Source organism: Camelus dromedarius, chromosome X (genome assembly GCF_036321535.1).
Source record: "Camelus dromedarius isolate mCamDro1 chromosome X, mCamDro1.pat, whole genome shotgun sequence".
NCBI classification, from domain to species: domain Eukaryota; kingdom Metazoa; phylum Chordata; class Mammalia; order Artiodactyla; family Camelidae; genus Camelus; species Camelus dromedarius.
The window spans coordinates 31,663,478-31,724,917 of record NC_087472.1 but is presented as its reverse complement, the minus strand read 5'-3'; the positions used below and the strand labels follow the sequence as shown (position 1 = coordinate 31,724,917).

The following is a 61,440-nucleotide window of genomic DNA, read 5'->3' as shown; positions in this document are numbered from 1 at the left end:
TGTAACAGACCATGCACATCACAGGGCTCACCAGTGCCTGTGGCGGCTTTACACTGACCACACACTCTCCTCCCCCCATCCTCATCCCCACCCCACCCTGTTGGGAGCACATACATGTGCAAGCAAGATGGGAAGGGATGGGTCTCTCGTGAGAGGGCAGTGGTTCCAGTCAAGGAGCTCAGCAGCCCTGGGCTCAGGGAAACTTCCTGAGAGGCTGCCCTCCGGGCTGTAAGGGAAGGTGGCAGCCAAACATCTCCATTTTCGTGGAGGTGAGAGGACTGGGAACCATTCTGGTTCAAAGACACAGGAGGGGGCTCCATTAAGATCAGAAAAGGGCTCTTTTCTATTTTCTCACCCCCACCCTCAGGCTGACAGAGCCTATTATTGTAGCTTCTCTAGCTCAGAGACAATCATACCTTCAAGGGTACTTCTCTTAAAATGCATTTCAAATATCCCTAAGGCATAGATCAGAACTTAATTATTCTAATATAGGAAATTATTCTGATTTATAGAAAATCATTAGAAATTGGCTATAGACAAATACATTTACCTGAGATAGATGGTCTTTATATGTTTGTTTTGTTTTTGCAGGGGAAGTGATTAGGTTTATTTACTTTTTAATGGAGGTATTGGGGATTGAACCCCAGACCTCATGCATGCTAAGCAAGCACTCTACCAATTGAGCTACACCCTCCCCTTTAGATGATCTTTACAGATGGCAGTTTGAGCTGACAGGTTTTAAAAACAATCTCGGGAGAAGTTCAGGAACTTCAGCATTTTACAGTAATCATTCTGGATGTGCTCTTTCTTCCTAAAGTTTCACATTCATGAACACAGGGCAACTTTCATAATAGTCATTTTCCTGTTCAAATGAAGCAGGGAGAAGGTATGAAGTATCTGGGGAAAGAAAGCTTTTTTGATTAGAACTAGATTTCTGTAACCTGGATCTTGTTTCAAACAAATCTAGTCAGAACCTTGGAAGTCTTTACTTGAAAGAATCTGAAAATCAAAATCTCAGCCATCATTTGGGCTACAAGTATTTAGGGGAAAAGGGCAGGGAAGGGAGGGATGAAAAATAATTATTTAGTTGAGAATACAAGGATTTTGGTTGAGATTGGTGGGAAAAGTGACTTTTTAAACAGAGAGTTACATTACTGTAAATGTATTTTTTAAATGGGGAACAGTGTTTGATCTGAGTTGTTTTCAAAAGCACAACCAGACATCTGCCTGAATTCGGAGCATAGGGTATCGTGCCTAAAGTCAGGCATGCTTTGAGCACATATGGATATGCTGTTTTTTTCCACCCAGACATTTGGTACCGGTGTGACTCTAGGAATTCAGGGAAACTTGCAAGTAAAATAATGGTGTAAAGTAACCTTCCCTGTATTTTCTGATTAGTAAATCCAACTTCATTTCATTTGCATCCCACAGCCCAGGGCCTCCTATTGATGGAGGTGGGGGAGTTAGTATAATGTAGTACACAGACAGGGGTTCTCAAAACCTGAGTGGACACTTGCTGGAGGCAAATCATGTCATAATATAACCCTCATCACCTGCCCTTCTTCCTGAGAATGCTGCACAAAATTATCATTTGGGGATTCATTTAAAGCTTTCCTAATGCTCCTTCTCAATTAGTGCCAAGGAGTATGGACCCGTGCCTCAGACAGCTCAGCTTCTTAGCAGGCACTTTCTTGTTTTCCTTTAAGGTACTTCCACACGAGATCACATTCCCTTGGCAAATGAGACAAATATTCGAGTCCAGCGGTAAAAGGACAGCGCCTTTCTTCTTCCGAGGGACACAGCTTAGAGGAAGAGACCCTGGTACTCTCTCTGAGGCAGAGGATGGCTTTCACAGTCCTCCAGTCCACTCCCTTCATTTTGCAGATGAGGAAACACAGGCCCAGTGCAGTGGAGTGGCCTGGCTTGGGTAGCCTGCACAGTTCCTCCTGGAGAAGGCCAGCCTCTGTGTGGCCAGGCCCTCCCCTAGGCCCAGGATTTCCCTGCTCGGGGCCACACACACCAGTCCTGGTTGAGCTCCTCTGTGCTTAACACCCCCATCTGCCCAGAGTTCTTTCCTTCAAGGGGCTACGAACTCAAGGCTCCTTCCCAAGCCTCGGCCTGGGCCATTTTACCTCTAGGAAAAGTAAGCAATTTCCCCTGAAGGCATGCAGTATCCTGGTGTCCACTCTTGAACACTGAACAGCAGGGGCTTGAGAGAGTGATGCAGTTTGTCCCCTCCTCACAAAAGGCCAAGTGTGCTTCCACTACAATAACCCTCGTTTCCCCCAATCCTCTGGCAAAGTTGTGCCTGCCAACTGGCAACACAACACATAAGCCACCGCCAGCTCTGGGCTTGTGTTGAATTAACTTTTTTTGTAAAGTAGGCTAATAGTTTGGAAACTGTCATTATGCAATTAGTATTCACTTTGAAATGGGGTTATTTATGCTTCGCCTGGATCCATGTCACACACTCTCCTTCTCCGATGTCCCTGCAACGCTATGGGGCAGGGACCCAAAGCGCAGTGGTCTAAATGTCATTTGCAAATGCACCCCAATGGCCTGTACGTCTCCCCAAGCAAAGCAGAGATCTTAAGGAGACAGTTTGGATTCCCAACATTTACATGCAAATATTTTTAGACTCCAGGAACACAAAGGACCCCTTCTGAAAGCACTCTGTTGTGCTTCACAAACAAGGGGACACAAGTGACTGAAGAGGCGGCACATGGGCATGGGCAGCATAATTGATACACCTGGACCCTTTGGAAGCACAGCCCCCAGACAAAACTAGGACCTCTCTGAGAACCGCCAAGCTGGAACACAATTTTCTATTTTTGGCCCAAGAATCTTGGTTTAGGGAAAAAACAGGAGCCAGAGTAGAGACCAAGGAATAGTCTCACCAGTTCCCCTTGAACAAGGGAGACAGATGAAGTGAAAGATGTTTTGAAATTAGTAGGGGAAAAGGAGGCTTCTTCGATGACCCCAGAAAGAAAGGAATCCACATTCATGGCTGGGCCCTGGGCTATTTGGTACGTGGGGGCGGTGGGGGGGCAGGGGGGTGGGTTGGGGGTTCGGGTAGGGAGCTGGGGAATGAGTGGGCACTGGCAGCTGGGGAGTGTCTCTCGGAGGTAGCCAGCGGGGTACAAGAAGGTGGCCCTGGCCAGATGAGTTCTACAAAAAAGAAAAAAAGGAAAAACAGAACTCAGGTTAATATGCAAATCAGTCCCGAATATGGCCTTCCCTAGTCCCCATCACAAGGTAAAGCAACAGGGCTACGCTTTTCCTTTTTCTCTCATCTTTACACTCCTCTAACTCAAATGATCACTTGAAGGGGTCTCACCAAGGTTGAAATATTTCTGAAGAAAGAGGGAAAGTCGGGACAGAGGGAGCCCTACTACTATGTGATTGCCCCTGGCCCACGTCCCCAGCCTCAGCACCTCAAAAAAAAAAAAAAAAAAACCACCCAAGATGGTTCTATATCTTTGTTTTACCATGAAGGAATTTCCAAGGCTGTCCAATGAATTCCATGGGCCCATGTACCATATCAAAACCTCAAATCCAACAAGGAGCCAGATAGAAATCTTGCAGGGGGGCTACTAAGGTGGGTCTTCTGTTGTTTATTTAACACAAAGGCTTAGACTTCAGGCATCCCTGAAGATGGCCAGATCTGTTCTTCCATCAGGTGGACATCTTCTATAGCCTCATAACTCTGCTTAACACTCTGTTTAAGAACGTGTTCCACCCATTCACTCCAAACAGAAAGTCAGGAGGCTGGTTACCAGCTGTGATCCTAATAAACACGTGGGGCATGCAGAGATGAGGAAGTCATCTTCACAAGTCACAAGGTTGCCATCCGAGAGTCAGAAGCAAAGTGAAGGCCAGAAACAAAGGTCTGCCAGCCTCACTCTATTCCTCCTTATCTCCTCCCCTGCAAACCATGAGAAAGCCTCAATACACTGGCAAAATTAAAATGGTATTTTAATAACTCTATTAATACTTCCCCGGCAGCATTTCAGGGACCTCTGCAAAAGTGTAGTTTGTTCTCCCACATAACTGATAAGCCTTAGAATATAATACACCATTATCTCAATTAAGTAAAATCACATTTGAAGGGAACTTCAGTTTTTCAGGATTATATATTTATTATAGAAAAAAGCAAATTGCCAGGAAAGTCTTTTTTTTTCCCCCTCTTTTCCTCTTTCTAAAGTTTTTTTTTTTAATCTGAATTTCCCTGGGTTTTTTTTCCTGTTGCTTTCATTGTGTTGTGCTTCGTATAACTATTTAGAGAAAATCCCAGGGGTCAGCACACATTCAGTCTAATTGCCGACATCTTTTCCCATTACTGTCTCAGCAAGGGAATTTGATCTCCAGAATAATGAGTCTGAGACATTACAACCTCACAGCTGATCCCCAGAACATACTGTGCTCATTTCTGACCCTACACCTTTGCTTGTACTGTTCCTGTGCCCTTCCTCATCCAGCTGAATTATTCAGGACTTACCTGCTTATCCTTTGCCTTCTTCTCCTCCTTCCACTGTTCCTCCCTTTCCCAATCTCGCCTTCTCAACTGTGGCCTCCCTTCCCTAAATTCCTAGAGGCTTGAGGTGTGGATCACTCATTTGACAAGAATCTTCATAGCTTCTGGCATCCCCCTGAAACCTAATAATTTCATAGATGCAATTCTTTATTTTAAACGTCTTTATTGTGGTATGGTTCCTGTACAGTAAACTACACATATTTCAGATGTGCAATTAGATGAATTTTGATAGATGTATACACCCACGAAACCACCATCGCAATCAAAATAGCTAACATTTCCGTCACTCCCCAAGAGGTGCAATTTTCAAATTCCCAATTTACCCCTTCCTACCCCCTTTACCTCCTGGTAACCATAAGTTTGTTCTCTATGTCCATGAGTCTGTTTCTGTTTTGTAGATAAGTTCATTTGTGTCCTTTTTTTTTTTTTAAAGATTCCACATATAAGCAATAGTTTTGGAAGTCCTGGCCATAGCAGTCAGAGAAGAAAAAGAAATAAAAGGAATCCAAATTGGAAACGAAGAAGTAAAACTGTCACTATTTGCAGATGACATGATACTGTACATAGAAAACTCTAAAGAAGCAACCAGAAAACTACTAGATCTCAATGAATTTGGTAAAGTAGCAGGATACAAAATTAGTATACAGAAATCAGTTGCATTTCTATACACTAACAACAAAATAGCAGAAAAAGAAATTAAGGAAACAATACCGCTCACCATTGCACCAAAAGAATAAAATACCTAGAAATAAACCTACCCAAGGAGGCAAAAGACGTATACTCTGAAAACTATAAAGCACTGATGAAAGAAATTGAAAATGACATAAACAAATGGAAAGATATACCATGCTCTTGGATTGGAAAAATCAATCCTGTCAAAATGGCCATACTACCCAAGGCAATATGCAGATTCAATGCAATCCCTATCAAATTACCAATGACATTTTTCACAGAGCTGGAACAAAAAATGTTAAAATTTGTATGGAAATACAAAAGACCCCCAAATAGCCAAAACAATCTTGAAAAGGAGAACAGAGCTGGGGGAATCATGCTCCCTGACTTCAGACTATACTACAGAGCTACAGTACTCAAAACAGTCTGGTACTGGCACAAAAAAGACACACAAATCAATGGAACAGAATAGAAAGTCCAGAAATAAACCCACACACTTACAGTCAATTAATCTACAACAAAGGAGACAAGAATATACAATGGAGAAAAGACAGTCTCGTAGATGCAATTCTTATATCTCTTACCTGCATGGTAAGCACCTGGCATTTCTGCCAACTAGATCTCCTATATCCGTGTTCCCCCATTGCACTAAGGATGTTGCTTTACATTTAACAACAGGAAACAGTGATGATGGTAACAGCTAAAATTTCCTGAGGGCTTACTATGTGCCAAATACTGTGCTGAACAATATGCCTGGATTACAATTATCAATATTTTGCAGGTGAGAAAACTAAGACACAAAGAGGTTAAGTAACCTGCCCTAAGTTACACAGCTGATAAGTGGCAATAATATGATTCAAACCAAAGTCTTTGTCCCTTTGATGTATTCATAATCATTGAAGAAAACATTGAATTTTGTTTACTGGACTCTAAATTTGAGAGAGAAATGGGCTACTGAATGTTTTCACAATTTTTTCAACAGAAGAGATGGAAATTCACAAAACATGGGTTTCTTGTTAAATTTCAATTCACCAAACAGTTCCATTAAGAAGAATAACCCCATTTCTTGGAAACTCTGATGTATTAAGGATTTACTTCAATATAGCATCATGCAATATTTCTGGATAAAAATTAAGCAGATAAAAGCATTATGTATCAACCTGGCTTTTTTAAAACTTTGTTCTTCTACCTAAGCTATTTAATTGGATGCTCTTTTCTCTGTTTTAAGCTGTCCTTTTTAAAAGAGAAAGTGATCTCCCTTTTTCTGGGTGAATTACAAGCAGTCTATGAACACACAATATCATTGGACTCTGGAAGTGTCATGCTTTAAAAACCAAGGCAAGATTAGAGCATGAACGTGACCAACTCTCTTCTACTTTGAATCCAATGTTTCTGAAGTGTTCCTATTTTAGTGGATTTTTGTTTGTTTATTGGTGTCGTTTATCTGTAATAGTTATAAAAGTAGTTCATGGATCACACATACTGTCCAATGATTTTCAACAAGGGTGCCAAGACCATTCAATAGGGAAAGGACAGTCTCTTCAACAAATGGTGCTAGGAAAACTATATACCCACATGCAAAAAAAATGAAGGTGGACTCCTACCTTACACCATATCCAAAAATTACCACAGTGCGGATCAAAAACCTAAATAACTTCTTCCCCTAGGGACCTATTGCATTCAAACACCCCATTTTAGCCATGCAGTGGGCTCTGCATTATTGACTCTTCTCTCTTTTGCATACATGTGCACATGAAATCTTTAGCTTGAAAATATCCTGGAGTGGTCACATCAATCTATTTCATTCTGTGCTTCTTTTGTTCATTAGAAACTGCTCCACCAGCTGTCGAGTAGCTAGCTCCCAGTGAGGTCAAATGAGAAACAACTGTCCATTGATGGCAGAGTTTTTCCAGTGTGAAATTCCAGTTGGCTAACCCAAGGAGTTCGGGAAATATTTCGTAAATCGAGTGGCCTAATATCATCAGACTCCTTCCTATAGAAGACATGAACAATTCATCACCAGAGAAAAAAGCCTGGTGAGCCAGGTGTTAGAGCGACCGCCAAAGCCAGCGTCCCAGGAGGGTGTCAGGGCTCACAAGTCTGTATTGACGAAGAAGTATTCAGTTTAAAAGTCCTTTCAAAAACAGATTAGAGATTAAAAACATTTTTTAGTCTTGCCATCGCTTAAACAATTAGTGGCATAACTGGAAAGGACCCACATATTCAAATAGACGTAGACTCTAAAAAGTTCCTCCCCAGCCCCCGCCTTTCCCCATAGTCCCACCCCCAGAACCCTGCCTCCGGGCTCTGGGTACCAGCCATGGCCGCTAGACGATCTGATTGCAAAGAGGGGTAGCGAATGGAAGCCGAGGGCTCCCGTAGCTCACGATACACGGTGGTTTAACTTCTGCGAAAAAGGGATCAGTATAGTGACCATGTTAAGTGAAAATGATTCCTTTCTCCGGACTGAGCTGAGCTTCCCCTGGAGCCGCCCCGCGGCGAGGGGACTCCGCCAGCGCCCGTGCGCTCCAGCCGCCCCTAGCTTCCCACTCAAGAAGCACAGGCTGCTCCCAGGAAACCGCGTAAGAGGAGCGGGCTGCATGGACGGCGGTGGGCTGGGCGGGACGGGGGGGCGGGGGAGGGGTGTTCTTTCAGGGACTAAAGCCCTTACCCACCAACCTTGGGGCTTGGAGGCCAACCACTTTGCAAAGATGACTTTTATAGGCAATCAATACAAAAATGTACAGCCTGGTTTCGCAAAAGTCAAGCGGTAGGATTCCCCGCGGGAAACATTTAAAAAAAAACATTTCTTCATTAGTGTATTTTTTTAATATCTTAATTTCTACCAGAATACAAATAACATTTTCCAAATGAATATTGGTTGGAATAATGAAGAATATCTTTACACACTAATGAAATACAATTATTGGGCTTTTTTTGTAGACCCAGCTGTGTGAAGAACAATTCCCAGCTGCTCTTTAAATTTTACCAGTTTATTCTCAGCCTGAGATTCACCTTATGTAAAGCTTAAATTTGAGGAGTGAGGAGAGGTTCAGGTGAGCTCAAAGCAAGGGGAAAGTTTTTTTTCTTAAATTTTTTTTAAAAATTTAAGTATAGTCAGTTTACAATGTTGTGTTAATTTCTGGTGTACAGCATAGTGATTCAGATACACACACACACACACACACATAATATATATTCCTTTTCAAATTCTTTTCATTATAGGTTATTACAAGGTATTGAATATAGTTCCCAGTGCTATAGTAGGTCCTTATTGTTTATCTATTTTATATATAGTAGTTAGTATCTGTGAATCCCGAACTCCCAATTTATTCCTCCCCACCACCTCCCCCCAACCATAAGTTTGTTTTCTGTCTGTGAGTCTGTTTCTGTTTTGTGAATAAGTTCACTTGTGTTCTTGTTAGAAATTTCTCCCAGTCCCCATCCCAAGTCAAAACTTTTTTGACTAAATCTAGCTCTTGATCCTCACCCTGTGACCAGTTGTTTCTACACAGGGGACATCCAATAGTGTGGTCAATTTTTTGAGCAATTGATAGCTTTTTGTTGAATTTAGAAACATCTTTGTGTGCATAGACAGATATAGACATAGATAGAGGTTTTTTTCTTTGAAATTATTTTCTCAGGCTTAGTGTTCTGTGCCTGGAATACATTTGTCAGAGAGTAAGAATTTTTTCATTGCTCTAGTTACATATTACCGTGGAAGGAATTTTGGTTAAAAACACAAGGTTTGGACTTCAACAAAGTTTGATTAAGATGGTTCTGCCTATACTAGCTATAGGAGGATGGACTAGTTACCCCACCTCTCTGAGTTAGTTTCCTCCACTATTAAATGGGAGAAACAACAGTTCCCCTATGCAGAAATATTATGAGGAAGATGGGTTAGCTACGATTGTTATTATGATCACCACTTCCAACATATGTATTTCTCCCAGCCTCACAAATACTGGGTTTTATCTCTCAAAACAAATTTTTTGGTTGATTAAATAGGTGTAAAATGGTACTTCTTTGTACGTTTCCATTTGTACTTCCTGGTCCCATAATGAGGTTTACATATTTTCAAGTATTGATTTATTCTATGTGCTTTTTGTTCTGCATATTGTCTGTTCTCTTCCTAACAGTTGGAATTATACTTTATCAAATAACTGCTTATGAAGAGTTTTCTGTTCTACTATTTAGATTTGATATTACCTGATTTTAACTCAGTTAAAATCCCAGCTGAGATCAGTTGTGCCCTATGGTAGGAGATGTGTAATTGTAAGTTAATTTTTTTCTGCATTGCTATACAGTTGTTCTGAGTGCTTACTTAAAATGAAATACTGTGCTCATTGCTTTATGGTGCTTATTTGACATCTGTTAATGTTATAGATGCTAAAAGCTATTTCCAACCTCTCTCCTCTGTTCCATTGATCAGTATTTCATGTTTGAGCCAGCATCACAGTCTTAAAGATCACTGCTTTGTAGCTTGCTCTAATTTGTGGTGAAATGAATCTTACGTATTACTTTTAAAACGATTTCTCTAATTTTCTTGCTTATTTTGCCCTTTTAATTGAAATTGTGTTAATTAGAAAATCATTGGGACAAATTGTCGTATTTACGAATGTGCTGCCTTCCCATTTAAGAGCAGGTCTGCCACAGGGCATTTTACAAGTAACACCTGAAGCTTAAACGTTCCGTCAGTATTACTGAAGTCTCACAACTGTCCCTAATGTATTGTCTTTAGTAAGAGGGACCAATTCTCTTTCTAACATTCGTCAGCTGTAGTAAGCAGAATAATACCCCCTCCCAAAGATGTCCATGTCCTGTTCCCTGGAACTTGTGAATATGCTATGTTATGTGGCAAAGGACAATTAAGGTACAAGATAGAATTAAGGTTGTTGATCAGCTGACTTTAAAAGAGGGAGATGAAATGGATTATCTGGGTGGGCCCCGTGTAAGCACAAGGGTCCTTAAAAGTAAAAGAGGGAGGCAGAAGAGTGCATTAGAATGCTGAGATGTGAAAAGGATTCTGAATGGCCGTTGATGGCTTTGAAGATGGAGTAGAGTGACCATGCATCAAAGAATGTAGGCTGGAAAAAACAAGGAAACATATTAGTGCCCAGAACCTCCAGAGGGGAATTCAGCCCTGCCAACACCTTGATTTCAGCCTAGTGAGACTCATGTTGGACTTCTAACCTATGGAGCTATAAGATGATAAATATGTGTTCTATGCCACTGTCTGTGATAATTATTTATAGCAGCCATAGGAGACTAATACATTAGCTAAGTGAAAGCAAGGCGTCTCCTTATACCCATCCTTGTGCTCTCTTTCCTTAACCTTCTTTCCTTGAATCCAGTAAAAATTAGCAGGCCTGGCCTTGGCTTCTGCCTTTGTGGCTCCCAGAACATAGGAGATATCTTTCCAAAAATTAGTTGCTTCGCTTTGGTATATTCTATACCACTTTGTTTAGCCCACCCACTTTTTCTTTAATTGAGGTATAGCCGACTTACAATGTTGTATTAGTTTCTGGTGTACAGCATAGTGATTCAGTTATACATATATCTACCCTTTTCATATTGTTTTTTATTATAGGCTATTACATGGTATTGAATATAGTTCCCTGTGCTGTACAGTAGGACCTTGTTGTTTATCTATTTTGTATATAGTAGTTAATATCTGCAAAGCCCAAACTCCCAATGTATCCTTTCACCCTCCCTTTCCCCCCTGATAACCACAAGTTTGTTTCCTATGTCTGTGAGTCATCTCTGTTTTGTAAATAAGTTCATTTGTGTTCTTTTTGTAGATTCTACAGAAAAGTGATAGCATATTCGACCACCCCTTTTGTTTTTCTACCTTCATTCCTGAAATACTTGGGAATCTGTAGATGCTCAGAAGTGGGGAAAAGTGAGGGGGTGGGGTGGGAGTAGGGGGGTCGGGGGTTAGGGTTGGGGGGTGGGGGTGTGACACTTGAAATCACCCTCCCATTCTCCCAGGGCAGGTGGGAAGGGTGGTGATTGATTAGATTTGTAAAATTTTTACGCCATCCCAAGACTTTCTCAAAGATACATCTTTCCCTTAAACTCCAGAAAATATTTCTTGAAGTCACTTGGCACTAGTTTTCAAGTATCTGATAAGTTAGCTTTTAGGATGAAAAGCCAAGAATCCATGCAGCTTGGGGCAGACAGGATTTGGAATTTCCCCCATCAAACCTATTGTGCCTTTGACAATTAAAATCTTTAGAATTAGAGTTAAAATGATCTTCCATTTCAAAGGATAAATTATACTTTCATTTTATTTCATGTATAAAAATGTATGGAAACACCAATCTTAAACCATATGTTGCTAGGATAACATAAGATGGGACTGATTCTTTTGCTGGGACACATTGGTGGATATAGTACCCATTTTGGTAGCTTTCATTTATTGAACCTTTATTCTGTGCCAAGTGATGTGCTAAGTAATTTAAATAGGTGATCCTATTTGATCAGCACATTAATCCTAAGAGTTCAGTACTATCATTTCCATTTAAAGATGAGGAAGTTGTTGCCCACAGTCACAAGGTGAATAAAAGCTAGGATTCAAGGTCAAGTCTCTCTGACTCCAAAGGCTTTGCTCTGTCAAATTTAATACAGTGGTAAAGCACTGGGATGCTAGTGTTAGAGTGACCTGGCTTCCAGTCTTAACTCTGCCAGTTGTTTGTTCCAGCAGTCTGTTCCTGGGAAAGTTCACTAACCTCTATGTCTTCAGCATTCTTTTCTACATGATTGGAATAATAGAGAACTGATGAGAGGGATAAGTGATATAACATAACTTTTGCACTCAGCACAAGCCCTAACCACGGAGTAAGCACTCAGAAAAGCCTCCTTACTATTACTCCATCCTGTCTCCTGTCATCACATTATAACCTGTCGTGTCACCTTTCACATGTGGCACAACAGAAGGAGGCCTGACTAGGAGTCAGGTGGTCTGGGTTCTTGTGGCAGCTCTGTGACTATCTCTGCAATTTGAACAAGCCACTTAACCCATTGTATCCATGCTGTTTCATACAAAATTTTGAGAACAAAACCCTGCCCCAGGTACACAAAGTTGTTCTAGAGACCAAGTGAAATCAGACATATTTCACAAAAAATCAGAGTATAAAGATCTCACCTAAACTTAAGGAATCATTCCATCTATTACTTTCTAGAGATCAGAATATCCTATTCATATTTCTACTCCCACTCCCTTTTCCCAGACGAACCCCTTATTCTTATTTCTGCCCCCCCCCAAAAAAGAGAAAGGAAATTAGCTGAGATGAGTAACATGGAGAAGAAATAAAAAGTTAGAGTGGAGATTTGATGATAATAAAGAATTGGTTGTGTTTGGGCTGTGATAGTAATACTATAGTTCTGTTTATAAAAAGGATCTATCTTTTAGAGACACATATTGAAAGACTTATTGATAAGATGATATGATGTCTGGGTTTGCTTCAAAATAATCCAGGGCTGGGGGGCAGGGGTGTTGGAGAATGGGCAAGGGCATTGATGTAACAAGATTGGCTGTAAATGACAGTTGTTAAAACTGGGTGATATGTGCATGGGGGTTCATCTTATGAGTCTCTCAACTTTTTGTGTATGTTTGATGTTTTCCATAATAGAACTGGAAAGAAATGAAGGGTTGCAAACTCAAATGCCTACAGAGCCAGGCAGGTAACATAAATGAGGGCAGCAAACTGGATGAGAGCTGTGGAGAACCGGGAAAGAATGTGTCTCATCCCAAGGGGTCAGCCGCGCTCAGCTCCAGCTGACTATTGCTGGAGAGGAATGTGGGACTGGGCTGCTAGATTTTCTAGTTTTCCAAGAGAAGCCAAAAATAAAAAGTTTTAGGGGGAGGGTATAGCTCAGTGGTACAGCTCATGCTTAGCATGTTGGAAATGCTAAGGACCAGATTCAGCCAGCAATTGCCAATTTATAACCTCTACCTAAAAGGCTAACTTTAGGCAATTTTCACAACTTGGAAGCAGTAGAAAGGAATGGAAAACCCTTCCAATATCAACAAAATTAGAATGCTATCATTCTGCCCTGATTTCATTACAAGTCCTCCTCCCATATGTGCTGTTCTCCACCCTTCATTCCTACCTGTGAGTTTGTCTAACTTTATCCTTTACTCTTATTATCTACTTATAATCTCAAATCCCTGACCACTGAGAACCGAGACATCTTGAGTTTCCAAGACAAGAGGCCTCACGATACCCAGCCAAGCTTTAGGCTCCATCTGATCTGACTCTTCTTTCTGGCACATTTTGCTGCTTTGCTTCATGGTAAGCAAGTCACTTGGGAGAGTGTGAAGAAATCTTGTGCCTCAATGGGCAAGGGAATAGGCTGGGAAAGGCCACGCATCTTAGGGAAGGGGCAGCTCTTGTGTCATCCTTGAAACCCAAAGTATTTACCCCTGAACAAAAGCCCACAGGGCAATTATTTAGTGTGCGTTTCCTAGTTGTGGTGGTGGAGGGAGAGGGTGGGTCCATTTTGAGACCTCGACTCTCCCTCAGTCACTCCTTCTCCCATGACTACCAGCCTGTGAAATGTCTGGTGGGGTGGTCAATGTCTGGTTTTTCTCTGAGAGGGCAGAAACAGTATTTCAAGCTGTGATGAGAAGGATGAGTCAACGTTGACCAGATGGAGGATGGATGGAAAAGGATTGCAGGCAGTGTGGACAGTGTGGGCAAAAGCCCCAAGGTAGGAAAGCACATGGCACTTTTGAAGACATGACAGAAAGCCAGAGTCGCTGCAGAAAGAAGTGACTAGAGATTTGGATAAGGTAGCAGGTAAGAGCCAGATTGTGCAGAGCCTTATCAGGCCCCAAATGGAGAGCCTGGTGAGTCCCTGACATTGTACAGGCTACAGACACAACGTAGACTTAGTCCTTGCCCTCCAGTAGAGGACATTAGCCAGCAAGATATTAGGCAAGTTCTACCACAGTGGCTAAATAGTTGGAAGGGACTGAGGAGGAAGCAGTTACTTTTGTAAATGGAGGAAGAGAAGAGGTGACAGTTGCTTGAACCCTGAAGGATAAATGGAATTACAATAGAGAAGGCGGGCAGAGGATTTCTGGCAGTGGGAACAGCCTGCAGAAAGGAACAGAGGCAGGGCAGTTTGGAGCCCACTAGGGAGGAAAGGAGAGCAAAGTTGAAGGTGGGAACAGTTTTTGAGCAATGATGCTATCACACAGTATTTGAGGGATAGAAAGACAGGAAAGAAAATGAGTCTTATTTTACCGTGTGTCAAAAAAAAAAAAAAAAAGAATAAGTTGCCTGACTTTTCACCCAGACATCTGCCCTGGCTGGGAGTAGGGTTAGATGACCTCAGAGCAGCCTCTCCTAACTTCAGGATTCTCAGAATGTAAAATGGGCAGTGAGACCAGTGATACCAGAGTACAGCAAATGCTGGGAAAAAAATACAGGGGAATTGAACCCTGGCTCTTCCAACCATTGAGCTGAGCCAACACAGTCCTTTTGGAAGAGGGGGGAGAGTTGATAGTGAGGAAACTGACTCCCAAAGGTGCCAAAGTTAGAAGCATCCTACCCAGTACTCCTGAGAGGAACCCACAAGCTCATATATGGCCAGCAGACCTGATCAAGGGTGGTATGGAGGGTTCATCCCACCAGAGACCCTCTCTCTGTCCCCTGCAGCTCTCTGAACAAGTCAAAAACAAGAGAGCCAAAGACAGTCTTCCTTTCAAAGCCAGCACCCTGTAGCACAGAACTTGACTGCCTCCAACTATTAGCCTAACCATACTAAGCTCACTTAAGAGTTAGGGGTCTAGGTTTGAAAACCCACTCCAGTTTTCTCGTTTCTTTAGAGACAGTAATGGTTCCTCCAATGGAGCAATTGGTGACTCTTATAGTAAGTCAATGCCTAGAATAGAAGGATGGGTGTTCCTCCAGGTCCCTACCCAGCCAACTTTGATGTAAAAAGCTGGCAGAGGAAATTAACCTGGAGGGTAGTGTAGTCTCACCTAGAGCCCCACAAACAAGCAGTTCAAAATCCCCAGATTCCTGTTAGTGCTAGGCTTCTGGAGAGTCACTTGTGGACTTCCTATTTGTCAATTTCTTGTTGATACTGGAAGATATCCAGCCAACATGTACCTACTTAGCATCAGATTATTATTTTCATTCATGTTTATGTTGTAGCCTTAATACATTGACACTCACCTGTTCATTTGTAAAGGACATGTCCATCTGCAAATGGCTGGCTTAGTTCTGTCGAAAAGAAGACAGAAAACAGTTAGGGCCCTTGAATCTATTAGAGCTACTAGTTCTAGTGTGAGACATGAAGAATAAACACACTACAGCCTAAACAGGAACTAATTCTATCTTTGTCTAGCAAGGTGATCGAAGCAAGTTTATAAGGCTTAAATGCTTCACAACTATAATTGGCTCATTATTTTATTTATTCTGCTTATTAAAGATCAGAGGTAACTTTATGTTTCCATTACTAATAGGACTCTTTACAAGTATATTGACATTTCAATTGGTTTTGGGTGGCCCTAAAGTATTCTCCACCTTGGACTGATATGAATAGGTACCCTATGTGTACACACAAACATAACATACCCATATACGTATATAAATACACATGTATGAAGAGACATCTACATGCAATCATACACACATATACACATGCACACACACTTGTACAAACATACAGGTAGATAGGTAGATCTAAATTTAGATATATACACACATAAATATACAGATGCATGTACACAATATACACACAGACATATGCACTTAGAACCAAGACTGTGAGGAATGCCAACTGTATAGGAAGGAAGAATTAGCAAATTCATTTATTTTCTTGTTTATGTTGACAAATAAACCTTTTATCTATGATAAAAAAATGTTTGATATGATAAAAATGTGTTTAGTGATAATAATGAATCCATTTTGAGTTTTTCAGGTCTTCTTGAATTTCGCAAGTCAAATTCAGGTCAAAATGTATTAAGATCAGTGTTGCTTTAGGTAGTATGGACATTTTAGCAATGTTGATTCTTCAAATCCATGAGCATGAAATACCTTTCCATTTATTTATGTCTTTTTCCATTTCTTTCAAATGTATCATAGTTTTCAGTATACAAGTCTTTCACTCCCTTGGCTAAATTACTAGGTGTGTATTTTAAATTTACAGCATGTCTCAGTTTGAACTAGCTGCATTTCAAGTGCTCAATAGTCCCTTGTGTCTAGTGGCTCTCAAATTGGACAGTGAAGTTTAGGAGTCTTGCTGCCGGGGTTCAAATCCCAGCTGTAACTTGAAGCTATGTGATGTGGACTAATTGCGTAACCCCTCTGTGCCTCAATATGAGTATCTATAAAATGGGAACAATAATAGTACCTACCTCATAGGGTATAGTGAAGATAAATGACAAAATGTGAGGAGACAGCTTTAGTATCATCATCTTTGTAGTTACTGCAGGGTCTGGAAAGTATTCATGATTGCCATTAATGAATGTTTATTGAACTGAATTCTGCTCAGAGTTTTACAAATAGCAGAGGAATTAAAAAGTAATGTTTATGAAAAATTAGCCTGAAAATACGAGGTCTATTGAAGGACAAAATCAAAATGAAATGTACTTCTTTTCAATATATTTACTCTTCAGCCACTCAGATTCTCTTTGCTTTCCCCTGGTCCCCGAGGAAAGGACTCACTATCACTCAGATCACTGGTTCTCAGCCTTGGCTGCATACTGAAATCACCCGAGTGGGGGGTGTTGTTAAGATCTGCTGCTGCCTGAGTACAGTCCCCAATGATTCTGATTTCATTGGTCTTGGTTGGGGCTTGGTCATTGTTAGTTTTAAAACTTTCCAGGTGACGTGAAACCAAGGTGACCCAGATCACCTTACTTTGAGCCATGTTTCTCAGAGTGCTCCATAAACCACCCGCGTCAGATGTGTCTTAGGCACTTGTTTAAAAGGTAGATTCCTGGTCTCTATTGCAAGTGTCACTCAAAAATATCTGGGAGTTGGAACCACCAGTCTACTTTTATAACAAGTTTCTCAGATGACTGCCTTGCTGGCAATCTTGCCACCTCTCTTTCTACACACAGCTCCTCAGCCACTGCGTCAGGTAACAGTCTTCTGAATGCACATGCTTAGTTAGAGGGTGGCCTATTGTCCTTGGTCACTGGACAGAAAAGACCTCTTTCCTGTTCACTTAGGGTGTTCCCATCTCCATTCAACCCTCCTCCTCCCAAACATGGTTGCTATGTGGTTGAAATTCCAATTCACTGGCTCTTACCCATCAGAGCCCTGGTTCTCCTGTATCCCCTGGTTTCATAGCAATGTGAGGGCTGACATCTGTTAGAGATGGGGAACTTAAAATCAGGGGAGATGTCACAGAGGAGGCTGCATTTGAAATGGGCCTTAAGAGATAGGACAGGATTTCCTCAGGCAGAGATGACAGAAAGAGGCAACTGTCTAGCAAAGACGTAACTTGCTGTTAAGAGTCAAAAGCATGGGCTTTGGAGTGAGAGGGTCATAGGTTCAAACTCTAGTCCTGCCTCTTCTTAGCTCCATCCATGATCTCACCCCTCTCCCTCCAGCACCCCTCTAGATTTTTGTGTTCTGTAACACCACTTTAATAGCTATGCCTGCTCAGGTAGGTGCCTATGCTCCTTTATTTCTGGACAGGAAAAGCCCCACTGGGATTGATAACCATCCCTACTCTCCACATCTCCCTCTTCTGTATGTGTGCAGTTGGTCAGTGGTGGCCACACTGTCTCACTTTCCCCGCAGTCTCCTGCCCTGACATGACTTTCAGTGCTCTTCCTCAAATGTGGTTAAGTTGTTAGAAATCATTGCTCTGACCAACAAATGCCCAGTTTGGTGTATTTTGTTTTAGATGATTTATCCATATTCCAGGTCCTGTAGCAGCCTCAACCCAAATGCACAAACTCAGGTGCAAAACCTCCGTCCTAGTTGCCCTCCAATCATCTCTATGACCTTAAATCAGTGATTCTCAGTGTGGTCTGGGGAAGACAAGAATCAGTCACTTGGAGGAAAATGTTAAAATATAGATCCCTAGGTCCTACCTAGGTCTGTTGGATCAGATAGGCTTAGAACTTGGGGATCTAAGTTGAACTTGACCCTCTTTTTGCCTTTTCTAAGCAACTCTCAATTGCAAATTTGCATGGGGATGGAAGGAAGGGTAATGAGGACACATGAGTCTATAAAAAAAAGAGGGTAGTAGCATCAAAGAAAACCTTTGCTCATCTCACTCTTGTTTACTTATTACTCTTCTCTTCCCCCTCAGCTATGAAGGGCAGAGCCTAGGCAGTGGCAGAAGTGTTGCTAGTTGTTCTGACTCTGCATCCAAAGCTTCCTGGGAAGCCTGGTCCTTTGCCCAGGTTGTATACCCTTAGGTTAATTTGACTAATCGGATTATAGTACTATGCTCAAAGGAAGTAATGGAATGGCCTGTTCCTCTTCCCAGGGATATAAGCTTTTAAACAGGATTTCTAGGCAATAAATATTAAATGCAGGAGTGACCTATGATAGAATTTCAACCTCATGGCAGACTGGTGAAAAGGAGAGGGAGCTACTGAAAAGTGGAGACCCAGAGAGAAGATTAAGAACTGTAGCAGTTTGTGTTGGCAATTAACCCATAAAGGGACTCATTTTCTATGTTGCTCCCTGGAAACAACCCTCTTGGGAATCACTGGGAGCTGCTAGGCAGCATTCTTGTTTAGCCTGAAGCCCCTGGCCTAAAGAGTATCTGATCGGTCCTAGGAAGTGGGTGACCCTGTAAAGTGTGCTGTGCATAAGATGGTGCCTCCAGAAGTCCAGCTGGACCTTGGTAAGGCCATAAAGCTTGGTTAGCAAATCCAGTGGAAGTGGCTGGGGCCGGCCAGATCTATTTGATGGCCTTAGTGCTTCTCCCTTCTCTTGTCTCTGTGGGTATTTAGTTAGGTCTGGCATGATCAATTACAGTGTTTGTACAGGAAGGAATTTTTTAAAAATCATGAACCGTTTGTCAAAAGAAAGAGTAATCACATTTTAACTTGAAAAGCGATGGTAATAGGCAGCCATCCTTATGTGTTCAACAGGAATCTGCAAAGTGCCTATTTTGTATGCAGTACTGTGCTCTGTGCTGTCTCTTTGCCCTGGCAGGTCCCTTTGCCAAGAATGCATGACTGCCTCCTAATCTTGTCTTTTAAGACAAAGCTCAAATTTCTCCTCAGTCTTCCCCAGTGTTAAGTGACCCATTCACCAGTCACTCTCCATCACATTACCTGATTTTATGTACCTGAAATTATCCTGTTTCCTTTTTCCCTCTCTCTCTTTCTTCCCCACCCCCTAGAATGTAAGCTCCAGGAAAGCAAGCAGCCTTGTCTGTTTCTCTCAGTTCAATATCCCCAGTGAGTAGCCACTTAGAAAATATCTGTTGAGTACATGATTGAAGACTCTTTTCCAAGAATTCCAAGAAGAATTCCTTGGAAGATAGGAATCTTCAACCAGGTCTTAAAGGACATGGCCATGGATTGGAAGGGAAACCAGCTTTCCAGGTGAGGAGACTAGAGTAGAAGGATCAGTGGCCTGAGTTTGCTGGGGCCAGAGGGGAGCAGGCAGTTCTCAGCCCAAGCCCAGTTTAGGGAGCTTTGAGTGCTGTCATCGGAGGAACAGGAAGGCATGGAAGGAACAGGAAGAACAGGTAGGATGCAAAGCCACAGATGCTGGGATGAGAATATACATGATTTAAAGAGCAGTGAGAAAAAAAATCATTTGGTTAATGAGTAGGAGGAAATGATGAAAACTGTGTTTAATAGAGTTTATCCTAAAAGAAAAAAACTATAGCAAAATGCAGTCATGTTCTGTAAGTGCACTTGTTTCTCAAGTTGATCCTTATGGGAGGACACAACCTAGAACAGATAAATGCCTTACCCTTCTCATGCTTCTTTTTTCTTTTCTATAAAACAGGAACTTAAGCAATGTCATCAACAATGATTTAATAACAATTCTATTGTCAGGCACTAATCCATACAATAATCTCACTAGGTAAGTGCTATCATTAGCCCCATTTTAGTGATCAAGAAATAGAGGTTTGCAGAGGAGATTACATAATTAACCCAGATTCAAACCCAGATCTGGTCCAGAGTTTTATTAACCACCATCTGTAACATGGAGGTTTCAAAGATAAAAATCCCATTTATAAACTGATTGGGAAAAGATACCACCTTAAAAGAGATAAAATCAAGTTAGAATAGGAGCTTTCTGGGCACCAAACCTTGAAATGAAAATGCCGTATTTGTACTCTGCTCTGACAGGATGCTGTCTAAATGTATCATGAAGTACTATATACTCTAAATGTATTATGAGGTACCTTATAAATGTATTATGATGTAGTTTTAAGAGTGAGGGCTTTAAGAATTAGGGAAACCTGAATTTGAATCACAGCTCAACTACTTCCTGGGGGTGTGATCTTGAACAGTTAACTGAAGTACTCTTTTTTGACCCTCTGGATCTTGGCGTCCAAAATTCTTCATTGCTTTGAAGCGGAGTGTGTGTGTGAGAATAAATATACACACACATACAACACTCTTCATGGTTTCCCTCAATGGGAGGATTGTCCAAATTCCTAGTCCACCATTACCAGAGTGGAAATCCTATTTGAAACATTTATTTAAAAATATTACCTCATGTTATTCTCACAATAATACAAATGATTTTCTCTGCATCACAGAGCTAAAAAGTGGGAGAGACAGCAATGGTAGCCCAGTCTCTCTGATTCCAAAGTATAAGTTAACAAAACAAAGGGCAATGTAGCAGCTTGCATGGTGCATGATTAGAGCTGGGTAATTCATTTTATTAGTTTCAATCCACCTCTAATATTTAATGTTAATTTAAATATTATAGGGAAGAAAAACCTCTTTAAGTGAGTTACACATTTAAGAAAGAAATACACCAAGAATGGCATATATATATATAAAATATAAAATACTAAAATATATATAAAATCTCAGGAAAAAATAAGTTGAGGTGGCTTCTACATAATGAAGAATGCATTTGTCCCCCGTCTCCATCCTTATTACCACTTCCTTAGTATAGAAAGGAAGAGACATTGAGACTCTAATCGTCTCTCATCTGGATCCTTCTCTATTCTGCAAAAGAAGATAAGGATGATCAGCCTTCCTAAGTCTCTAACGGGGTTACCACCCAGCTTAAAAACCTTCCAGCTGGCTCTAGTATTTCCCAGGACACCACATCCCTCTCCAAACACCCGTCATTTCCCTGCACCTTTCACAGTAAAGTCCTTCAAAACAGTTGTCTCTACACTGGTTATCTTCATTTCCTTACTTTCCTTTTTTTCTTATACCCATTTCATTCTAGCTTCTGCTCCTGAACATTAAGGAAAAAAACCTAGTTATTTTTTAGGTCACCAATGATCTCTATGTTACCAAAAGCAATGGACCATCTTCCTGCTTCATCTTAGTCTTTCAGCAGCATTCTATATGGTTGTTCACGGTCTGTTTCTAGAAACACAAGACTATTTCCTCTTCTGACTTCTTCTCCCAAACATCTAAATGTTGGTGTCTCAAGTCTTGATTATAAGAAACACCTCTTTATCTGTATTCTCTTGATAAATGATTCCATCCGGTCCTAGCTTGAAATACTACCTATATGCTGTCTCCCAAATTTACATCATCAACCAGACCATTTCTGAACTTTAGCCTCATTTATCTAACATTTTATTTGGTATTTCCACTTGGATACCTCAAATTCAACATGTCAAAACAAAACTTTGATTCTCACACTGTTCAATCCTTCTGTTTTCCTCATCTCATAAAATGTCATCTTTCCGTTTCTGCCACTAACATCCTAGTCCAAACTACCATCATTTCTTGCCTATTCTATACCAATTGCTTCCTGATAGATATCCCTGCTTTTATCTTTGCCTTCCTGTAAGTCTCCACAGAGCAGCCAGCATAAACCTGTCTTATAAGCCTAAATCAGAACACAGAACTGCCCTTCTTAAATCTCTCCTTCTTCTATACCCCCAAAGTAGCTACATGTAGTATAAAGAATAGAAATTGTAAGACAGCCCTAGCATCACAAGTATTTGTGCCTATGTCTAAAAGAAAATTAACTTATATAACTTCATAGACTCCATAGTGCCTTGCATATTACTAAATATATACTAAGTCAGGGGTCTGCAAACTTCTGTAAAGGATGAGTTTTTAGGATTTATAAGCAATATGGTCTCTATCATTTAACTGTTTAGCCATTGTAGTGTGAAAGCAGGCATGGACAAGAAATAAATGAATGAGTGTGGCTGTTTCAATTAGTTTATTTACAAAACCAGATGGCAGGCTGGATTTGGCCCACAGGCTATAGTTTGCTGAGCCTTGTACTGTGTCCTGAGTCTCATCCTGACAACATCAAATTAAAATGGATACCGTGGTAGCCATGAAGGTGCACCACTCAGAATCAGCCTCAAGGAATGCAATTATCCAACAGCTTCCATCTGCAGGTTCCTTTAGGGCCTGCTGTTTTTAAGCTGAGGCCAAAGTGCTTCCCAGGCAGCTCTCAGCCTATGACTGAGCATGGTAGTGCTACAAAAGCTCGCCATTTCCGGCCAGCACAGGACAATCTTTGCACGTGAGTAATCTTTGCAGAGCACTCAACTCAGCTGGCCGAGATTTTTTCAGAGCTGTGCTGCAATCTGAGGCTTTTCCTCCCCAATCCTCCTTCCTTCCCTCTCTGCTTTCACAGGTATCAGACCTGCATCACAGTTTAAAGACAAGTAATGTGGTGACAACTTACACCTCAGTGGTAGCAATGGTGGTGGTGAGAAGTGGGCAGATTCTGGACAGATTTTGCAGGTAAAGCCATTGGGTTTGCTGACAAATTGAGTGTAGTTTGTGAGCTAAACAGTCAGGAATGATGTCAAAGATGATTCTTTCTAGTGCAGCTTTTTTTTCTAGTTCATTTCTGCCATTTTTATTATTACTTGCCTTCTATTCTCTTTAGTTTTATTTGGTTGTTCTGTCTTTGAATTCTTAACTTGTACACTTAAAGAATTAATTTTTAAGTCTTTCTTCTTTTCAATATAAGCATTTAAGGCTTTACATTTCCCACGAGTAATATTTAGCTGCATACCATGAGTTTTGATGTATAGTATTCTGTCCCATTCAGTTGTATTTTTTAATTTCACAATTTTGTCATGGACACAGGAGTTGCAAGCGCATTTTCAAAATTCCAAAAATATGGTTTTCCTAATCTTTTTTTTTAAAATTTCTAATTTATCTGTATTGTGGTCAAAATGGTCCGAAGAAGATATTTTTAAAAATTTGTTCAGATGAGTTGTTAAGGCCTGGTATGTGATCAAATTTCATAAAAATGCTGTGTTGGCTTGCTGAAAATTCTGTAATAATTTGGTATAGTGCTCTATATATTCCATCAGGTTAAGCTTAGTAATTCTGGGATTCAAATTTATATCCTTATTGAATTTTTATCTGCCTGACCTAAAAAATACAGAGAGAAAATTGTTTAAAACTCCCAGTATAATGTGGATTTTTCAGTTTCTCCTTGTAGTTCTGTAAATTTTGCCTTATATATTTTGAAGCTATATTGTTATGCATACTCCAGTTTAGAATTGCTATATTCTTATGGTGACTTGAAACTTTTATTACTACTTAGTAATGATAAGTAGTAGTAATTCTTTATTTGTAGTAATGATATTTGCCCTCAGGTCTATTTTGTTTAATATTAATACAGCTATACCACCTTTCTTTTGGGTAGTATTTGCCTGATATATCTCTCCCCACTGTTTGACCTTCAACCTTTATGGGTCCTCATGTCATAGACATCTCTTGTAAAAACCACTGACTTAAAAAAAAAAACCTAGTCATGCAGTCATTTTTCTTTTAGCATTAGTTGTTTTAATTTTGTTATGATTTAAAAAAAATACAGCTGTATTTCTTTTAACCATTTTGTGCTTTCCATTTGCACTACTTTCTGTTTCTTTTTTCTTGCCTTCTTCTGAATTAAAGTTTTTTTCTAACTCCATTTTTTCCCTTTACAGATTTGTAAGTTATTGCCTGTTTTTATTTTTAGCACTTCTCCTTATAATTCAAATTTAACTTATAGTCTATACAAAAGCCCTTAGAATATTTTTACTCTGATCATCTCCTGCTGACTTAAATGCTAATTTTAAAGCATTTTATTGAAACATAACATACCTACAGAACATTGCACATTAGTGTTGAGCTCACTGAATTTCTAAAAACCGAATATATTATTTAACCAACACCTGTATCAAGAAGTAGAACATTACCAGTACCCTAGAAGGCCCCTCAGAGACCCTTCTAGTCCCTACAGGCACCCCTGACCCACAAAGGTAACCATTATCCTAGTTCTAGCAACATAGACTAGTTTCACCTATATTTTTTACACCATGTATTATGTACTCCTTTGTATTTGGTTTATTTTGCTCAACACCATGTTTGCGAGAGTCATCCATATTGTTGGATGTAGTTATAGATCATTTATGATCAAGAGTGCATAGTAGTTCATTGGGTGAATATACCCCGATTTCTTTATCGATTCACCTGTTGGTCATCTGAGTAGTTTCCAGTTTGGGGATATTATAGTGTTGCTATAAATATTCCAGTATGTCTTTTTAGGAAACATACATGTTTCTAAAGGGCATATATCTAATAGTGGAAGTGCTAAAGATTAGGTATGTGTATGTTCAGCCATGGTAAGATACTGCCAAACAATTTTGCAAAGTTCTAGTTCCTCCACCCCCTCACCCACACTTGGATATGTGCTATTTGTAATCTATTTCAGTTTTTGCTATTTTTAATCCCACAAAGTAGATATTATTATGTCATTCTGTTAATATTTTAGATTTACCAATGTTTTCCTTTTGGAGCCTCAATTTTTTCCACTTTTTTTTTTTAGTATAATTGACACACAGTGAAATGCACAGATCTTAAGTGTAATCATCCTTCCTTCTTGAATGTCATACCTCCTTCTGGGATTATTTTTCTTCTTCCTGAAAAACATCATTTAGAAACTTATTTAGTGAGAGTCTGTTGGTGATAATCTCTGCTTTTGATTTTTAAAATGCCTTTATATTGCCCTCATACTTTTAAACTTTTAATTATTAAAAATTCAAACATTTTTAAAAATTGAAAGAAAATAATTAACTCCCATGTACTTCCTGCTGGGCTTCAATAACTATCCAATCATGCCAACCTTCTTTCATCCTTACCTCACATACTTTACCCTCACTTGGATTATTTTGAAGGAAATTCCAGACATCATATGATTTCATCCATAAATATGTCTCTCTCTATATATCTCTAAAATATAAACTCTAAAAATTAAAAGATAAAATTTAAAGATAACCACAATACCATTATCAGACTATCACACATGGTGATTCTTTAATGTTTGAGATCACTGAATATCCACTCAGTGTGACATGTTTATGTTTCTCATGTCTCTTTTAATTGATAGGATTCCCCTTCTATCTTCTTGTTTTCTTTGCAATTTTTTTGTTCAGGAAATTGGGTTGTTTGTCCTCTTCCCAGAGTATGGATTTTGCAAACTGTATCCCTTTTGTTTCACTTGAGTTCACTAGGTACAATCCTGAACCAAAGAACACACATAAATCAAGCCATCAAAATTTCCTTTATTTCTTCTAGAGGTATGTAAACAAGGATGGCATCATCTCTATCCAGTGTGAAGTGCTAGGTAATTGGCATCCTCTGTGTTTCCTAACTATTCCTTTATAGCGTTTTACATATAGATCAAATATTGACTTAAGGTGGGGAGGGTATAGCAAAGTGGTAGAGTGTGTGCTTAGCATGCACAAGGTCCTGGGTTCAATCTCCAGTACCTCCATTAAACAAACAAACAAAACCAAACCTCATTACCCCCCTAAAAAAACCTAACGACATTTAATAAAAAGATCAGATATCAGATTGACTGGTAGACAATTTAAAAAGTTAGGATAACATCAAATACCTTAGGAAATATCTGTGTTAAGATGGGGAAAAGTAGATGGAGAATTTGAAAGTTTTTACTTTAAAAACATATTTCTTTCAAATTTGTAGATTACTGACAGGTATATATAGAATAGATAAACAAGATTATACTGTATAGCACAGGGAAATATATACAAGATTTTGTAGTAGCTCACGGTGAAAAAGAATGCGACAATGAATATATGTATGTTCCTGTATAACTGAAAAATTGTGCTCTACACTGGAAATTGATACAACACTGTAAACTGACTATAACTCAATAAAATATAATTAAAAAATATATTTCTTTCAAAAATTAAGGAAAAGTTAGGCATCAAATTCCTCTGCTATAAATGATGGTGTCTTAAATATATATATATAATACTTAATCTAAATTCTTTTTGGAGGTTTTAAGTAGTCACACTCTCAATGGAAATAAATCTTTTAATAACTGTCTTATTTAGATATACTCATAGTACACTGATGACAAGGCAATTTTCTGAATGTACATGAGATAAGTGGAGTTAATAGCACTAAGCAAACATGACATTTTTGTTGTACTATGAACACAGATGAGTCACTAAGTAAAATGATTAATCACAAATCAGTGTTACTAAGCTCACTGAGTGACTATTCTTCCCTTGCAAGGCAGTTAGAAACTCTAAATTTATAAGCTATTGAGTTTATTCTAGCTATAAAGAGATACAAGCATCAGAGTATTCAAGAAATTTGTGTGTAATTAACCTAAAATGATAAGTATCTTATAATATATTATGGCATATTTTTATCTGGGTATTGTACAAATATGTAAAATGAAATCAAATAGCTACAGATAAATTTTAAATAATGTAATAGTAAAAAACTATTTTAATAAAATAAAAATAAGAGAATTTTAATGCATGTCACTACAACACTCAAGATTCATAAATTATCTTCATTTCATCAGCCTGAAAATGTCTTTGCTTCATTTTGCAATGACTAGAACTTGTAACCTTAATAAGTAGCATTATCACAACCTAAATCATGTTGAAAGGAACAAGGCTTTTACAAAGAAACAAACAGTACCTCTGCTTTCAATAAATACTCTTTTTTAACAGTAAGAAAATGAAGAGCAACAGTGCTTGGATTTTGTAAACACCTCTGTTTGATTTGAAATCATTAACCTCAGATAAACAAAGCTATTATTAATATGAAATTAACTAAGTTTTTTTGCACATGTGCAAGGAACCATGGGGATGTAAAAATGAAAATGAGGACTAATGGGGAAGAGAAAAACCCTCCCTAACTGTAAGGAAGAATGGCATACAAGCTAAATCTCCTTTAGATTATTTCCTTCCTACTTTCTTAGCATTAAAAAGTAGCTTTCCTTTAATGAAATGCATCATGGTTCCCTCTTGTGAAATTCTGAAAACCAAAGCAAGATAATGTAAGCTGTTCGAGGGCAGAGACTGTGTCTGCTTATTTACCACTTATCCCCAAGTGCTTAACAGTGCCTAGCATATAGTAGGCATCCAGAAGATACTGCTGAATACACAGATGAGGAAGCAGCATGAGTTTTCCTTTGCAGGATAAGGATACAACATGAAGTCATTTCACTGTTATTTAGTAAATAATATATTAGTTATCTATTGTTGTATAACAAATTGCCCGAAAATTTAGGAGCTAAAAACAACACACATTTAGTATTTCACATTTTCTGTGGGTCAGGAATCTGGACATGACTTAGATGGGTGCTTGAGCTCAGGATCTCTCACAAGGCTGCAGTTATCTCAAAGCTCCACTGGGAAGGATCTACTTCCTAGATCAGTCACGATTGTTGGCAGGAAACCGTTCCTCATGGGCTGTTCTATCAAGGCCTCAGTCCCTTGATTCCTTGCCATGTGGGCCTCTCCACAGAGCATGTCACAGCATGGCAGCCTGCTTCATCAGAGTGAGCAAGTGAGAGGACAAGAGAGAGCACAAGCAAGACAGAAATCAAAATCTTTTATAACCTAATTGCAGAAGTGACATCCCATCCCTATTGCTGTATTCTGTCAGTTAGAAGGAAGTCACTAGGTCCAGCCCACACCTAAGACAAGGGGATTACACAAAGGAGTGAATCACCATGACCTTTGGGGGCCACATCAGAAGGTGAATATTACAAATGCTGAGTAGACTGGTTGATTTGAGTGTAAGGTAAATAAACACATAGAAGATGAAGCTGGAAAGTAGACTGGGGTCAGGGCAACCGTAGAGGCTTGAGATGTCCTAAGTTGTCTGAACTTTGTCCTGATGCTCACTACTCCAGATGTAGTTCATGGATCAGCAGCATTCGTATCACCTGAACACTTGCTAGAAAGACAGATTCTTGGGTTCCTACCACAGACCCACCGAATCAGAGTCTGCCATTTTAACAAGATCCTATGTACATAAAGTTTTTTTTAATGCTGCTCTTGTTGCTGAGAAGGAGAAAATAGCTTTTGTGAAAAGACTGAATATGAAAGGAAAAGGAAGAGAAATGAATAAAAAATGACTACATTTGTTGAGGATGCAAGATAAGATTTGGTCTGATAATGGGATTATGAGATTTACAGAAGAATATGGTTCACCCTCAATATCAGTGTTTCCCATATTTAATTCTGCATTAAAATCATCTGAGGAGTTTTTAAAAAGAAGTGCCCAGTTCCTTGGAGAAATGCTTATTCTAGGGCTGGAGCAACATGTAGTGTCAGAAAATAAAGTGCTCAAAATAGAAAAGGATGTGGGTAGGTCAAAGGGACACTGGAGCCACTCTTTAAGAGTTCCCAATGTCCAAAGCTGGAAAAATGTGAGCAACAAAATAAATAACATAGTATTAGGTTATACCCTAAAGATAAAATAAATATCCATGAATCCATACTGATATAAATGATTGAATAAATAAATAAATGGAGAGGGAAATCATCCATAGAAAATTCCTGGTAATATATGTAAATACTTCATTCTCTAGGAGGTAGAGCCTATTTTTCCTCTCCTGAGTGTGTGGCTGGACTGAGTGACTTGCTTCCAAAGAACAGACTATGAAAAGGGTAAAATAGTAGCTTTGCAATGAAGAGCCTGGCAAACACTAGCCAGGTGACCAAAGTTAGCATGACTAATGTTAAGTCATGTTGATAGTATATACCACCCTTCAGGATGATGTGGTAAGAATGGTACCTCATCCTTGTAATCCTCCACAAATCTCAAAACCCCAGCCTAATCATGAGAAAAACTTCAGACAAACCCAAACTGAGGATGACATTCCATAAAATTTCTGACCAGTTCTCCTTATATTTGTCAAGATCATGAAAAACAAGTAAAAACAGAAACTTACAGATCAGAGGTAGCTAAGGAGACATGATGATTAAATGCAACAAGGGATCCTGGACTGGATTCTGGAATAGAAAAACGACATCAGTGGAAACACTAGTGAAATCTGAGTAACGAATGAAGAAATAAAGAACTCTGAATAAATCTGTGGTTTAGTTAATAGTAATGTACCAAAGTTGATTTCTTAGTTTTAACAAATGTACCATAGTTATTGTAAGATGTTAACATTAGGGCACTAGGTAACTGGTATACAGGAACTCTCTGTGTTATCTTTACAAGTTTTCTGTAAACCTAAAATTGTTCCAAAATAAAATGTTCATTATAAAACAATAAATGTCCAGGCCTCACTTCTGAGATTCTGATTTAATTTGTCTGGGGAAGTGAGGGGGAAGTGGTTAAGCACCATTATTTTCTAAAAGTTCCTCAGATGATTCTATCGTTCAGCCAGAATAGACAATCATTACTATATACTAGTAGTTCTCAAACTCGAGTGTGCATCAGAATCCTCAGGGGCAGGGTGTGTGGGGGTGGTTGCCTTGTTAAAACACAAATTGCTGGCCCCTACCCTCTGAGTTTCTGATTTGGTAGGTCTTGGGTGGGGGCCTGAGATTTTGCACCTCTTACAAGCTCTCAGGTGATGCTGATTTTTCTGGTGTAGGATCCACACTTTAACCACTGCTCTATACTAAAATCTTATGGTGGTTTCTCTCAAACCACTGTGAAAAGTAACAGCATGATACAAAGCAGTGTGATACAGTGAAAGAGCACTAGTCTACAACTCAAGAAACTTGGATTCTAGTCCTTAACTTGTCATCATTCATAGGACCTGGATGAAACACTTCTCTTAGCCTTAAGTGTCTTACCTACAAAATAGACTGGTTTAATGACCATTAAATCAGAAAGCTGGGACTTCTTTCAATTTTTCAGTTTACCATCATAGTTGTGTTATCTCAAATTTGATAAACAATTCCATGAAATCTAACTCAATATTTCTAAAACAGTAGTGAGAGATTTTTCTCTAGAATACATGTTATGATTATGAAGTAATGAAGACTATTTTAATCAGTAAGCCAGAGCTAATACATTCAAATTAGTAACATCCCAATTTCATGTCATCACCATGTATCTAGTCCAATGATGTTGTCATTGTCCCAAATATTTTTGGAACTCTTTTAATATACATCAAAGTCAGGTTTTAGGTTATACAAGAAAAGCAATCTTATTACTTTTAAAATCACACCTCACTGGTCAAATGTAGCCAGTATTCTCACTCACATTAACCACCAGACAGCCCTTAAAATGACCCTTGGTTATTTCAAAAAACCAAAATTGCCCTGGAAGAACAGAGTCTTGGACATTAGGGGGAAGAAAACTCATTTGAGAACTTGATAAAAGATTGCAGCCCTCCCCGGAAAAATGCATCAGCATGCAAAAAAATGTTGCCAACAACTTAAATCCCTAGACTCTTAGAAACTCCCAATCTGGGGAGATAAATATTTACTGCTACTAAAAAATCCAAATGTTCCAAAAAGACTCAGAAGGAATCGTTTAGAGGCAGCTTCTCTGAAACAAATGAACAACAGGAAATGCACTGAACTTGGGGTGTGAATAAGGCACCTCAAAATTCGGATTCTGATTTGGCTATGTCCCTAAGCAGTTTGAAGCAAACAAGTCACTTTTCTCTTAGTGTCAATTTCCTCATTTGCGAAATGGAGACAGGACGAAAAAGGGATTGAGCTATATCAGTGGTTCTCCATCTGTTCATTGAAACAGCAGCATCAGTATCACCTAGGAACTCATTAAAAATGACTACTGAATCAGAAACTCTGGGTGTGGGGCCTGGCCATCTGTGTTTTAACAAGCCCTCCAGGGGATTCTGATGTACACTTAAGTTTAAGAACCACCAAGCTAAATGATCTCTATGAAATTCCTTCAAGCTCTCAAATTTATTTGGAAAGTAACTTCGGTTAAGATACATAACAAAAACCAATAGTCTCAGTCATATCTTGTTAAAAAGATTTTCTAAAATTTCTAAGGAAATAAAAGGATAAGAATCTCTATTTTTATGTCCCCTACATTATCCTTATACTCTTTATAAATACTAGGTATACATATCTTTACCCATGTGGTCCAATTCTGGCTGAAAAAGAAAATTCTTCAACCCAGAGCTAGGTGAGACAGAAAATACCTGATTCAGCTTACCTTGAACAGTTACCCTCCCTCCTTCCTGCTACTCAAATTATTCCATGGATTTATTAACTAAGTAGTAGAGGAAACAACTGGAATTTGTTTTTATCTAAAAGTGGTATCTTGCTTTCACTGAAAATGTGCTCAAGATACATTATCAAGAATTATCAAGCAATAATAAAAGTATTCTCCCTTAGTGCAAACAAAAGCAGAATTATTTTGAAATTAATAAGACTAATGGTTTTTGTTTCCATTTCAGGCAAGTAAATCAGATATTTGGTATTAAGGAATTATCTTTATTGAGGTATGATGGTATCAGAGTTATGTATAAAATAGAAGTGTCCTTATCTTTTAAAAACCTGATACTACAATACTTAAAAATGAAGTATGTCACCTGTGGGCTTTAGTAACATCAAGTGTTGAGGTAAGGTGAATGGGTAGGGTGGTAAAAAAGATTGGCCATGGAAGAGCTGAAGTAGATATGGGTGTGGGGATTCATTTTACTGTCTTACAAAACTTTTTGTAAGACAAAGCAGAAAATATATCAATTCTCTTGTCTGCTGTTTTTGAGAAAAAAATAAGCATATCGGGATCCCAGCAACCAAATGAATAAACTAGAATGTTAGGAATGTTATTTACCCACTACAAAGCAAAATAACATTGTACCTAAATCTAGTATCTATCAGTCTATTACTAAGAAACACAGATAATGTAATATAAACATTTCACTTACCAGGAGATCCAAACTGACAGTGAGGAAGATGGTGGAAGACTGTCCGACTAAGTTAACAGGGGCTCTATTAAGGCTCTCACATCACAAGAATAAAGAGACACTCTGAGGGATGATTCTGAAATACACATTTCTACTTATTTGTAAGCAGTTTTAAAAAAAAGTCTTTAAAAATTTAAGTCCCAGTGTTGTCACTTAAAATCGATTTTGCATTAGAGGGGGATGAACTCAAGAGAAAGCTCCATGGTAGCAATCTTTACGACAATAAAAACAGAAACTGGCACCCAATTTCCACGGTATTCAAACGTGAAATCGTATTCATAGTCAAATGAAATAGTCAATATTTGAGAAATTTTTCCATTAAACCACCAAGTTCCCAACTCTGATAGTGGCTTTAATGAAGCAGTAAAAGAAACAGTCGCTCTCCCTCTCATACCAATTACTTACAACAGATAACTGTGGGTAGCGGCTTTGAGTCACTGATAAAATTTCACTCGTAAAATAATGATAGTGGTCACTACATAAAACATCTAATCCAGTACTATCCAATAGAACTTTCTGTGATGATGGAAATGTTCTGTATCCTGTATTTTCCAACATAGTAGCCTCTTGCCATAGGTGGCTACTGGGCACATATGTCGCTACATGAACTGTTACTAATGGAATCAAGGAACTAAATTTTAATTTAATTCATTTAATAGCCACATGTGGCTAGTGGCTAGCATAATAAACAGCACATATAGCCCCAGAGTACCTGAGGGAAGAAAAACACACACCCACATACGTTTCACTTAATATCTAACTCACATTTATTAAAAATTGCAGATTACAGAAAAGCATGAATAATATTGGCTTTATTAAACAAGCTCAATTAACTTACCTTTGACTAATAAATCAAAGTATTTAATACCACAAAAGGAATTTTGAGTACGAGGTTGAGTCCAACCTCTGAAATTAAAAGGAAAGCAGCTAAGGTATTTTCTGGAGAGAGCAACCACAGACCTCCCTCTAGTGGCAAGAGATAAAGCTGCTGCTGAAAAGCTGAATTGCTTCTGCACTATACATAAAACTGCTCACAGACATTTACATAATTATAACTTAAAAATACTCTAGAACAATATATAAGGAAAATAGATCTGATTTTTGTAAACAAAGGTTAGACCTAATTTTCACTTACTAGAACTGATCTTTCCAGAAAAAAAAATGATTTGCCAATGACATTTGGGAAAGTAGGGCTTTCACAAAACAAGTTTATGGAGCCTTAACCAAATCGTGAGCAAAAGAAAAGAGCAATTCTTCTCTGTTGATAAATGTTCTGAGATGGGACATGAAAAGGAGTGGATTCAGAAGTATAAAGTAGTAAGCAGCAGTGGGTTTGTAAAAATTCATGGTACATCAAAAGAGACAATGTAAAATATTACAGGAGTTCTTAAAAACCCAGACACTTTTCATTCTGATAATCAGTTTCAAAAGACAGCTCTGCCACATTGCCATTTTAATTACAACCATACATACTGATTTAGATTTAACTACTGAACTACTACTTTCAAGTACAAGAAGGAACTCAAAATAGAAATGACTTGTGTTACAGCTATTGTTTTTCCCTCACAGTTTCAGGAAAAACAGCCTTTATATACACTGTAGTAAGTACAGAATGTACAGAAGACAGTTATATATACAAAAGTGCATTAATATAGTAATACATTTAGCAGAAATACAGGAAAAAAATCCTGGTTAACAATCTGATACATTACAGTATTAAGACTACTTGAAGATTCTCCAAACCAGTCAACTTCCTACTTGCTTTGGTTATGATACTGATGCTACATAACTAACCTTTGAAATTAAAACAAAAAAAAAATGAAATTTTTAACCATCTCTGAAATGTTTTACATATATATACTTGTATTTATCCTTAATAGCTTTTGACAACAGTTCTATAAAACTCCCAACACAAAGATTTAGAATGAATAATACCTATATCTAAATTAGAGTACTCAAAGAGGAAATTAAATTGATCCACTACAGGAACAGACATGGTCTGCTCCATTCCCAAAAGCCTCAGCTAGATAACCTAACCCCATAGTCTCAACTTAAATCCAATTGGTCAGCTACTATTAAAGAGCAAGCAGCTCCACAAAACAAGCCATGGCTTCAGGCCACTGTTCCTTAGAACAATTCAGAATAGGTAAGTGTTAACTTGTCTTTTATACATATTAATTCTACAACTACTTTCATATAGTCAAAATGCATATGTATAATTAGAGCAATTCTCCTCTTTTCTACCCTCATCCCTCACCACAAAAAAGAACACAGATTTATTTCCACAGGTTCCATTGACCACGAAGACGTAACAAAGAAATTCAACAATAAAAAGTATCACATATTGAAATCAGAGAAGATCCAATCCGTTTTTCCAAGTTCAGTATGAATGTCAAATTAAAAATTAATTTACCATTATGTGATCTAGGTTAAAACATTAATAACCTTAATTTAAAATATAATTGTGAGGGGTGCTGAAAACAAATAATTTTAATATTAGAAAAAATATGAAAAAATTTTAGTGAGTCAACTCAGATCTTCGGTTATACCATGCAACTTCCTTACTCTCAATAGCCAGTTACTTAGAGGAATTTTCAGAGTTCCTTCTAAGCCTTTTGGAATAAGTAAGTTATTTTCCAAAGAAACAAGAATTAAGCATTTCTAAGGAGCTATGTTCCAGATACTATGCTGACAGAGGTCTAAATATTTCTCAGATGCTTCTCACTCACTTAGCATGATTTAATTGTAAAGATAAAATTTATCTTACTTTGTCAGACTTAAAATGAATCCAAAGTTACTACAGTACATGTGTACACAAATACTTACTTTCTACCTAATAGTCCTTTTAAGGATTAAATTTACCTCTAAGTTTAGACATGTTGAATGTCAGTGTGCTCAACATCAGTACCATTATTTGAATGTAACTGGAAATTTTCCTGTCTACCATCTCAAACTATAAACTGACTTTAACCCCTTCCCAATTCCAAGCAAACATTTTTCTTGAAGATAGACCTGCTAAAAGGTAATTTGTTAAAGGGAAGGAGAGTGTTCAGGTATTACACGAATGAATACAACGAATCCCCCAAATTAATAAGAGAATCAACTTGCTATATAATCTCTGTTCTTGAAGTACTTTTTCCTTGAAAATTATCTTTCCAGAGTTATCTGGTTTTAAAAAGTATTCTGGCTTATGATGTTTTTCACGGAAAAAAAAAAGAATACATTAAGCTATACTTTAGATAACTTCAGTGACCTAGCTGGGCCAAAAATAAAGTTATGCAAGTGAAATTTAAGATCTGAAGGTTTTTGTTTTGTTATATACTCTATTATCATTGGTTTGATTTAATGCCTTTGCTTACTGATATCCAACAGTGTGGACATTTTATAAAACGAATTACAACATTCAGATTACTTTTGATTTTGGAAAAGCCTGATATTGACAAAAAGTATAGAGTTCCCCTTTAAGGCACATGAGGCTATATAGAGTAAGCCACGAACAAAAAATTCTGCTAGAGACTCCTAGAAACAAGACTTCTATATTTGTCAGATATACTAACATTTTTGGCTTAAATATGAAGACATTTGATAAATTTCACAATTTTTAAAGCTCATCAGAATCTGGATACCTTTATAAGGTAGTTTCTTGAAATTTTTCCTTCATGAGGGATTTTAGCACTTCTAAGAGCTAAATAAAATGAGATGTCCACCCAATCCATAGAGTCATTTAATTGTAAGTCAGTTTCTGGAATTCAGCAATATCTAGATGACCCAAAGGACTGACGAAATGGACAAAACTGCCACAGCCTAAATGAAAATGAGACAAGTTTCAAGGAAAAAAAGTGTTATTTTACTCTAAGTTCTTCCTGGGGCAGAATGAGTTAACCCTTTATACTCCACTACACATTATACTACATCACCTTACTTTAACTCGGTTGAAAAACTGTAGAAAAAGACATGCCATTTTGTTTAATTCAAGGTTTACACCTTTAAAAGCTGTGGTAGGGACTAACAGACTTCTTATAAGATCCTTTTTCCAGTTGTAATTGACATACATACAAGATCTCTAATAAAATGTTTCTGGATAAATATGAGGGGATTTTATCATGCCCTCAATTAACAAGGCTTACTTTTAAAAAGGAAAACTTTATTTGCTCCAATGTCAATTCTCTACAGATAAGAACTGACTGTGGAGAAAATAAGTCTCATATTTTTATTAATTGGTTAGTTAGGGTTTATATTTTAAAACAAAAAAAATATTGAGTTGGATTTGTTTTAAATTGAACTCAGAGAGAGACCAGACTAAATTTATAACTCATTCCAAGAAAGAAGTAATTCAAATTTGAATTATCAACATGAGGCATTAAAACCCTCCCAAAATATAGCATATTAACAAAGACAAGTGAACTTTGTCTTTTTCTGCTGGTTTTTTTTTTTTGGTGGGGGGCAGGTAGGTAGAAAAAGACTTTGTAATCTCCCTCTTCAGTCATAAGCAAAGCCAAGTTGCTTAAACTTTAAAATTTTTTTTCTTTCACTCTCTTCCAAACTAACTTTATGAGCAATCTCTAATCTATAGTATTGTAAAGATAATGCATCCGGATTTTACAAAATTTCATGGTGCACTTTACTATAAATACTCAAACCTTTATAAATTTTAAAAATTGGCTTTGTGGCACTTTGGTAAACTTGTTTAATAGTGAGTTAAGTTAAATCTAGGGTAATAAGACTATGTGATTGTTGGGAGAGTAGAGTAGAGGAACTGGTCTTATATCATGACACAGTTAAGGATTTTCTTTTACTCGTCACTGTCAAGTAAATTGTTTCCAACTATTTAACAGATAAATGCTGCTCTACAGTCTCCAAAAGTGGCCTGTTTTCCCTGAAGAGTGGGTAAAGAGAACAATCATTCTCTGGAATTCTGCTTTTGCTAAGAGCAGGTAGAGAATTTAACTGTATTTGCTCTTCTCTCCATTTACTCTTCCTGTATTTGGAAGGGAAAACACAATGAAGTAGATCCCTTCCATCTTCCTCAGAGTATTCTGGGATCTATCCCCAAGCTTTCTTTGGGCTCTCCAAGATAGCCAGGAGCACCAAAGCGGGGGGGGGGGGGGGGTAAGAGGAAAATCAGGACTACTCCAAATGATACCCATATACACATACATACTTTCTTAAAGTAAAATTTTAAAGTGTGAATTTAGCAGTCTTCGAAATGTTACAACTATACCACAGACCTCAGCAAAGCTGCAATGCATCAATTTTTTTCTCAGTTTCAATTCTTTAACCTTCAAGGAACCAAAATGAAATCAAAATTTCAAAAACACATGATTTAAGCAAATCTTAAGCAAAGGTTAAGACTTTAAATCAACTGAGAATTAAGAATTTAAGTTGTTAATCTTTTTCTTAACAAGTTACCTGATAGGATAAAATGTAAAAAGTAGGAATCTATCAACCTCTGACTCTAGAGTTTAAAAAAATACTGATTACAACTCCTTCTACAGAATCATGATTACCTCCCAAGTTTCCACAATAAAAAGAAAACTATGAAAGTCAGAAAGCAGCTTGATTGTCAGTAGTATCAGTTTCCATTTTCTTTAACCCATGTGAATGCTTAAAGACATGTGGGAAAATAAAAGGAAGCACACTACTTCCAATGTTCACGATAACAAACTCTCCATGAAAACATTTAAACTCCATTTCACATTTAAAATTAGAGTTCTATTAGTAGCCAAGAAGCTAAGGTTTTTTTCTATATCTCACTGCTCAGTGTATTTCTAACAATTTATAGAGAAGTTTAGCAGAACTGTAAGGGGTTTTTTTAGTTAATTTTGAACATAACCTGTTCACATGCCAAAAGCTGTTATACCAAATATTTAAAAATTAGAACTGTGCTGAAAATAAAAAGACCTATGAAAAGAACTTGATAGAGATATTTTCTGCCTTTAAGAGAGTTTCACAGCCTAAAATTTCAAAAAGCAGTGGAAAAGTAGAATTGGTTGTTTTGCTTAATTGATTTCTCCATTTGAATATTAATCAACATAGCATCAAGTCTAAAATTCAGCTACTAGTAACATTATTTTCTCAGTAGTCATCAGTTGCAGAAAGGAATCTGAATTTACATAAAGTGAAAAACAGAAATAAACCTAACAGGAAAGATATCAGGGTCTGATTTTACACCTTTGAGTTAATAATGAATGAAAACAGACAGAACTAAACCTAATGAAGGCACTATTGTAAACAGCAATCCACACCCCACCTCCATAACCTCAAAAAAAGATTTCCACTAGGAATTGAGAATTATGCTATGGCCCTATAGAAAAACTAAACTAAGAAATTGTAATATTAAGAATGAAACTGAATCATGATCGCTGCGCACACACACACACACACACACACACACACACACACACACTGACATAATAAACTACTTGTCAGCAGTACCTTGAAATCTTCTAAACTGTAAAACTACTAGTCTTTGAAAAGCCCACTTAACCACCCTTAAGTTTAAACAGTCAAAACATTTACTAAATCAGTGGTTCTTAAAACTAGAGTGTGTGGCAGAATAACCTGGTGTTTGTTAAAACACGATGGTGGGCCCCTCCTCCAGCATTTCTGATTCACTAGGTCTGGGGTGGGGCCACAGAGGATGCATTTCCAATAACTTCTCAGGTGATGCTAAAGCTGCTGGTCCGAGGACCACCTGCTAAGAACCACTGACCTAAATTATTAATGGTACATCAGCACAGCCCTAACCAAAAGTTTGGTCAAGATGCATGTAAACAAATAAGGATAGAATACTTAATGCTTAGAAAGAACGCTGATAAATTCACCCTTATTACATCAAAACATCTACATCTGCTTCATGGTCTTCCTCAGTCACTTTCAAGGACAGCACTTCTTCATTAAGGAAGAGCCCACTGAGCCTCTCCTTCCGAGCCTGCCTCTGTTCTTTCAGCTGCCTCTTGCGTAAGGCCTTCTGCTGTAACTTCCGCTGCTTGGATCGCTTCTGTCAAAATAAAAATTTCTACATCAGTGGGGTTCAGTTTTGACATATCCACTGCAAAGTATTTTATGGATCAAATTCTATATTTTCAGATTAGAGATGTTCAAATTCCTCTGCAGTATGATCCTGGTTCCAGTAAGTGAGCCATTAGCTTAGACTTGAAAATGATTCTATTTTTATGGTATTTGACCAATGAATCTTCTGATAAGGAAGGGTTGAAACTTGATCATTTTGACTAGTTATGGACAACCAATCATTTCTAAGATTTTTTATATCAAATTAAGGTACACCGGTGTCAGTGCAAATATGTAGTGAACAGTACTGAATACAAATGTAGAAAATATTGCCAAAATCTCTAGTGCTTATGCTTTTAAGGTGCGTTTCATCCAAAAGCACGAGCAATTTTATAATGGCTGTGAAAGAACCATGTCTTTTTCATATTAGGCAAATACCATCTTAAAAGCCCATGAGAAACTCAGTGGGCACTCTATTCCTTGTCACTGGTGAACTGATGCCAAAAAGGAATGACCGCATATCCAAAGAAAACCCTTGACAACCAACAAAGCTGGCTATGTTTCTGCTACTTCCGTAAGAACCAGGGAAGAAATCACTGCATATCTTCTAGTCACCACTGGGTTCCTCAAAAGTTATAATAGAGATACCCTTATCATCCAAAGTTGGCTCCAGACTGTCACCACTGCAAGGAACCGAACTCCCCTGCTAAGTATCACAGGACCATTCTATATACACTTAAAACCTCCTATTTTTTATCTGCCCAATAATATTATACAGAACTTTTTCAACTGTGAAAAGAGTAGACAGAAATTAGAGAAAGCATTATTACAGTTGAAAAAGAGCTAAGAAGAAACATTCAAGATTAAAACATTAAGAAAACACTTAACACACACACAAGACATAGAGAACATTCTTAGGAGCTAATAGACAGCAACATCAGCAACATAGTGAGATTCGCTCAGTAGTAAGTTGCAGTCAGTATTGCAATCTTGAGACTCACTCATTATTTCCATCAATTTATCTTACTTAAAACAGACACAAAAATCAGGTAAAATTGAAGGTTATATGGCTGTGGGTCAAAACTGTATTTCAAAGCACTCAGCCTAGAGGGCTTTGTCCAACAGCAGAGAATCCTGCTTCTTCAGTTAAAACCAAAACCCACATGCCTCTAGATAGCAGGATAATTTTAACTCTCCAAGAAATTTATATGAAGGAATACTAATGTTAATATTGAAAGGTAAAGTTTTGTATTGATTAGACGTTTTACTTTTGAATCCCGAATCCGCTCTGCTGCACTTGCAGACAAGTTGCTGTCACTGTGTGCTCGACTCATGTTGGCACTGGAGTTTGAAGCAGAGTTTCCAACACTGGACCCACTGCTGCTTGCAGAACTGACCATGCTGGCACTGCTGCTGCTGGCACTGGCACTGGCACCGCTCACTCCACTGGTGCTTGCACAACTAAAGTTGCTTCTCTTCCAGGCCTCTCTTGCAGGCCGTAGGCGAGGGCTATGCTCCTTGATATAGTTTCTGACCTTGGAATACACAGACAAAAACTGGTTAATGTTGTTCCTTGATGTTCTGCCCTCAAAATACTGGAGAAAAGAAGAATATTGTACTTAAAGATTATAGAAAGTGTTACAGATGTACATAGGTAGAATATAAAGACAAAAGAAATCTCTAAAATGTGGAAACAAGTACCAGAAAAATTGACAATGTTCAAAATTCTAAAATATATATTATGAAGCTAGATTTTTAAAAGCATGTGAAATATAATCAGTAAATGGAAGGCTACTGGCTTCCAGAATTTAGGATTATAAGAAAATAACATTCAGGAACAGAAACCAACAGTAAAATAAAACAGATAAGATTAGGCATTTTTAAAGGGTTGCCACTTAAGATGATTAAAGTTAAGCTGTCAATTATATCTAAGATTAGGGTGTTTCCTAGATCTTAGCTAGGGGCCCACAGTACCTGTCTTCAAATGCAAGGCATCAATTTACCATACTAATGAAAAATGGGCTGGAATGTAGAAAATGATAGTATGTCTGTTGAGAGAAATACTGAAATGAGAGAAATTTTTTGTAAATAATGATAAATGCAAAAAATTTAAAAAAAAAAGTAGAACATAAGTAGTCATTTAGCTATGCACCAGAGAAAAAGAGAACAGCAAAGACTATATTTAGAAGATACCAGAAATGTGTATTTCAGCATAGCAGAAGGAAGACTCATTCCATTTTATCCTAGCCAGGATCAACTACTTCGTAAGACTACTCAAATCCCTCAGATTAGATGTCCACTCAAGTATAGCTCTCAATAATCAGTATTTTGATTCTGGCAATTGGCCTTTTGCAAGCTGAGTTAGAATAAATCTACACCTTAGTGTAACCACCCCTTAAATTTTGAAGTTAAGTTTCAAAACCTACACAACTAAAAAGCAGGTTCGAGATCCTCGGTACTGCCAGTTGACATGTACATAAAACCTCTTAAAACCAGATGATCTAATATTGCATTTCACAGCAGTGACTTTCACCTTAATTACCTATGTATTTACATATGACTATTCAAGTACACATGTTACAAAACAATGGTATTTTCAATAGTTGTACAATCTGTATTTTCTTTACATACCTGCTTCAGTTTTTCATCTGTGAGACAGTTAAGTTCAATAATAAACTCACTGTCTGTAGGGGAGATTTGAGCAGAAGGATCAATTATTTTAATAATATCAAGTTGCTCCCGAAGACCCATCTCAGTACTGACTTTACGACTCAGATACTCAATGTATTCCACCTATGTGATGAAAAATCATAATAAACAAGGTCAATGCCAAAACCTCTGATCTTTTAGTATGTAATTTATGTTTGAAATATCAGAAGCACTTAATGTTATATTTGTTCCCTGCAAAACAATTAAAGCTCAAATTCATATTTACTAAGCAATCCACATTTATCCAGTAGCTTTAAACAGACAATAATCGAGTTTCACATATTCTCCATATACATGCTTCTAATTAAGAATGTCGAGATCTCTACCTGTTCATCATTTGTCATTGCACTCCAAGGAAGTTCATCTAAGTTCCGGTGCTTGTTTTTCTTTTTAGGAAGCAGGCAAGGTGAACTTGGAATACTGGGTATGACATCAGAAAGTACATCACTCCCACTGGCAATGTCACTGCCCGGTAACTTTATAAAAATAAAGAGAAGCGGGTAGTGAAAGCACAATTTAAGAAGAATAAATTTTAAATGTCACAAAATGTTTCATATTGATTAAAAATTACCTTAATAAAAGACTAATGACAAACACAAAGTCAGAAGACATTAACTCTGATCACTTCTATTTTAGACAAAGCAGCAACATTAACGTAGTCTTTGTATACGCAGTCACTTAATCAATGAGAGAGATTTTCCAAAAGCTTAAAATCATAATCAAGACTTGTTAAAATGCTAACTTAAGAGTCAATCATCATTAAGGTTTTAAATTCATAATGCAATGTAGGCTAGGGTCCACACAGTATAATGAATAAGGAGCACTAGTCTCCATCTCAGGAGATCTGAGTGATCTGCCACTACCTGGCTTTTTGCCAGACACTACGCTAGATATACTGCCATATAAAGACAAATAAATCATGGCCCTTGTCCTCAAGTCTGTATTAACAACCTCGAGATAATTAAAATAATTTAAAATATGCTGTTAATAGAAAGAAAAACATTTTAAAGACCAGAAGTATTATAAAAGAAAAATTAGAAAAAATGGCAAGAGAATGTGCAAAGGAGAAAGCAAGCCTAACACAGAAAATCCAATCAGCAAAAATATGTACTATAATTTTATACTGCCTGTTAAAAACCAGCTGGAATGGACTTAATTTTCAACAGCTTTATTGAGTTATAACTGATATACAAAGAACTGTACATATTTAATACATACAACTTGATGACTGGACATATGCATATACCATGAAACCATCACCACATTCAACAATCAAGGTAATAAACATATCCATCACCTCCAAAAGTCAGAATGGATTTAATTTTAAATAAGTGTGTTTAAGTTATTCATCAAAAAGGTAAAGCATTTTCTTCTACAAGGAGTACATAACAATTTTCAAGAATAACGCTTTCATTTTTACAAGGTACAGAACAGCACTTACTGTTGTTTTGGTTCTATAGACTTTGCAATTACATCTGAACTCTGGATGATTAATAGGCTTTTAAAACTGAAGTATAGTCGATTTCCAATGTTGTGTTGATTTCTGGTGTACAGCATAGTGATTCATTTATATACATATATATGTATATATTCCTTTTCATATTCTTTTTCATTATAGGCCATTACAAGGTACTGAATATAGTTCCCTGTGCTAAACAGTAGGACTTTGTTGTTTTATCTATTTCATATAGTTAGCATCTACAAATCCCAAACTCCCAATTTATCCCTCTCCAGCCTCTTCCCCCGGTGCCCCCACAGCTGGTAACCATAAGTTTGTTTTCTAAGTCTGTGAGTCTGTCTCTGTTTTGTAAATAAGTGTGCCTTTTTTTTTTTTAGATACCACATATGAGTGACATCATATGGTATTTTTCTTTCTCTTTCTGGCTTACTTCACTTAGTATGATGATCTCCATGTCCATCCATGTTGCTTCAAATGGCATTATTTCATTCTTTTTTATGGCCGAGTAATATTCCATTGTACATATATACCACAACTTCTTTACCCAGTCATTTGTCAATGGACATTTAGGTTGCTTCCATGTCTTGGCTATTATAAATGGTGCTGCTATGAACACTGGGGTGCACGTATCTTTTTGAATTAAGAGTTTCCTCTGGATATATGCCCAGGAGTGGGATTGCTGGATCACAGGTTAAGTCTGTTTTCAGTTTTTTAAGGAATGGATGATTAATAGGTTTTTGAAGTCACCAAAAGAGAAAAGCCAATTTAGTCATGAAGATTATTTGGCCTCCTATTGTACTCACTATAATAGGTACAGGGAATCCAAGGAGTGTAAGTCATGGCCCTTACACAAGAACTTTATATTCAACTTTATATTCCACAGGTGGAAGAAAAAACAAAGGATGAGGTTAAGGAGACCAATATAATTAAAACAGAAAATCAGTGCTAGGGATTTGAAAGTTTAACAAATGAACCATAGCTGTTATATGATATGAAGAAATAGGCCAATAACATTTTCTAAGTAGTAGTAATGATGAAATTGTTCTTGAGGGAAGATGAATCAAAAAGCAGTATGGGGACAAAATAGAGTGAGGAAAGACTGGAATTAGATAGGAAGCTCTTGTTGTGATCTGAGCCGGGACCAAGATAAGCAAAAATGGAAAGAAAAATAGGAACAGATAGGGAAAATTCTGAATGAAATACAATTTACAAGACTGCTTGATAACTGAATGGGTAAGAGTAACAGTCAAATGACCACATGCGAGACCAGAAGAAAACTGGCAACATTTCAGTCATACAGCTCATCCAGGTTAACACACAACCCTTAAAGACCTCATTTTTTTTTTACAGCAAGAGACCTGAAGCAATGTTATATAGATCTTCTAGTCTAACACCTCATTTTACAAATAAGAGAAAAGTGATCCAGGGAGGGTCACTGGGTTAGTGGCAGCATCCAAAGTAGGACACAAGGCCAGTGCTTTCAACTATGTCAGGCCGTCTTGCCCTGAAGGTAGTTTGGAATGAGAAAAGAATGTAATCTAGGATATGGAGAGTTTGTAGTGATAATGAGAAAAGTGAGTACAAGTGTCCTTTGAAATGACAATAGTCATTTTTCAATACACTACAAGACATGTCACAAAGCAGAGTATTTTTCCCCATGGAAACACTGTAATTGGAAGCTACATTACTGATCAAGGACTCAGCATCAGATAATGGGTTAGAATTAAATAATAAGGCCATTCAAGTGGAAATGTCAAGTAGTCAATTGGAGATATGGGATTAGAGCTGCAGATATACAGAAGAATTAATTGTATGGGTGCTCCTGTGTATTTATTAGATCAGCAGTTTTCTATTTTATAACTGCTAATATATTTCAGGATAAAAATGCTTAATAATTTTCATCTCATATTTTTCATGGACAACAATATTTGGTATATTTATATTATAATCAGTAATTGTGACAACTAAGGAAAATTAAATCAAACCTCTGCCATATTTTCTGCAGTATGCAGCAAAATTTTATGAGTAAGCTCATTTCTGTAATAGCTGATGTGCAATTTCAAATTGCACCTCTAGGTTTTAAGCATGACAGCTGAATTACTCACTCTTTAAATTTTCTATGCATTCTGATCAACAATAAAATAATTTCTCAAGTTCTAAGACTAGTCAAATATATCTTTAATAATAAAAGGACTGCAAGCAAAGAAAACTATCAGCAGAGCAAAATGCTTCAAATACTACTTCAGATGCCAAAATGCAACTTCATTCTAAGGTTAAAATCCTGCCTTTATCAAGTAGTTAGCATTTCTCTTCCCAGACAATCTATGAATCATTTATATTTACTTTAGTAGTAACTGAAACATCTGTTTAAAAGAAAGATTTAAACAGATGCAGTTTTTAATCACAACAGAGGTAATAAGAATTTTAAAACTGTGGTCAATGATTTTTAGCCTATATAATTCTAACACATAATTTGTAATTATCTTTAAGGGTTAATTTACTGTTCATCATTATGAGGTCCCACAAAGACAAGAGAGCATTTTAAACCTTTCAGCATATTTAAATAGCAAATATCCATGGTAACAGAGTACCTATGCTCCAATTTCAGAAGTGGGAAAACACATTACTAAGGCAGGCCTTATTTTTGTTTCAATGTTGTAGTCAGTCATGTGCATTAATGGTGAGTGGTTGGGGATAGTTTTCCACTCGAACTACTCATGAAATGAGTGAGTAAGTCAGCAATTAAAATTTTAAAATGCCTGCCACTTTGCAAAATTATGGATGATAAGAACTCTAAATAAATCATATGAAATAAGCAGAAAAAATTTTTTCTCAGAATTATCAGAACTCTACCTGATTGCACTTAATAATAAGAATCCCTGCAGTCTGATTTTAAATACGGAGTGCATACTTTTAAAAAAATGAGGCACTGAAGAATAAAAAAGTACCCACACAAATGGGTATTATAGATGCTGTATTATCTATAATAGAAAATAAATAGAAAACATGTAAATAGGGGAATGATTTCATAAGTTCTAGCACATCTAGTACCAGGAATATTATGTAGTCATTAAATGACTAATTTGAAGATCATAAAAAAGTTTATATATTAAACGAGAAAATTGTACTATAGTATTTTATCCAGAAGAAAAGGGAACACTTCCTAACTCATTCTATGAGGCCAAAGTGATACAAGAACATCACAAGAAAGGAAAACTACAGACCAATATCTCTTATGAATACAAATGCAAAAATTCTCAACAAAATATTAGCAAACCAAATCCAGCAGCACATTAAACGATAATACACCATTACCAATTAGCATTAATCCCAGGAATGCAAGGGTGGGTCAATATACAGAAATCAATCAACATAGGATGATGGGAAGAAATCAAGTGATCCTCTTAACAGATGCAGACAAAGCATCTGACAAAATGTAACACCCTTTCAGATAAAAACACTGAGCAAACTAGGAATAGAAGGGAAATTCCTCAATACAATAATGGGCATTTATGAAAAAAACCTACAGCTAACATACTCAGTGGTGAAATACTGAACGTTTCTTCTCTAAGGCCAGGAAAAAGATAAGGATGCCTGCTTTTGCCACTTCTATTCAACACTGTACTGGAGATCTAGCCAGGATAGTTAAGCAAGAGAAAAAACCTACCCAGATTGGAAAGGAAGAAGGAAAACTAAGATCAGATGACATGATCTTAAAATATAGAAAACCCAAAAGAATCTACACAGAAAAGAAAAATTAAAGCTAATAAATGAGTTCAGCAAAGTTGCAGGATACAAAACCAATATACAAAACTCAACTGTATTTCTATACACTAGCAATAAACAACCCAAAAAAATGAAATTAAGAAAACAATTCCATTTACAGCTGCATTAAAAGAATAAAATGTTTAGGAATAAATTGAACCAAGGAATTAAAAGACTTGGACACTGAAAGCTATAAAACATCATCAAAAGAAATTAAAGAAGGCCTAAATAAAGATATGCCATCCCACATTCATGGATTGGACTATTGTTAAGATGGCAATATTCCCCAAATTGATCTACAGATTCAGTGTAATCCCTATCAAAATACCAATTGCCCTTTTTGCAGAAATAGACAACCTGATCCTAAAATTTGTATGGAATTACGAAAAGAACCTCAAATAGCCCAAACAATCTTGATGAATAAAGTGGGGAGAACTCACTCCTCCGGATTTCAAACTTTATTACAAAGCTAGAGTAATCAAAACATAAGGATAAAGATAAGGATATCCTGGTATAAGGACAGACATATGTATCAATGGAACAGAATGGAGAGTTCAGAACTTAACCTGACCAATTCATTTCCACAAGAGTACCAAGACCATTTGATAAGGAAAAAATATAGTCTTTTCAACAAATGGTGCTGGGACAACTGGATATCTACATGCAAAAGAATGAATTTGGACTTATCTTACACCACATACAAAGAGTAACTCAAAATGGATCAAAGACCTAAATGTAAGAACTAAAGGTCTAAAACTCTAATAAAGAAACAGATGTAAAATCTGCATGGCCTTGGATTAAGCAACGGTTCTTAAAATATGACATCATAAGCATAGCATTCAAAGAAAAAATAAACTGGAGTTCTTTAAAATTTAAACTTTTGTTATTTATATAAACTACATCAAGTGAACAGACACTATTAAGTGTACAGACAACTCACAGAATGGGAAATATTTTTGCAAACCATGTATATAAGGGGATAGTAACCATCACATATAAAGTACTCTTACAATTCAACAATAAAAGACAACACAATTTAAAAATGGGCAAAGGATTTGAATAGACATTTTCCCAAAGAAGATATACAAATGGTTAATAAGCACATGAAAAGATACTCAACATCATTAGTCATTAGGGAAATGGAAGTCAAAACCACAATGAGATACCACTTTACACACAGTAGGATTGCTACAACAAAAAAAGACAGAAGACAGACAATACCAAGTGTTCCCAAGGATATGGAGAAATTGGAACTTTCATGTATTGCTAGTAAAATAGTACAGCCACCTTGGAAAACATTTTGGTAGTTCCTCAAAAAGTTAAACATAAACTTATCATATGACTCAGCAACTCTAAGTGTATATATCCAAGAGAATTAAAAACATATATTCATATGAAAACCTGTATCTGAATGTTCATAGCAATATTATTTATAATAGCCCCAAAGTGGAAACAACCCATCAGCTGATGGATGAATAAATAAAATGTGATATATCCATAAAATGGAATATTCAGCCATAGAAAGGAATTGCTATAGACTAAATGTTTGTTATCCCCCAAATCTGTATCTTGAAGCCCTAATCCCTAATGTGATGATATTTGGAGATGGGGCTTTGGGAGATAATTAGGTTTATATGAGGTCATGAGGGCAGAGCTCCCATGATGGGACTGGTGACCTTATAAAGGGACAAAGAGACCAGAGCTCTCTCTCTTTCACTTCCATGTGAGGATGCAGCAAAAGGCAGCCATCTGCAAACCAGAAAGGGGGTCCTCACCAGAACCCAATCATGATGGCATTCGGATCTTGGACTTTCAGGCTCCAGAAACGTGACAAATAAATGTTTGTTTAAGCCACCCAGTTTATGGTATTTGTTATAGCAGTTCGAGCTGAGTTAAGACAGGAATAAAATACTATAACATGGATGAACCTTGAAAACATGCTAAGTGAAAGAAACCAGACACAAAAGGCCATGTTTTATATGAGTACATTTATATGAAATGTCCAGAAAGGCAAATCCATAGAAAAGTAGATTAGTGAGGGCAGGAGGAGATTGGGACTATCTGCTAACAGATATGGGTTTCTTCTGGAGTGATGGAAATGTCCCAGAATTAGATAGTGGTGATGGCTGCACAACATTGTGAATATATTAAAAATTGCTGAATTATACACATTAAAAATATTAAAATGGTGCATCCCAGTTTTTTTTAAAATGTTAATAATTTTTATCCAAATCATATTTACAATGATTTGTGAAACAGAAGCAGAATTTCAAGTAATATAAAATATAAAAATAGAGGCATTGTTGATTTTTTCCTCTTTAAAAACCTCTTAATTTTCTGTGTAGCATTGTTTATGACAAAACTGAAACCAACCTAAATATTCATTATTAGGGGACTGATTAAATAAATTACGATGCAGTTATCAAAAAGAATGAGATACATTAGTAGAAAAAAGCAGAGGGCCAAACACTGGCTGAAGTATGATCTCATTTTTGTGTCTTTTAACTCTCTGCAAACATACTTGTAGCTGCACAAGCTCTTAACAGTGGTAACCACAGCAAAGTCGGACTTGGAGACATTTTTATTATGCCATTCTGCATTATTTGATATTTTAATAAAAATTGTTTGAAATAAAATATTCGATTCCTCTTTTGGAAAACAACTTCAAGTACTTAGATGGATTTTAAAAATAGTAGGTATTCAAGTATTTGTTGAATATAACAGTTGCTAAATGCAAGGAAAGCTTCTTCAAATGTTATTGTCTTTTACAATCAGAAAATGGATATTGTGCCCAGAAATAAGCCCACGAACTTATGGTCAATTAGTCCATGACAAAGGAGGTAAGAATATACACCAGGGAAAAGACAATCTCTTCAATAAGTAGTGCTGGGAAAACTGGACAACTACATGTAAAAGAATGAAATTAGAACAATCTCTAACACCATATACAAAAATAAACCCAAAATGCATAAAGACCTAAATGTAAGACCAGATACTCTAAAACTCCTAGAGGAAAACATAGGCAGAATACTCTTTGACATAAATTAGAGCAATATTTTTTTCAATCCATCTCCTAGCATAAAGGAAATAAAAGTAAAAATAAGCAAATGGGACCTGATTAAACATAAAAGCTTTTGCACAGCAAAGGAAACCACAAATAAAACGAAAAGACAACCTACAGAGTGGAAAATATTTGCAAATGATGAGATCAGCAAGGGATTAATTTCCAAAATATACAAACAGCTCATATAACTTAATATAAAAAAACAACCCAGTCAAAAAATGGGCAGAAGACCTAAATTGACATTTTTCCAAAGAAGACATACAGATGGCCAACAGGAACATGAAAAGATGCTCAACATCGCTAACTATTAGAGAAATGCAAATCAAAACTAAAATGAGGTATCACCTCACACCAGTCAGAATGGGCATCATTAAAAAGTCTACAAATAATAAATGCTGGGTGGGGGGGCGCGGAGGGTGGGAAGGGATAGACTGGGATTTCAAAATTGTAGAATAGATAAACAAGATTATACTGTATAGCACAGGGAAATATACACAAAATGTTATGGTAGCTCAGAGAAAAAAATGTGACAATGAGTGTGTATATGTCCATGTATGACTGAAAAATTGTGCTGAACACTGGAATTTGACACAACATTGTAAAATGATTATAAATCAATAAAAAATGTTAAAAAAATGCTGGAGAGGGTATGGAGAAAAAGGGAACCTTCCTACACTGTTGATGGGGACGTAAATTGGTGCAGCCACTATGGAGAACCTCATGGAGGTTTCTTAAAAAACTAAGAGTTACTATATTGACCCAGCAATCCCACTTCTGAGCATATATCGAGATAAAACTATAACTCAAAAAGATACACACACGCAAATGTTCATGGCAGCACTATTTACAATAGCCAAGACATGGAAGCAACCTAAATGTCCACTGACAGACGAATGAATAAAGAAGGTGTGGTATACATATATACAAAATGGAGTATTACTCAGCCATAAAAAAGAATGAAATGATGCCATTTGCAACAACATGGATGGACCTAGAGATCACCATATTAAGTGAAGTAAATCAGACAGAGAAAGACAAATATCATATATCTCTTATATGTGGAATCTAAAAAAAAAAAAGACACAAATGAACTTATTTAAAAACCAGAAATAGACTCACAGAAATAGAAAACAAATTATGGTTACGAAAGGGGAAAGGGATGGTGGGGATAAATTAGGAGTTTGGGATTAGCATATACCCACTGCTATGTATAAAATAGATAAAGAACAAGGACCCACTGTATAGTACAGGGAACTATATTCAATATCTTGTAATAACCTATAATGGAAAAGAATCTGGAAAAGAATATATATATATATAAATACACACATATATATAAAACTGAATCACTTTGCTGCATACCTGAAACTAACACAACACTGGAAATCAACTATACTTTAATTTTAAAAAATAATTTAAAAAAAGAAACTAAAAAAAAAAGAAAACGGATGTTACAATAACATGATCTACATTTTCTGAAAGACTGTTCAGAAATGCTGCCTTATAATGAGTTCAATTTGCCACAAAGCCACTTTATATGGTATATGTGCCACAGAAGAAAAAACACTGTCAGGTGAAAAACATCTCTATGTATGAAGAGAATACAAAATGAGAAATTATATTCTTCATAACAATGAAATATTATATATTTATGATAATAGTGGTTTGTGATCTTAGATATATAATGTGACCCTAATGTAAGGATATAGTGCCAATAAGGACATAAAGGCTATTTATTAGTAAAGAGTAAACTTGCTTGGATTCATGCACAAAAAGGTACTGATGATATATAACAATGGGAACACTATACAAATATTAAATTACATGAAAATATACAAAAGGTAATCTGTAGCATCAGAAGCCTAAAAGATACATTAGCAAAAATAAAAGATACATATTTCATCTAATTTTTAATGCTGTCAGAGAATCTCCAGGACTGAATAAACATCGGAGAAATTTACCTGAGGTAGAGATGAAAATACCAAAACAGAAATTCATACTTCTGTGTATGGAGCAATGGTGGTAATATAAGAAAAAAACACCTACCTGCCATTCAAATTCACTATCTGACCAATCCCAGTATGTGCTAATAGAAGAAGATACATCACTGCAGACACTCCCCTCAGGGAATAGATCAAAGGACGTGAAATCTTGATCATCTAATAGGGAATAGCAATCATCTTGATCTCCAACAGAAACTGACGAAAACAGCTCCTCACTGCATTCTGAGCTGGCAACACTTGTTCCACAGGATGTTAAGTTCCATCTAAAAACACAACACAAAAGAAATCACAACAGAAACTACAGAATCCATACAAGTTTAAGATATAGGATACATTTATGAGGAATGTGAGTGTATTTTTAGTTGTAAGAATGATGTTGTGCTTGTTTTCAAAAGAGTCCTTAGCTTTTAAGGATAAACACTAAAATATTTATGAATGAAATATGTTTGGGATTTGTCTCAAAATAATAAGGAAGAGGTTGAGGAATGAGTAGGAGTATAGATAAAGCATACTGCCATATGTAATTGTTGAAGCTGCATGATGGGTATATGGGGTTCATTACACTATTCTCTACTTTCATATCTGTCTGACTGGAGTCAGACTGAGTTCAAATTCTTGCTCTGACACTTGCCTGCTGTTTGATCTTAAGCAAAACACACCCTTTCTCCAAGCCTGCGCCCTCATCTTCAAAATGCAGTTACTGTGAACATTACATGAGAACCCATATAGAGCACTCAGCGGACATAAGTGTTCAATACATGGCAGCTATTATTATTATTAAAGGAAGAGGGTAGCCATTGAAGGGCAGAGAAAAGCACCAACAAAGTATACAAGTAGCTCAAAGTATTTCCTGTATTTACATAACTTTTACACATTGATGATATACAGAATCATTGTAAAGATGTTGAAAGAAGAAAGGAGTGATGAAGATTAAAATGACCAATAATTCCATTATGCAGTAATAACTGACCTATAATATTTTGCTACATTTTCTACATGCATATATATTTTTTATGGAATCAACATTCTGTGTGTGTGTATATATATACACACGAAATATATATATTTTAGTAGCCACCTTTTATTCACTTAACAGTATATACTGACCATTTTCCTAAGTGTATTATTAAACATTTTAATGCCTATATAATATTCAAATGATTAAATGTATCATAATTTAACATTATTCCTTTAATAATAGATAATTAGGCTGTTTCCAATTTTTTGGTATTACAAATTATACCGAAATAAACCTTTTTGTTTATAATTATTTATCCAAATATATAATCTCTCAGGATAGATTACTTGAAAGGAAATTACTGAGTCAAAGAATATGAACACTTCTAAGAGTAACAGTATACTTAGCTAAATACCTTTCTGAAAGGCCACACCAATTTATACTCCCAAAATCAGTATATAAAATTGCTCATTTCACCATAACCTTCACAGCACTGTAATTTTCATGTTAAAATTACACATCTAATAGGAGAAAAACATTTTATATCAATTTTTATTTCTTTGCAAGATAAAAATTTAAGATATTTATTAGCTATTTTGCTCCACCAATTTACTGTGTGTTAATATTTTTCCTTGTTTAATTTGTAAGAGTTCTTTATGTATTAAGGATATTAACATTTTGTCTGTATTATTTCTTGTAGGGTCATATGTATTTTTTTTGGTCTTAAAATCTACAAATATGTTTTCTTTTATAAATTTCCATTAGCTTTATATTATTAATGAGATAAATCTTCATTGCTTTGGCAGTAGCCTAAGGAATTAATCCTTAAGATAATGATTTAGTATATCCGATACTAATAAGGTACTGAAATAATGACTTCCTGAAGAAAAGCCTGTTATTTACCTATTATTAGGTTATTTCTCATCTTTCACTAAATCCAGTTTTTTCTTGAATTGTGTATTTCCCCTTTAAAACTTCCCCTCTTTTTTATATAGCCAATCTTAATTCCAAAGTTCTTGATCTACAAAATTTGTGCAGCCTGACAATTTTACAGCACCTTTTCCTTTCTGCTGAAGGTAGAGTACTTTAAAACACTGAAACACACACATAGACACACACACTTTAAACTATTATAGTGCAGTAGACAGAAAAGCCTTTTATATCACCAAACTTTTATAAATAGGCAAAAATCTAAAATTCATCTAAGAATCCTACAATATCTTGTAGTATTACCTATTTTCATCACATGCTTGCTAGGTAGGCAGTATCCTCATTTTTTAAAAATCAACAAACTTAGTAGAATTAACCATACTGCCCAAGTCATGCAATAAGGCAATATAAACTGTGAATGGCAATTACAAGTTCTGTCCTTTCACCCACTCAACAAACATTTAGTCAGTATCTTCAAAGTGCCAAGTACTGTGTCATGTGCTAGGAAAAGCTGTTACATAATTGTTTTTAATGAGAATTTCTTTTTAACTTGCAAAAGTTTAGTAGAAATGTGTTTCCCTTCATGAGTAATGACTTTTTTTAAAAAAATGCCACATTTAATAATCTAATGATTAGATCACTGACAAGAGAGTCAGGAATTTGCTTGGTTCTGTGCTCTTACCTTAGGGCAAATTCAGTATGTTCCTCAGTTTCCCATATCTATAACTATAATATATATAACAAGGTTATGTGTATTCTTAGACGCCTTTGCTCTTTGTTTTCTTTTTTCTAAAAATTATCAGTGGTAAGGAAATTGGTCTCATAATTGAAACAAATCTTTTACAAAATAGAAAAATAGTACTTTTATTTAGAGATTTTTTAGAAATTCTATTATCTTCTAATTTTCAAATATTATTTTTATTATTATTTTAAGACAATGTGGATAAAAACAAAGTAGGAAGTACTTTCATCCACTGCTGGTGGATGAATAGAATATATATATATATATTCTTTTTCAGATTCTTTTCCATTATAAGTTATAGGTTATAGATTAAATTGGCATAATCTTTCTAAAAAGCAATTTGGTAATGTATATATAAAGAGCTTTAAGAAGGTTCTTTAGACTTAGTAATTGACTTTCTAGAATCTATCTCTTTCCTCAAATAGAAATTTGGAGAAAAGATGTATGTACAGACATGTCCAAACAATAAGCCAAAAAAAAAGAAAACAAATGCCCTCAAAATATTGGGAATAATTAAATGATATAGCTATATCTGAAAAATCATGTTTTTATAATCATTAAAAATCATATTTTCAGGCTATTTATTGAAAAAGATGATGATGATGATGATTAAAACACAATGTAAGTGCAAATGGCCTGGTCACAAATTATAGAGCCTGATTCTGATTTTTAAAATTATATATGTACACAGAAAGAACATTAAAAGTAACATCAAAATGTTGACAGCTGTTATCTTTAGTGAAAAGGATCATGAGTGGTCTTTATAGTTTTGTATATGCCCACAATTTTCTATAATGAGCTTATATAATAGAAATTTAAGTGATTCTTTTTAGACTGTTCTGCCGGTTTCAAATGTTTAACACAAGACCACTGTGTATGTGAACTCAGCACTGAACTATTCAAATTTACAAAGCCCTTATACCTTATTCCACTATGAGAAAACCACCTAAGATCCTAGCTATAACCATGAAATTATTTACAAAGGAGACTTTCTCCATATCTTAAAAGAAAAATGTTGAAAAGAATCCATGAAAGGGAGTTTAACTCATTATCTAGGCTTGGTGCCCAAATTTTAACTTAAAAAAAGGAAAGCCTAGAACATTTATCTGCAAGGCTTTTCAGCAAGCATACACAGATGAAGGACTTTCAATGGTATTTTGGTAAAATTAAGAAAAGCACGTGCACTATATACACAGTCTTCGCAGCCCTTTCTCTCTCAGGTATACCTACCTACTACCTCTCAGGATGAGAATCCAGCAGGTGAGTACTGTGGAATGATGTCCTACTATCAAGTGGGATGAAAGTCATTCCAAATCCATGCCACACATTCATTTTCAAGTAACAGTCCCCTATCATCACTTGTAGTCATCACTGACTCCCTGCCAGAATTCCCATACAGCCACCTGACCTCTGCTACATCTCTGGAGCCCAATAGGCCACCAAGGGCCCAAGTTATAACAGATGACACAACCCCCCTACTCTACTCACTCAAATTCCCAACTCTCCTCCCAGGGACCTCAATTGTCTTGGGATTATTACCCATCCCTCCTACTCACTCTACAGTATGGGAAGCAAACATTTCATTTCATTTCATTTCTAAGGCTAATTCTTCCATTTGGGCTTTAAGTAAATCCCAGCCATCTCCTGTCATTCCACCTGGTCTTGTATTTTCAATTTCTCCCTTTCCTGTGGGCTGTTTCTAAGGAGCTACAATCTCTATTCTCGGAAAATAAAAACTAAACAAGGCAAAAAACAAATCACTTTTTCCCCCAAATTACCACATCTCTCCTTCCTTTCCCTGCTAAATTTATTGAAAAGTTTCTTCTGTTCTCTTAAGCTTTGTAATCCACCGTTCTGTTGCTATCACACTATTGGAATTTCTGTTCTGATTACTGCCAGTTCTACATTTCTAGCCTGAATAGTTCTCCAAAGCTTGATCCTCATTTTCAACTTGTCTTAACAAGTCCCCAAACCAAATTCCTCCTGCCTCTGCAACCCATCCCTCTTCATGAAATGTGGTTCTCCCACCTGCAACTCTTCTGCACCGCTAGTTCTCTAACAAAACAGGAAAACTGTGGGTGGAACAAAAGGCACACGGCAGTCTTGGGGGTTTTCTGGTTAATGGTGACGAAAATGGAGCTCTGAAATCACAGAAATGAGTAACTGCTTTATACAATATGTAGTTCATTTTGTATCTTGCCAATAGGGTGTACAAAAGTGAGACACTGTCCTCCCACATGCTTTTCACAATTGTTCAATGTCAAAGTACTGATGTACTCCTCAAAGGTGAAGAGAAGAACACACTGAGTAGTTCATATTAACCCCCTTCATCTCACAACTTAATTATAGGACCTATCAATATCATTATAATTTTTTCAATTTGCTAAATGATATACTTCTTTGATGACAGTGGAGGTTACACGGGACAAATGCTAACAGAAAACCCACAATTACATCAGAAAAATCTTTTCCCCGAAACCAAAAAAAGTCTTAAAAACTATATATACTCCATATTGATATTTCAACTGAAAATAATTAGGTTTTTTGGCTTACTGAAATTTATTTTATTCCCCCTAAATTCCAGACAAACCCACCTTGTTCATAAAATCCTAAAAGATACTCCTAGGAAGCTGTGAATTCTTAGGAAGCTTGCTATGTTCATGTAATTTATTTTCCACTGAACCTAGACCAGTGACACACCAATCTAAGTCATGGGTGATTCTAATTTGAACACTACAAACATCCGAACTTAGGGATCACAAGTAATAGTGCCTTGACTCTCTTGGTTAATGAAGACTGCAAATATAGCCCAGACTCCAGTAAATGAGCAGGCACAAAATTGTCATCATCATAAGGTCCTTATCAACCACATTACTTAAACAATTACCACAATTTTGTTATCCGGTAACAATGAAGAATTTGAGCAAAATAAAAAGTAAATCAAGTATCTACCCACTGACAAGCTTTCTACTTTCAATGAAACTTGTTTTATAATGACTAAACCCAAGGCAGACTATCAGAACTTAACTATTCAGATCTGGTTTTTGGATTGTTGCTTGAATTGGTGAATGATGTGATATAAAGGAAAAAAGTGACACATACAACTCCAAAATAAAAGAACTCCCCAAACTTGGTCCACATACATGATTTAGCTGTTTGCTTCTCCCTGAAAAGAAATGACTGGAAGCATACAGTCCTCTCAAATGCCACCTTGAGGAGAGGGTAAGAAGGCTGAACATTCCAGAAGGAGAAAAGACTTAAAAAGCAAGGTAGCCTAGGGAAGAAACATCATCTGCTGCTTCCCCTAGTCTCTGCGGAAAAGGGTACACAGAAGATACATTAGACCTCCTGCTACCAATCTGAGCCTTGTGAAAACTAGGGTAGGAAGAGGGGTGTTAAAAAAAAGCAGGCAGTAACTAGAAAAAATAATGCTTGACTTGGGAAAACCGGGGCTGAACAGGAACCACCTCCTCTATCTTCACTATCCCATTCTGAAAAACAACCTTGACCTTACCAAGGTCTGTAAGAAAAGGAGTAGAAAAACACAAGGAAAAATGGGGAGGAGAAAGAACAGAACAAACTATAAAAAATATATTATTCACCATGCTTCACTCCCTGTCACCCCCACACATTTTGGCAGCACTTACCCTCAGCCTCTGTCCTCATTCCCTTGCCCTCATCATCAGAGCAGGCTAATTCTGAGATCATTTATCTTTCCCATGTATATGATTTACTCTAATGCTGCAAAACGTAAGTATTAAATATGCACAAAACTATTCTTTTATGTTATTTTCCAATGCGAACAATCTTAAGCAAATGTCATAAATATGTTACATTCATGTTATAGTCACATCACAGGTCAAATAGGCTTCTGTGAGTTAGTCTAAGAAACTCTAACAACCATTTATAACACTGGAGCCATTAGTTCTGTTCCAAGTTTTACCACAGGCTCCAAAGGAGTAATCCTGGCTTTGCCTAACTCCGTTTTATGACCTTGAACTCAGTCTTTTCTCTCTGGACCTCAGTTTCCTCATTTTTGCAATGAGGACTTGGAATAGTTGTAACAAATTTACTACCGCGTCCTTTTCAAATGTGTTCTAGTGGTGTTCTGTATGATTATTTAACAATAACATCTGCTTTCAGACTATAACTTTCTTTTAGGTAAGAATCATATTTTACATATTCCTTGTATTTGTAGAAGCTCAGTAAATCTGTAGACTGATTTATGGGATTGAGGGGCATGCAAAAGACATTACAATGTAGAAGGATTTGTTCTGTAGATGAGAAATCAGAACTAGACTCCTTAATTCAACTCCAGTGTTTTCCATAGCTGAACCCCTCTCCTCCTCCCTCCTCCCTTGTTCACACACTCTCCCAGGCCTCTGTGTGTGTGGTGTGTATATACATATACACATATACACACACATAATATATGCTATACATATATATACATAATATATGCTATATATACACACACATATACCTATACTATAGGTTGGGTCTATGTATAAAACATCCTCAAATCCCCCTTATTTGATATAACACTTAAATGTCTGCATCAGGGAATTCTCCAGAACACTCTATATCTTCTAGTAAAAACAGGGGATTCACCGTCTGAATAAATTTGTTTAAGCCAGCCCATCCTAAGCCTCGCTCCATCCCTCCACTGGGGGAGCAAACCAGGGGACGTGCTATATGAAGGAATCTTCCAGATTTAAGCTTATACATTTTGGCAGGGCCTACAGCGCTAGGGAAAAGAGTTCATAAAGGGGGAGGGGGAATCGTCTGGTTACCTAGAGCTTCACTAAAAATTGGGGGATACGGGGTGGAAATCGGGCTGTGAGACAGGTTAAAAATCGGGAAAAGGAAGATTCTAGCTTTTAAAGTGCCACCTTTCGAAAGATCTATGGATTGTTTTTGAGCCATCCGAAATTCACTCTATGGCGTACCGGAAATGGAAGGGGTTAAACTTCTTGTGGATGGATGGAAACAGGGAAGCATCTAAAAATCTAGGGTGGGGGTTTGGGATTCGCAGGATACAGATGGGGCGGGAGGGAGAAAGGAGGAGTCGCTTGGTCAGAAGATGAATGGGGGCAAGAGAGCGAGTAAAATGCCGGCCAAAAGGAAAATCGGAGGACAGGGGTGAAATAGGGAGGGGGAGAGGGAAGGAGCCCGGGAACCAGCGCGGGTCGCAGGGAGGTGGGGGGAGGGGGCGAATGGAAGCATAGACCCTCGGCCTCGGGCCAGGATGCAGGCGACCCCGCGTTCTCCAGCTGGGGGCAGGGGTGTGGGCAATTTGCCCCTGCGCTCAGCGGAGGTCCGTACCTGTTGGTGTGGAAGCGGTGAAGCGGGTCCGTGCGATGGCAAGACGAGAGCTGGCAGCCGAAATCGCTGATGTCCAGGCAGCCCGGCTCCTCACTCGGGCAGGTGCCCACCCCGCGAGGGGGTCCCAGAAGCGGGAAGGGCTCCTCGGGGGTTAGGAATTTCTCGTACGAGGTGGTGGCTGACGCCTCGTCGGACATGGTTGGAGAAAGCCTGGCTCGGGCTCCCTCTCCGGCCCCTGGCTGCTCCCGCGTCCGCCCCTGCCCCCACTCTAACCTGTCTGCGGTCGCCGTCGCCGCCGCCGCGCCTGAGGGGGTGCCCGCCGCAGCTCACTGGCAGGCTGCGCGCCGCGGCCCACCGCTGCCCGGGGAGTGCCGGGCGGCGTGAAGGGGCTGCTCGAGGCCACACGGGCCCACCGGCCACCTAGTCAGCGCCTCAGTGGCCTCTGCAGCAGCCTCAGTCGCCGCCGCCGCAGCCCGGCCCAGCCCAGTCAGCGAAGAGCCGCCGCCGCCGCCCGGCCCGCCCACTGCGCTCGCCGCTCGCGACTGCTGCAGTCCACCCGGCGCCCGCTGGGAGGGGAAGGGCGGAGGGAAGCCGCTCCCTGTGCCCTCTGCTGGAGCGGAGGAGGAACTGAAGCTCCGCCCGCCGCAGCCCCGCCCCGCCCCGCCCTCCACGCGTCGAATCAGGGATTCCAAGGGCTAGAAGGGCCCAGGCGGGCGCATCAGGCCAACCTCCTCCTCCGCTTTCTCACCCTCCGCTGATTACTAAGCAGCAAGTCGCAGCGCTGAGAAGGGACTTGGCCAAGGTCACACCGCGGGTGCGTGAGAAAAAATCCGGAGGCCTCAGTTCCCAGCACACTCGATCACCCTGTCCCAATTCAACAAGTATTTATTGAGCTCCTGCAGTGTGTGTGCCCAGCACTGTGCAATGAGCTGCAGGGAAAATGGGCCAAGTAGGGAGGAATAGTCCCTGTCTCAC

At 37.5% G+C, this 61,440-nt stretch overlaps 1 protein-coding gene across 2 annotated transcripts; it reads right to left on the bottom strand.

Annotated features, from left to right (window-relative positions):
- Window positions 1-33,242: 33,242 nt before the first annotated feature.
- FAM199X (family with sequence similarity 199, X-linked) lies at window positions 33,243-60,972 on the bottom strand. Of its 2 annotated transcripts, none has more exons than XM_031445985.2 (6): window positions 60,466-60,972; window positions 52,554-52,773; window positions 42,546-42,695; window positions 42,142-42,303; window positions 40,908-41,045; window positions 33,243-39,499 (listed from the first exon to the last, which is right to left on the bottom strand). In XM_031445985.2, exons 1-6 carry the CDS (start codon window positions 60,660-60,662, stop codon window positions 39,329-39,331), a joined length of 1,038 nt encoding a protein of 345 aa, XP_031301845.1. In that variant the 5' UTR covers window positions 60,663-60,972; the 3' UTR covers window positions 33,243-39,328. The 2 variants fall into 2 exon arrangements, with proteins under 2 accessions (XP_031301845.1, XP_031301844.1); XM_031445984.2 differs by having other exon boundaries at window positions 40,779-41,045; window positions 60,466-60,970.
- Between the last annotated feature and the right edge of the window lie 468 nt (window positions 60,973-61,440).

Bases quoted from the DNA above. Each gene is read 5' to 3' on its own strand.
- FAM199X (XM_031445984.2), bottom strand. From the start codon at position 60,662: ATGTCCGACGAGGCGTCAGCCACCACCTCGTACGAGAAATTCCTAACC. The intron at 52,774-60,465 runs GTACGGACCTCC...TTGTGTTTTTAG, and splicing joins CACCGCTTCCACACCAACAG to ATGGAACTTAACATCCTGTG. The intron at 42,304-42,545 runs GTAGAGATCTCG...TTCATCACATAG, and splicing joins CAATGACAAATGATGAACAG to GTGGAATACATTGAGTATCT.